Source organism: Artibeus jamaicensis, unplaced genomic scaffold (assembly GCF_021234435.1).
Source record: "Artibeus jamaicensis isolate MK-2021 breed Jamaican fruit bat unplaced genomic scaffold, CSHL_Jam_final contig_466, whole genome shotgun sequence".
Classification (NCBI taxonomy): Eukaryota; Metazoa; Chordata; class Mammalia; order Chiroptera; family Phyllostomidae; genus Artibeus; species Artibeus jamaicensis.
In genome coordinates this window covers 11,829,840-11,901,928 of record NW_026521844.1, presented here as the reverse complement: position 1 = coordinate 11,901,928, position 72,089 = coordinate 11,829,840, and the positions used below count along the sequence as shown (strand labels likewise).

Genomic DNA, 72,089 nt, shown 5'->3' with positions numbered 1-72,089 from the left:
TAATTCGGATGTTGGAATGTTTAAAGATGTGCTGGAGGTTCCTAAGCCTCTCCTCATTTTTTCTGAATTCTTGTTTCTTCATTCTTTTCTGGTTGATTGTTTCTTTCTTCCTTGTGGTCCCGTCCATTGATTTGAGTCCCAGTTTTCTTCCTATCACTATTGGTTCTCTGTGCATTTTTGCACATTTCACTTAGTATAGCCTTCATTTTTTCATGTAATTTGTGGTCAAAATCAAGCAATTCTGTAGGCATCCTGATCACCAGTGCTTTGAATTGTGCATCTCATAGGTTGGCTATCTCTTGGTAGCTTAGTTGTATTCGCTCTGGGGCTTTGATCTGTTCTTCTGTTTGAGCCATTTTGGGGGGGGGGGTCTGGTCTCGACTATTATGTAGTGAGGGGCAGAGCCTTAGGTGCTCACCAGGGTGGGGCAACCGAGTCTCTGGGTTGTGATGCTGTATGTGGGGGCAGGGTCCGAGAGGGAACAATGGTGCTTGCTCTGCTCTCTCTTGGATTTCATTTCCTTCTGCCACTTTCCACAAGGAAATTGGGCCCTTTTGGTGCTGGTTCCTGGGTGGGTGGGCTTGTGTATGTTCTAGGACCCTGTGGGTCTCCCCAACAAACTCTCCTGTGAGTCTGGGAGTCTCTCCCAGCACCTCAACCCCCACAGGTGTTTTCAATAAATGCTTCTAGGCTTTGTTTCCTGGGGCTGGGGCCCTGGGTTGTGCAGTCTGTCTCACTGCCCATTTTCGCCTGGTTTATCTGTGTGTGAATGTGTGTCCATTGTCAGCCAGCGGCCTTGTGTGCCTCACTGGGTTTGCTTGTTGCCACCCCAAGCCTGGGGTCTGCTAGTTGCTGACTTTGTGCGTGGGTCGGCTAGACACCACTTTTTCCTGCCATGACCCCTCTCCACCAGCCACCAACTCCACCCCTCTTACCGGTCAGGATGAATGATTGTTGGACTTTCATGCAGTTCAATTTTCTGTCACTTCTGGGTGCTTATTTCTTTATAAATTTTTGTTGCCCTTACTTTTAGTTGTGTGAGGAGGTGTAGTGTGTCTACCTACACCTTCACCTTGGCAGGAAGTCGCTAATATTTTGTTGAGTATTTTAGCATCTGTGTTTATCAGGGATATTGGCCTATAATTTTCTTTCTTCTAGTGTCTTTTTTTAAAGAATTTTATTTATTTTATTTTTGGAGAGAGGGAAAGAGACAGAGAAAGAGCGGGAGAGAAACATCAATGTGTGGTTGCCTCTTGCACACTTCCTACTGGGGACCTGGCTGGCAACCCAGGCAAGTGCCCTGACTGGGAATCGAACCAGCAACCCTTTGGTTTATAGGCCAATGCTCAATGCATTGAACTGCACCAGCCAGGGTTATTTAGAATATTTCTTACAATCCTTTGTATATTCTGTGGTCAGTTGTTACTTCTCCTTCATTTTTTATTTTGAATTCTCTCTCTCTCTTTTTTATTAGTCTTTTAAGGTTTGTCAATCTTGTTTATCTTTTCAAAGAATCAGCTCTTGGTTTCATTGATTTTTTTTTGTATTGTTGTTGAAGACCCTATTTTGTTTACTTCTGCTCTGATCTTTATTATTTTCTTGTTTTTACTCATGTTGAGTTTCGTTGCTATATTTCTAGTTCCTTGAAGTGTAAAATTAGATAGTTTATTTGAGATTATTTTTCATGTTTCTTGAGGTAGGCCAGTAACGCTATCTATTTCCCTCTCAGGACAGTTTTCGGTTTGTGCCATTTTAGGTTGCTGCATTCTCATTTCCATTTGTTTCAAGGTATTTTTAAATTTCTTCCTTGATCTCATTGTTAATGCATTCAGTTTAGAAATGTGTTATTTAGCCTCCATGTATTTGTGTGTTCTTCAGTTATTTTATTGTGATTGATTTCTTATTTTATACCATTATGGTCAGAGAAGATGCTTGATATAATTTCAGTCTTCTTAAATTTATTGAGACTTGTTTTGTGTCCTAACATGTGGCCTATCTTAGAAAATGTTCTATGTGCAATTGAAAAGTATGTCTGTTTTGCTGGTTTGGCATTAAATGCTCTGAAAATATCAATTGAATACATCTGATGTAGTGTGTTGTTTAAGTTGCTGTTACCTTGTTGGTGTTTGGTCTGGAAGATGCATCCATTGATGCCAACGTGGTGTTAAAATCCCCTACTGAGACTGTATTACTATCAGTCTCTCACTTTATGTCTATAAAGGTTTGCTTTAAGTTCTTAGGTGCTCCAGTGTTGGGTGCATATGTATTCACAGGGGTTATATCCTTTTGTTGGGTTGATCCCTATATTATTATGTAGTGTCATTCTTTGTTTCTCATTATAGTCTTTATTTTAGTCTATTTTGTCTGATATAAGTATTGCTACACCAGCATTTAAAAAATGTTTCATTTACATGAAACATCTTATTTCTATCCCTTTACTTTAGTTTGTATGTGTCTTTCATTCTGATGTGGGTCTCTTGTAAACAGTATATTTATGGGTCTTATTTTCTTATCCATTCAGCTTCACTCTGTCTTTTGATTGGAGCATTTAAACCATTTAGATTTAAAGTGATTATTATAGGCACATATTTAATGTCATTTTGTTCTTTTTACTATGTTTCTATCATTTTTTTTTCTTCATAAAGAAGACCCTTTAGTGTTTCTTATAATACTAGTTCGGTGGTCACAAACCTTTTTAGCTTTTTATTGTCTAAAAAGCTCTTTATTTAGTTTTCAAATTTAAATGATAGCTTTGTTGGATAAAGTAGTATTGGTTGTAGGTTGTTGCTTTTCATCACCTTGATGAAAATGTCAATTTTCATCATCTTGATTTAAAATGTCAATACATTCTAACCTGAAATGTTTCTGTTGAGAAATTAGTTGACAGTCTTATGGGAGCTCCCTTGTAGGTAACTGATTGTCTTTCACTTGTTGCTTTTAACATTTTCTTTTTGTTTTTAACCTTTGCCATTTTAATTATAATATGTCTTGGTCTTTGCCTGGAGGGTTTCTCCTTTTGGGGCCTCTTTGCACTTTCTGGACTTGTGTGTCTTTTTTCTTCACCAGGTTAAGAACGTTTTCAACTATTATTTCTTCATATAAGTTCTTGATCCCTTGCTCTCTGTCTTCTTCTGTTACCCCTATGGTGTGGCTGTTTTTACACTCATGTTGTCCCAAAGGTCTCTTAAATTATTCTAATTTTTTCTTTTTTCTGCTCTGATTGGGTGTTTTCTGCTACCTTATCTTCCATATCACCGAGTCAGTCCTCTGCTTTATCCAAACGACTATTTATTCCTCCTAGTATAGTCTTCATTTAAGATATTCTGTTCTTCATTTCTGATTCTCTGTCATGATTTCTCTGTACTTTTTGATGTTGTTGAATTTTCTCCTTAAGGTCCTTGAACATCCTTATAACCTTTCTTTTTTTTTTTTAATTCTCACCCAAGGATATGTTGTGTTGATTTTAGAGAGAGAGGAAGAAAGAGAAAGAGAAACACTGATGTGATAAATATTAATCAGTTTGCCTCCTGTACACACCCTTACCAGAGACTGAACCTGCAACCTAGGCATGTGCCCTGACCAAGAATCGGACCCACAACCTTTTTGGTGTATGGGATGACACTCCAACCACCCAAGCCATCTGGCCAGGACTAACATTTTTTTTAACTCTGCATCTGATAAATTGCTCATCTGCATTTCACTTAGCTCTTTTTCTAGATATTTCTCCTGTTCTTTCATTTGGCACATGTTTCTTTGTCTCCCCATTCTGGATGCTTCTCTGTGTTTGTTTCTATATATTAGATAGATCTGCTATGACTCCAAGGCTTGGTAGCATGCCCTTATGTGTTAGGTGTCTTGTGGGACCCAGTAGCAAAGTCTCCTTGATGACCTGAGCTGGGCGTTCCAGGAATGTCCCTTGTCACTTTCAGGCTGGGTGACTGTGAGGATTAATCTGGTCCACAGTGTATGAGCTGCTGTGCAGGTGATGCCACACAAAGCAGAATTTGCCTTATCAGGGTCTAGTGCCCTCTGGATATGCTGCTTGTGAAGCAAATTGGATCCTTCTCTGATGTTGTCTGAAGCTGGCTAATTGATGCATTGGTTCTGAGGCCTCATGGGAGAGACTCTGGTGCAAGCCAATGTCAGACAGTACCTATGAGTGGCCTCAGGCTATGTATTAGGGACTACAAAGCAATCTACAGCTTGTGGCTGCCTCTATTGGGCCTGGGTGTGTACAGGAAGGATCAAGCTGAGCTACAACACTTGATTTAACAGCCCCAAATCTGGGGACAGGTCAGCAACAGTCCTAAGGCACCCTGAAATCTCCCTCTTCCTGCCTCCGCCTGCCAGCTGCCTGTTAGACTCAGTCACTGAAAGAGCCTCAGTTGGTGCTTGAGTTTCATGAGGTAGCCACTGCTGGGTTTGAGGCCACTCAGCAGGAGTCTCAAACTATACCAAGTCTAGTTGCCACCCCTGGGTGCTCACAAACTTTTGTGATGGGACAGGGTCTTGACTCATTAGGGGAAGAACAGAAGAGAAGAGGATTTGGCCCTGTGACAGGAGAGCTCTGCACCTCTGGTCGCATGAGAGAAAAATGGCCCCCATCTTAAAGTCTCACCGGCCAATTAGTCTTAGATTCTTCCAGCAGCATTATCACAGCAGGGTGGGGCCAAAGGGAGTTGGGAGGATGGGGCAAGTGGGTTTTTGGTGAGGGGAAGTTGCTGAGCAGTCTTGGTGGAAGGTAGGGAGAGTGGCCTCCACCTCAGAGTCACAAAAATCAGTCTGCCCTGGTTTCTGCCCAGACCTCAGCAACTCAGAACCACTGGGAGTCAGAGGGTGGGGCTACTGGGTGCCCCAAGAGTGGTGTTAGTGGATCTCCCTTTTGTAGGGGAAGGCTTCACTCAGGTTCATGGAAAGGTGGGGGAATGACCCCCACCCTAATGCCACCCAGCTCAGTCACTGACACCCCCTAAGTCTGCCAAGATCACTACCTCTGGGCTCGGGCACCTGACTTCTGAGCAGGGCACAGCTCCTCATGGTGAGCTAACAGGGTGTCAGAAGGGTAGGGCTACTGCATTCTGTCAGGCTAATGCCATTGAGAGGGAAGTGTTTCACTCAAGAAAGATGGTGTCTTCAGTTAGGAGGGAAATTCAGTGTAGGGATCCTGGTGGCTGTCCCTTCAACTCCCTCTCCAGAGCCTCAAGCTCAGTTTTTTCTCATGTGAATCTAATCCACTCTGCCCTTCCTCTGCTGGAGCCCAGGGTGAGTGGCTGCAAATGAAACTTTGTGCACTGGCCCTTTAAGAGGGCATCTGTGTCTCTAGTGGATTTCTGTCTCTCCCTGGTGGACAGAATCCCCACTGATTTTCACAGCTAGATGTTACATGGGCACCTCTTCCTGGCTCTGGTTCTCTGGACTGGGACCCCAGCTTGGAGTTTAGGCCCCATGCTCCTCAGGGCAATGCCCCCCAACACCCAGCACATCTGAGATATCATCCCTCCAGGACCTCAGCCACTGCCTATGGGAGCAGAGCCAACTGTTTTCATGTTTCTGCCCTTCCTACAAGTCTTGATGTGGCTTCTTCTGTAAATCCTCAATTATAATATTTTTCTTCAGCTAGCCTTCAGTTGGTTATTCAGCTTGATTGCTCTATATTTTATTTGTAATTCCAGTTTTGACATGGGAGGAGGTGAGTGTAACTTGCACTTACTCCACCATCTTGTATCCCTGAGGACTTATAGTTTAGTAATAATTTTACTATTGGTATATAATCATTTCAAATTTTAAAGTAAATAAATAAAGAAGACATAAGAATTATCACTAATACCCTAACCAAATACACTAAATTTTTCCTTTGCATTTTTAGCCTGCACATGAGTCATGGAAACATTTAGTATTTACCAGTGCTTACTATGAAATTGTGCGTGATGTATAGCATCTATTATTTCTCCAATATATCTGTTATAAAATTATTTCTTGGACTTCAAAGTAAGTCTGGGTTGGCGTTGATTGACTGGTAGTTTACCAATTATCCAGCACCCAGGCTTCCCTTTGTGGCTCCCCCACCCTCATACTTGGCTTGCTTCTCGTGGTCCGATGTGGCCACTTCACCCCCTGCCATTAACTCTGCATTCCAGAGTGTGGGAAGGGGAAAGGAGGAAAGGACCTGCCATTTAAGACTGTGACACAGATCTTGCACATGTCACTTCTGCTCACATCCCATAGGCCACAGTCATGTGGCCACTGCTTGGAAGGGTGATTTGAAATGTAGCCCTTAGCTGGGCAGCCATTTATTCTACTAAGATTGTTTCTACTACATTGTAAGGGGAGAGTAGCTTTTGGCGGACAATGAATAGCCTCTGTCATGGATGCCTTGTAAATATGTTTATGTGTGGATCTCAGGAGTCTCCTTCTTGATCTGAGTCTATTTTTGCTTTTTCCTTTCCTCCATCTGTATTCTGGTCCTTCATCCCCTTCCCCTGTCTTCTAGTAAATAGCTTAGTTGGGGAGCACAAGTGGCCACATTTCTTCAGTTCTGATTGTTCTGACTCAGACACCCACAAACCTATTATTTATAAGTTCCTACACATGTAGTCACTCATATCTCCCACGCCTATGCCCACATCGTTGATTTTGTAACTCAGGAGACATGAGTTTAAGTCCTGCCTCCTATGCTTAGTCTATCTGTGATCATAGGTAAGTCAGCAAAGCTTTGTAAGCCTCCTCTTCCTCACCTGGAAGAAGGCACCACTGCATTATAGGAAAGGGTCCCAGCTTAGCTTACTTACTTCATATGGTAACTGAGGATGGGAAGAGTTGTGGGGAAGTGGCTGGGTTGTATAAAGGGTAAGGCCACTGGCTGGGGAGTCATATGTGAAGGGAGCCCTGGTGTACTGAACTTTCCTCGAACCCAACACATTGCCCCTCTCACAGTGCAGTGGGCACCTGTGTTTGCACGTGACCCCATTTCAGTCACAGCTGGTTGACTGAAGCATAAAACTTTGTCCAGAACAGGCTTAAGGGTTTATTTTGGGAACAAGTATTTGGACTCAAGGGTCATGTGATCATAATAGAATCCCGTCTTTGGTTGACCATCTGCACCACTGGGGTCCTGGAGCCTTCCCTGAGTCCTAGAGGAAGTCCTTGTATTCTGTGAGACCCCTCAGTCTTTGAAGATATTCCATTTCTTTGCTCCCATGTGTTAGTTTCTCTTCCTTACAAAAATCTCAACTAAGTAATTCTATTATTGGCAGATTTGGCAAAGTTTAACATTTAGTGCCATTGTGTTATAAATCGGTGCCCTTTCACCCTCTCAAAGTGAAAGGTAAATTGCGGTTTTTCTTCTGTTTCCATGTTCTTTTTCAACCAAAATTAGCCATTAGTAAAGGCACCAACAGCAATCACTGACATTGTAAAAAATATGTGAATTTACAGATACATACCTCCAGAGTGACCCTGTAAGCCTTAATTCATAATTACATAATAATACGTTTTTTCCTAATAAAACCATTTTATGCATCAGAAAAACAATGAGGAGGTGAACTTTCTGGGCAAAGGGAAGAGGTTTCAACCCTCTGCAACCCCACTTAACATTGTACTGTGGAGGTGGCTACCTCGTTTGCTTGTGTGGATTTCCACAAGTGCACAGACCCATACCATACTCTGTGCCATCACAGAGTGTGCTGAGCTGTTCTGGATTTGGAGACAGAAGCCCCGACGTCTCATATTTACCTGGCTATTTCTCCTTGTTCCGTAACACCTCTTAAGCAGTTAGACCTCCTGCTGTGGGTCCCACCTCTAGAACTCGAGTCCTACATTCTGTCTTCTCACTCCTCACTCTCTTCATAGCATTTAGGTGGCTTTTCTGTGGTGTGAAAGAAAAAGTTCTCACCAGAGACTTGTTAAAAATGACAAGGGAGATTTTATGCAAATGATTACAGTGGGGGAGAGCGACTTCAGTATAGAACTGAATTCAAGTCTGAATACAGCAAAGACAGCTACCCCTCACTTTACACATTTGATCAATGACCAAATTATGACTATTTTTCTTCGTAGATATTTCTGCATGCCTCCCCTCCCTGAACTGACTCTCCCCTCCCGGACTGTTTTTGTCTCCTGGGTGAGTTTCTGTAAAACGTCCTTGTTGGTGGACCTGACTGTTCCTATCCCTCAACAGGCCCCAGCATGGTGTTCTTCTGTCATGTGAATCTAACTTTGCCATTTCCCTTCTGTGATCTGTTGGAGAAACTCCCAGTACACAGGCCTCTCCCCAGGATCTGTGCTGCCTCTGCTGTGCAGCCTCTAGAGTTGGCCTCCCCAGGACACTGAGCACCTCTCCCTGGCCAGCCTGTAAGGTTAAATCTAAATCAGCTTTGCATATGCTTTCCTCCGGTTCTGTCAGCCTGCTACGCCAGGCTATGCCAACAATGTCCTCCCTGCCTTTAACAGGTGCAGGGATGATACCTCAGCTGGAGGCAGTGATTAATTGGGCTTGGACTCTGGAGGATTTGCAATTCACAAGGTGCTGAAGGTAGAGCTTTGAAGTTTCTGAGCATGGAGCAGGTTTGGAAAGCCCCCAAGTTTTCCTACACAGAAACTCTCAATTTCTAAAGTGAGCCATTTAAAAAATGTGATGTGAACCTTTCACTGCTTAAAGAAAAATGGAAAGTAGTACTAATACAAAGGAAGATGAAAAAAAGGGAAAGAACCTCAAATATTAGATGAGTAAGGAATACCAAGGGCTAAAAATACTGACTGTCCATTTCCTTGCCTCCTTGTTCTGCATGGCAGGTCCTGCAGAGAACAGACCCCCAAACGTGCATGGTGTGGGGCCGCCAGTTGATGACAGGCCCGGGTAGCCTCTGCTCATGCTGTGTGTCCAGAGTCGGTGCTCCCAGTGGTGCTCTGCGCTGCCTGGGGAAACCGTGCTCTTGAGGGAGTGCTGGATTCTTTTGTTTATAGGCTGTTTTAGCTGTTTATAGGCTGTAGAGATTTTTTGGATGGATCATTTTTCACGTAGTGGATAATCCAGCTGTGGATTTGATCCCAGACCTTTCTGGATACATTGATAAGACATTGACAAGAGAAGATAAGCATGAGGTAGCTCCTTTTGTGTTGGAGAAGGAAATTCTGTGGTTGGGTACCTGGAGAGGAGAGGAGTTGAGAGGGGAGGGGAGGGGAAGAGAGAGGGAGAGGAGAGGAGAGGAGGGGAGGGGAGGGGAGGGAGGGGAGGGAGGGAGGGGAGGGAGGGAGGGGAGAGGAGAGGAGAGGAGAGGAGAGGAGAGGAGAGGAGAGGAGAGAGGAGAGAGGAGAGAGGAGAAGAGGAGAAGAGGGGAGGAGAGGAGAGGGGAGGAGAGGAGAGGAGAGGAGAGGAGAGGAGAGGAGAGGAGAGGAGAGGAGAGGAGAGGAGAGGAGAGGGGAGGAGAGGAGAGGGGAGGAGAGGAGAGGAGACAAGAGAGGGACTTGTGACAGAAGAGAATGCAAGCATGTGACATTTGTGTCTCACTAAGCCTGTAGGTCTGTTTCTGAACCTTCTTGGAGATACGTGACAAGCCAGACACAGACAAGGTTAGTTGAGGGCACAGATGATCAAGAGTGTGACAGAGTTGGGGAGGGGCTCTTCTCCATCCCACTCCCTCTCTGTCGTAGACCTCCATGTATTCTGGAACCTTAGGGTTGCAGAGCATCTCCCGGGGAGCAGTCCCTTTGCCTTGGGAAATCAGCCTCCTCACAGAAGCCTCAGAGCCAGGTAAGCTGTGAGCTGCGTTGGTGTGGACAGACTTGTTCCTAAGGAAACAGGACTTAGAAACTCCCAGAATGAAGTGGGAGGGACTGGGGGAGAGGGCAGAGGTGGGAACAATGCCTTGGTTCTCAATTTGGCAGAGGGCCATCTACTGCGAGTTATAAAATTTTGCAAATTAAACGGAGTATGATTGTGATCTATGTTCATCTTACTGGGAAATCTGGGGGCATTTAGATTAGTTGCAGATAAGTAAACACAGTCAGGAAAAATTCGATGATGCCCCAGCATTACAGAACTGGTGAGGGGCGGGGTTTGAGCTTGAATCCAGTCTTTTTCCCACTCCCACAAGCTGGTTCAACTTGAATTCACTTACTGAGAAAACAATCTACATTTTAGTGGCAGTACAGTTTCTGTGATTTTAGGAAATGGATTTAAGTTCTAAGAGCAGGGGCCATGCCCTGTATGTCCCTTTCCTGTAGGGCAAGGTTGAAGCTTAATTGATATCTTATAAGTCATTTGACTCACTCATTAGAACCAGCATTAGCATTTTCTCTTAGTATTGTGGGCAGTTACTGGATTGGGAAGATGTGGGAGCACAATGGAACTTATGTCTCAAAATAACCAGTCCCTCCGAGAGGGGTAACCATTAGGGTGATGGTTAGGTGGAAACTGAGGGGAAGGTCACATTCAAGATGTTAGGAAGGGAACAGAGTTTAGGGACTTCAGAAAGATCAGAAGCAGTCAGGTCTCTGGGACAGAAGGAAGGATTGAAAACTGGCCATAGTCATGCAGCAAATATTTATCAGATGCTTAGCACAGGGACTGGGGATTCAGCAGCGGACAGAACAGAATTGATTTACAGCAAAAGTATTTTGAGGATCAGGTTATTTTTTTTATATTTCTCTTTATGCTCTGTGAATGAAAAAAGGGGTTTTATGGAAAGGAACCTCACAGGGTGATCTGATCATATATTTCTAACTGGACAGGTCATGGTGGCTGGTCACCCACCATGGCTACAGGCCCCAGGCCTGTAACTTCTTTAAAGAAAGGTTTGGGTAAGCCCTGTCCATTGTTCTTGTGCATCTAGGTTAACCTGCCTTTGAAATAACAGAGGTAATAGCTCCCAAAGGGGATATTAACCCTCAAGAGAGCACATAGTCTTGTTAACTATCCTATAATGCCATACATGTCTTGCCTTCTCCAGTCTTCCTTACATCCCCTCCTGAACTTCATAACCATAAAAGAAACTGAAAACCTGTTGTTCTCTGGAGCACTTGAGATCTTGATCCCTGGCATAGGTCATCAGTTCGACTCAAATAACTTTTATAAAAATTCTCTATAGGTTTGGACATTTCTTACATTGACACTCTTAGAGTCCTAGGATGATAGAAAGATTTAGATTAGTGAAATTTAGATCCCATCTTGTTCTAAAAAAAACCTAAAGCAACTTATAAAGTAGTATGCAATTCAGAAAAAGATGATAAAATAGAAGTAGAGATAGGAAGATGATTTTTATAATTTTGGAAAGCATCAAAACCCAAAACCAACCCAGGAATAAAGCTAGTTACCAGGATACAACATGCACCTTAAAAATCCGAGACATCTCAGTGAGTGGGCCACAGATGTGGCTTTAAGCCTTTCCATGACTGAAGTAGAGAGGGTGACAGCACCACCCATCGAAACACACAGAAAAACAACAGTTCTTTGGGAGAAGAACAACACATTCTAATACTACGACTGGAAAAACATTTGTTTTAAGAATCCTCCAAAAATGAGACACTCTGTGTACATGCTGCAGGACTACATCACAAGCCAAACACCCCTTGGATGAGTCTAGGAGAGCTGTCGCCTTAAATCCCATGGCTGGGACTTTCTGAGTTCATATCCCTTCTCCAGGAAGTAACTAGGGGCAGGAATGCCCATGGTAAGTCAGTCCCTGAAGCTGAATTCAGCCAGACGTGGAATAAGGTAAAGGTGTGGCTATTGATCTTTCGTGTGTCTCCCGAGATAAAGAACTTACTGTGATTCTCAGGATAGCTGGAAGCAAGGCATAAGGGAGATAAGAAAACTTGATGTCAGCATGTTGCATAGAAATGTGTGTTTGTAAACATGATCAGAGCAATCTCTTCTTAGGCCATTTGGCTCCATGGCTCTTTTTATCCCTACGGGTTTGGCCACCGGTGTGCTGTGATGTGAGTGACAGAAAGGATAGAAATATTTTGTCATGTTAGAATAATGAATAAGTCTAGAAATAAAACTGCTTTGCTTATTTAGTGAAAATCATCTAGATAGCCTTTTTTTTTTGAAGGAAGTACTATTCAGTCAATTGGGCTATTTGTGAATGAGATAGACACACACAGAACAGCTAAGCTGTGATTCCATATCTTTCTCTCAATGCATCTCAATGTCTTTCTTTCACTAATTTTAGCAAAAAATAAAATGGGTTAGAAATTGTGATGGAAATTTAGTCATTATAAGGCTAGAACTTAGGCCAAAAGACTCCTAGTACAAAACAGAGGCACTGGTAGTTTTTTGGGGGGATACCTACCAAACTCACATCCTCTGTGAGAATTCCCCTGCCACACACACACACACACACACACACACACACACACACACACACACGCATGCACGCACTAATCCTTTGCACCCTGCCCGTCCCTGCAGCCATGACTTAGCCTCCCCCTCACTGTAGTGCGTGCAGTAGGGGCGGGCGCCTGACCAAAGAGAGCAGATCCGTCGGCTGCGCTCCACCGGTCTGATTTCTCTCTCTCCGTCTCTCCCTCTGCTCTTGCTTTCTGCTTAAGGTGTTTCAAGTGGGTTTTTGTTTCTCATATGAAATGCACCCTGACCAAGTTAAGTAAAATAGAAGCTTTTCTTTTCTTTAGAGAGTTAACCGATACGACAAATGTATTTCACATTTGTATATATTTATGTGTTTTAAAAAGGAAATAACAAGCATATTTTGTGGGTGGGGCAGCTATGAAGTCTGTTGAAAATTTTTTTTAAAAAGCTGAAGCAGAGAGTTTCCAGTTTAGTGCCGAAGTGTGTGGTGAGATGCTATTTCACGGTTCCACGTGCTGTGCTTTCCTGCCCGCTATGCTCCACCCACTTCTTCCTTGTAACCAGGGACCTCTGCCCAGTCCAGGCAGCTACACGTGCGCTTTGCAGAGAGGCGGTGACTAGGGTGAACTTAAAAAGTGATGTGAAATTCAACAGTCACTAGTGTAGATGTAAATCAGAGTCAGATACACTCTTATTAAACAAATTTGCTTTTGTCTCCAAACTAGCAAGAAAATTCCCAGGGGTAGGGCTGGGTAGGAGGGGCAGAGAGGTACTACTCCTGGATGAAGCCTGGAATCTCTGCGGGAGCAAGTCCTGATTTGTTTCAGCCCTGGAGAACCCCAGGGAAACTGAATCGGTGTCCGGTCTCCTCACTGCCATCTCATGAAGCCCAAGCTGGCGGCAGGAAGTAGGTTGCTGGCCAACCAACCTGCGGGAGGGATACTGCTTCGGGCTCCAAGATTTTTTCTAATTAAAGTACAATTGACGTACAATATTGTATTAGTTTCAGGTGTATGACCCAGTGACTCGACATGTATATACCTTACAATGCGATCAGCACAGTGAGTCCAGTAACCATCTGTCACCACACAAAGTTATTAAGTTACTACTACATTCCCTGTGCTGCCCCAGGACTTGCTCAGGCCTCGTCTGACCCAGAACTGTGGAAAATTCCCACAGGAGGGGGGGCATGGGGAATGTATGGAAGGGAGAATGGCTTCTTGACCAAGCACCCCTCAGGCAACACCTCCAAACTCCGACAGCGATGGAACCTCCCCACTAGCTCTTTCAGATACATTACAAAACTGTACTTGGCATTTTCTAATGAAGTGCATAGTTCTTACAGCATTTTGTGGAAATTGAGACTCTAATTGTTGATTTTGGGGGTTAATTTATATAGTAAAGGAATCTCATCTGATTAGTTTGTTCTTTTTTACCGGGAAACTTTGAAAACTCTGCTTTTAATAATAAAGTGAACTTTAAGAAGAAAAAAAACAAAGAAGGAAATGTCTTGAAAGAAAGTCTTCTTTACTGCTAACCAAAGATCAAGTAGAAAAAAATCTCTTACTCTTTTTTTACATTTCCTCCCCCAAATCTTTTGTGCCTTACACACAGCTAGATCCGTTGCAGATCATATGCAACATAAAATCTTTTCGAATGAATGAAGAAGGGCTTATTCATTGCCACTTGGAAAGAACTGTGAAGGATGCCAGCATAAGCAAAGGTGTTTATTTACTCTTTAGAGATTTTGCAGAAATTTCTCTCTCTGGTCCTCATTTCAGCAGGTGATGGGCTATGTGACCAGAGGGCCACAGCTTCAAGGACAGTGGTGGCAGAGGGTGCACTGGCCTTGGGCTACTCCCGAGAGACCTAGAGCAGTGTTCCACTGGCATGAAACAGGAGAGCTATCCCGGAGAAGAGGACCAGCTATGGCAGGCACACTTAGTGGCTTTACAGAAAGTGTGGATAGTGGCTTTACTATCCACACTTAGTGGCTTTACAGAAAGTTGCTTTATCACTCTTGTCACACTCCAGTGCAGGTCACAAAGCCTGTCTCTGTTTTGTAGCCTTGCCCTCAGGATCCCACAACCTCCCAGGCTGCAATACCAGGGGGAGATAAAACTGAAGGGCGGCATGGAGTATTCTTTAGGGCCGGGCTTGGAAGTAGCGTGAGTCACTTCGGCCTACATCCTACCAGTCTGGACTCACCCACACAGACCCATCTGCAAAGGAGGCTGAGAAATGTAGTTTAGCTGTGTACCTAAGGAGAATGCGGTAGGGAACACGCAGTACTGTCTACCACAGAGAGTCAGTGTGGAAAGGGTGGCAACGAAGGAGTGTGAAGAGAGCATTGAAATGGCAGCCAATGAAAAGGGAACACACCAGTGTCGACTGGGGTCTCCGGCCTGGGATGTCCAGCAGACGCTGTCCTTACCTGTACCAGGACACACTCTTTATTGTACTTGGTTAAATGGAAGGGTAGCAATTGAAGTACAAATTCATGGGGCATCCAGAATGCATACTGTTGAGTCAGACACATCCACTTTTTGCCCAGGTTAAGGACGTGGCAAATAGGAGACGAGGAAACTTCAGGACAGGTGAGCAGCTCATGTGCACTGAGATCGCACGTTTCTGGGAGGGCATGGGTTTGAATTGCTTGAGGTGCCCAGGCCCCCCACTCCATGTGCCCCTTACTGGGCGGGGGAGGCAGAGAACAGCGGCTTTTAGGAGTGCCTGCGTCTCTCTTCCCTCCAGAATTAGAGTCATGACCCACATCAGCAGCAGTGGACTTTGGCCTAGTGAGGAAACATTGCCTTGCTGCTCATTCTGTCCACTCTCGGAGGTCAAAATCCTTCAGACCAGGGTTCTAGCAACGCAACACAATCCTTTAAGACACTTGCCTTTAATAATCGGGTGGCTCACACAGCACCATACCTGTTCTTCCCCACCACCCCACCCTCGGGTCTGATACTGTTGGAGACTGTCCTTTAGGCCCCACAAGGGACATTCTCTGGAGATTTCTGACTTGAGTCACCCAGTCAGCTTCGGGCCCCTCTGGGCTTCAGAAATAGCCTGGTGACCTCTGTGCTGTGACACCGCAGGTATGTCCGGTTACGTAAGTGGGTGGGGGTGGCGGGATCACAAATTCTATAAATCTAAGTTTATCGAGTTTATATTAGCATTTTGATGAACAAGAAGGCTTTTCCCCCGAAGGGGAATTTCATCCCAGAATCCGGGACCCCAGACCTGCCCAGTCTTTCTTTCTGCCCGTCAGCAGGGCTCTGCCCCTTATCACTTGGAGGAAGGGGCTTATCTGCCCTGAGTCATGAACACCTGCCATGGGGACCCAACGCTGAGTGCCCCAATAGCACAGACTCCGAGTATCTGAGTAGAGGCGATCAGGGCCAGCACGCAGTTCGGACACTAGGGCAGGTGGCCTGGGACTGGTCTTAGAGCAGCGTTTTTATAACAACCACGCTATTTTCACCTACACTGGATCTTACTGGAAGGGGCGAGTTTGAGGACAGTTGAGAGAGGGGGCCATTCTTCCGCTGTCCACATCCCCTCCAGTCACCCTTGGTTGTTGTTCAGGTATTGATGGATAAATGGTTGGGGCCAATGTCCCTTCTGTCAGCAAGCTGGGAGCTGGTGCACGCTAATGTGGCCAGTGCGAACCCCTCCTCCCTCCACCCACTCCCTCTCCCCCTGAAACTGTGCAGAGGGAGGAAAAAGGATGTGCCCCAGGGTTGCGATATGTGTGAGCCCAGCCAAACTCATCCACGTCCCATATTGAAAGCTTATAAACTGACTTGAGAGAGGCTGTTTTGGAGAAGTAGATGGGACCACCAGAGGGAAAGAACTTTGTCATCTGTAAAGTGCGCCCCTCTTTCTCATTGTAGCCTGTCCTGTCTGCACAGTTCAGGAGATTCCTCCCATTCCAGTGACCTTGCAGGGTCTACCTACACAAGAGGACTTCAGCTGGCTTTCATAGCTTCTTGCCATTCTCTCCCACTGCATAGTAAGCGCTGATATTCTTGGTGTTGAGGGTGTCTGCCAACCACCTGAACCAAGCTCCCAAATGTGGCCTTGTGTTTGTGGCCCCGGAGCCTGCAGGGGGCCCTGTGTTCCTGTGAGAATGTGGGAAGGCTGGCCGCCACCTGGGTGGGAGGTCCCACACAGCACAATGAATGTACTTCCCCAGTCTTTGATCCCGGCCACACCCCCCTTCTAAGGGCTACCCTTAGGCCACCAATGACCACACATTTCATCTGAGAAAAGACAAGAAGACAACTATGTGCACTCCTCTGAGGGCCAGATTGTATCTCGTTTTCTTTTTGTCTGCAGCACAGTTTGTAGAAACTGGCAGCCCAGCCTCTACTTCCCCCCAAGGAACATTGCTAGTTTGCTTGCAAGGAGGTTGTCGTTGGATTTTCAGCTGCGGCTCCAAGTTTTCTCTTTTTATAGAAAACAAACAGAGACTTGTTTTCTAAAGAAGAAACCTTGGTGTTAGAAGTTTTTTAAACCTCTGAGCCAGAGAAAGAGAGAGAGGGAGAGGTGTCAAATGCAATTGTGGGGAATTTGGCCCCAGGGATCTCAGGCCAATTACCCACAGGGTGGTATCCTTCTTTCCTGCCCACTCCTAGCTTACCAATTCTACCAGTTCTATGTGTTTAACCATTTCAGCTGAAGACTTCTTCTTTCTTATAGTCTCTAGCTCATCACTGAACCAAATGTCCCCTAATCACTAGACTGGCTCGTGGTCATCCAGAAATTCTCCAGGTGCGTTTCCTGGATGAAGGAAGAGGGACTAGCATCTGGAAATGGAGGGTGTGGTGTCAAGTCAGCCCGTGGGCTGATCACCACCAGTGTAAGTCATTTCCCAGGTATGCGAGTAGTCTTCATTTCTTGTCAAGTTTTCCAAAAGGGAAGAAGGCTTTTTTTGTTTTTGTTTTTTTTCCTACAAGCACTTTCAAAACCCTGGAATGAGCACTAAGTATTGAGCAACAATGGCGAGGGGCCTGGTGATGTGTTCTCTGTCATTCTCTGCTTCTTCTTTGTGCTTTTTTGAGGCCAGGAGGTTGAGGAGAGAGGAAGGGTTGGTTTGAGCTCAGTTGGTCAGCCACGGATCAATTTCATGGCTAATTGGGGCGGGGGGGAGGAGATTGACCTGGGTCATGCTTTGCAACTGACAGACCAGAAACCAAGAGGACAAAGTGCTACCATCATGATCCCAGAATGTAACATAGTTTTCATCATTGGGAATTAGTGCTCAAGACACTGAAGTAGGAAGCAGCAGCCCCTATGGGTCATTTTGTATCAAGTTCACTAAGAAAACTCATGTTTCACGATTCCTCAGTGGGCCTCGCAGTTCTCCCCCTCGTATGCACTGTGTGAATGCAGTCAGGTCGTAGGCACAGAAGCTAAGATACCCTTAGCTTGGTTTTTCTTCTTTTTAACTCTGAGAGCTTTGTAAATTATAACCAGTCTTACTATCTATAACTATTAGATAGATAGTAAGACTGTGCTTTAAATAAACTTTTTTTAAAAAGCTCATTTACTGCATCATCATTTTACAAAGTTATTCTAGTGCTCTTTTCTGGTATCTGTAGCAACAAATGTGGGTAGATCAGAAATGGTGTTTGTTCGTATTAAAGTATATTCCCCATGCCTTCTGATTCCTCCAGGACGGACAGGCATCGTGCACGTTGATGTGTGTTCAGGGCAACAACTTGTCCATTCCGGCCGACTGCCTGGACCACCCGGGTGGAGCCACTTCCCACCAGGCAACACAGCCTTCCAAAGCCTTCCCTCTGCTCCCTTTGCTTTCCGGCCTGTGTCCTTAGTACATAGTTTGTAAACATTATCACCGAGAGTTTGGGTGCTTTAATTGGGGCATTTAAAAGGACGGACAGAATGAACCAGACCCAAGTGACCAAAGCGAGTCCACTCACTGCCTTGGAAAACGACAGAAACGTTTGCCTATCAGTACATCAGATCCGCAGCTACATTCGTTGTCTCCGTGTCTTTCGATTTTACAAAAGGGAACTGAAATCCAGCAAGTCGTATGAGGAGCCCATTCAAAAAATGAACGAAAAAGCAGATGAAAACGACCCAGAATGAGGTGGTGTATTTTTCAGTTTGTGTTTTGTAGGCATAAGTCCCTTCTTTATAATTTGCAATTTTTTCTGAGAGGTGGTGAATCTTCACTTCAGAGGCAAACAAAATCATGACAAGGCAACCACAGGAGCCTGCAAGAGAAGGAACAAACAACATGTTGGGACACGTACTTCCTGATGGTAAAAGCAGGGGAGGGGGTGGAAACAAAAGAGAGCAAACAAGAGAGAGCCTTTTACCGTTACCCTCATTCACATTTTTCTGCACAAGTATATCATTTCAAATTAGCAGTCACGAGCCTGATTCCCTACCCAATGGGGGGTGGTGCTTGGATGATGGCTCTGAGTGGGATGACCCCTGGGGGTCCCTGATCTTACAAAGGCCAAGACTGTACGTGGTGAGGGGGCGGAGTCGCTGGGCATCTTAAAAGCACAAACTTTCAGGCTACAAAGCAGCCACTGCTGTGCTGTGGCTTCAGGAGAGCAGCATTTCTCTGAACAAATTTCTCAGAATACTTCACAGGTCATGAAGGATGAGTGCCAGCCACACAGCCGCCCATGGAAGGTGCTAGGGCTCCCTTCAGAGGGTCACATGACTCCTGCAGCTCCCACCTGGCTGCAGCTGCCCAGAGCAGCCCCTGAGCCAAAAGAGCCACGGATAAGATGTTGAGGCAGAGAGTTATCTGTTTTTCTTGTTTGTAACGGAGCTCAGGATTTTTACTTGGGCATGGAGCCTTGAATAAAGACTACGTTGTTTGTCTGGGAGTGGCTGGGATGTAAGGGCAGGAAAGTGTCCTTAAGGTTGCGTGTATTGGGGCCTTCCTCCTTCCTGTGTCTGATTAGGGAAGTGTTGGCTGGAGCTCCAGCACCCACTTTGGACCAGGTGGTCTCAGAACTGGAAGCCATGTACTGGGCCAGACCGGAAAGGAGGAATCTGGATCCCAGGGGCCTGGAGCCACTAGATTAACCCTGGACTTCTGCCTGGACTAGGTTTTTATGTGAGAGAAAAATAAACATTTATTTTGTTTAATCCACTGTTTTCATTTTTCTCTCACCTATCACTAACTGGTTGCCTAGTCTATCCTAACTGGTGCAACTGCCACCTGGGTGAGATCTGCCCACCTTGGCAGGGTGTGGCATCTGTACCCACTGGTGCCTGAACAACCTGATAGGACCTCTCCCCCTGAGAATGGAGAACGGGGGACCCCCAGGTGGGTGGGTGGCACAGTGGCAGAAGCAGATGGCTGGGGGGGCAGGGTCAGCAGCACAGAGGAATGTGTGTCCCAGGCCATCACAAAGGGGTGCTCGTAAATAGGAAACTTGCTGATGGTTTTCTGACTTAGATCAAACCGATTTGTGTTCACAACCCGTGAAGTTAAGCAGTTGAAATGACCAAATCTCGATTTCCTTATCTATAAAATGCATATAACAGAGACAATACATGATTAGCATTTGGCATTAGAATTGACATGCATAAATGCTTACCAGTTGGTAGCTATTCCTTTGGTTTTTATGTATTACTTTCAAAAGTTTTTACTGTAATTCCTTACCCCACCACACACCAAAAAAGCCCTGACTACATCAGGTAGGCAACGCAAAAAAATGTGTCAGGGCCTTGTGCCTCCAAATACTCTCCCATTACATTTATGACTCCATGGGAGGGTAAATGCTTTTGGTTCTTTGATTATAGTTCATTCAAATACCCTAAGAGCAGCAACACAGCGTCTTAAGTTCCTATTGATTTATTCGCTCATTCATTTATTTAGCTAGATTTATTACATGCCAAGCATGGGAATAGTGATGGAGAATTAAACATTAAAGGAAATGCATATGGTTTCTGCTTTAACAGAGTGTAAAATCAGGTGGGGAACATAGATAAAACAATGATTAAAGGGACAGCAGTGACTGTAAGAGTAGGGGAGCTACAGGCCAGGGCTGTCACTGAGGGGGTGGCCAACATCACGGAAGGTTCCTCAGGCACAGCCATAGGAAAAGTTTGCCAAGCAAAGGGAAGCCGGACAGTGTGCAGGGAGGGCATTCCAGATGTGGGAGCTGCAAAGCAAGCAATGTCCCCCCACCATTCCCTTTCTGGAAGCCAGGTTTGGGTTGGGGTGGAGGTACAGCCTGGCTCATGGGGGTGGGGGAGGGGGTTAGCAGGAAAGGGGAAATCACATTTCTTTATTAGAATTTCATCTAAGATTGGCCTCATCGACTTGATCATCCTCGTAATATCCCCCTCCTCCCCAAATGATATAATTTTCTTGAAATTTCACTTCTCACGAGCCTCAGAGTGGAAGTTGAGAATATTCCTTTGTAAGATTTGTCAGCCTATTTTTGTATTCTGAGCTTAACACCAAAGCTTTCCTCTGGCAAAACTGTATTATTCCTTTATTGTTAGATCCAACAAAAAGGCTGCAATGCTGTTTTCTCCGCATCTTTTCATTTGAAAATGGTGGAGAAAAGACCATTGCTTTTACCAGAAGAGCCTTCTTTGTCTGAGACGGTAAATTCCAGACAGAAGAGAAACACTATTTCCTTAGTGCTTGAAAGGAAAATTTGAGCTTGGTTTCCTTTTCAAGTTGTTAAATATTTTAAAGGTACTACTTTGTTAAGGAGACAGCGTCCTAGTGAGACTGCATTTCAAATTCCTAAAGTAAAAGTGCTTGGGGCGTCTTAAATTCACAGCCTTTCACAGTAGCTAATACTTTAAGATCACAAGCTCTCAAATCAGAACCCATGGTCCAGTAGTTGAGAGAATGGTCCAGAATTCTGCTCTGGATTCTGGGCTTGGCCGACGTGGTCAAGTTTGTCATTTCTGGGTCAGGTTGTAGAAGCCCAGCCTGCGTCTCTGCCAGCACTGCTCAGAGATGTGAAGGGACACAACTCTGAGTTCAGAATATTTTTTGCTGTTCTCTGCTGTTGGCTCTAAAGGAGACGTGAGGCCAGGGATAACTATCTATGACTTATGAACCAAAAGGTACCTGTGCAGTGCTTCCTTTGGTGGCCTGCTAGGAACATGGTGAGGGTTTTGTAAGAGATGTGAATGATGGTGAGAACAGGGCTTAGCACATTTCTAGTGTAGCTCTTAAATTCCAACAGGGGGGTTCCTGCTTAGGGTCCCCCACTCAAAGGGTCCTGCTCTCACACTCTCTCTCTCTTCTGGAGAGCACCCTTGCATGGAATAAGGAATCCTTGAAGTTTATGGGACAGGCCCATCTAGAGCCCCTGACTCACATTCTAGATAAACTGCTGGGACCAGGGAATTCCTTCCCCATAGATACAACAAAAAGGCTGCAATGCTGTTTTCTCTGTATCCTTTCTTTTGAAAATGGTGGAGAAAAGTGCTTTCCAGGGCTACACGGGCATCTTCCCCGGGTCAGTCCTCCTAAGGGCAGACTGTATGCCTGGTACATAGTCCTGACGCCTGAAAGTATCCAAGGCACAGCTGTCTGGGGACGTTGGTCAGAGCACAGATACATAGGGGGGTGTTCAGATGCTATATATGCTGGAGGCCCTTTATGATGTCAATGGAACCAGATGTGGGAAGGAAAGAGGGCAGAGAGAGGCCAGTCCTACTCCCATCACCATGTTCAAGTGGAGAATTCCCAGGGCTCAGGAATCTAAATTTGAACTTGGCCGTCCAGATCTCATGGAGAGATATTTGTGAAGGCAAGAGGCTAGAACATGTCTCAGTGAATAGTTTATTAGCTTTTAACTTTTAAATGTTTAAACACAGGGTATGTGAGCTTTCATTCATACTTTTGCCCAAGGCCTTACAAATGTTAAGAGCAGGTCTACACGCTTCCCTCTTCCTTTTCTCAGTTTTCCATGTGTACTAAAAGCTCGAACTCAGCCAGGGCCAGTGGCCAGATACCCTACATATCAGTCCATCTGACCAGCACCGCCCCTGCTCACAGAGAGGTTAGGGTGCACTAGACTCAGGACAGCCTGAAACCTTGCTAAAGCTAGAATTTGGAATAGAACCAGGCAGAGGACCCAGCTTTTGCTGCCCAGTGTTTTACTCAAAGACCAGCCATTTTTCCTTCATGCATTAGATTTCCCCACCATCTGGCTGGTACTATAGTGCCTTGTTTCCTTTTTAATGACTTTGATTACTGAGTTAATTTCTGACTGAATAGGACTGCTGAGTTAGAAGGCTGTCACACCATAAATTATCAGTCAATTACCACACGTTTGTAATGTGCTAGACACGGCTCTCTCTCCGGCAGCTGTCTGAGAACTGGGCACCTCTCTCCCACAGTCCTTACGATATAGGGAACGAAGGTCCCGGCCGAAAAGAAAGCTGCTTCTTTATTGCCAGCTGGCCCCTGAGAATGATTGTGCCTTTATGGATGGGAATATCCTGCCAGGATCTGGGGTAGTCCAGGGTCTCATGAATTTGGGTAGAAAAGTGTCCTCAAAAGTAAAAGTCTATGGAACATTCTCCCATCATCACTGAGATTGTATTTTAGAAAATAATAAATTAGAATTTAAATTCCATTTAAAGTAATAGCCAACACTTCCCAAAAGCTAACACATCATCTTTAAACCCTCTAACAGATGAGAAATGTTCTAAGTATTTTCTTTCCTCTCCCAAATAAAAAATTGCTAATCTCCTTCTTTAAGGAGTCTTGAGAGATAATAAGTGGGGGCAGGAAAGCCACACCTTTGCAGGTGTAAGTACTAATTTTCTGTGAAATTAGATAGCCTCACGAGAAAGCAGGTATTGAAGGTCAGATCACTAGCAATGATTTGTTCACCGAATGGAAGTTGTTCTAGTGTCCACTGCTTTTAGAGGCCAGTGGCTCCCAACTAGAAAAGGGGCAGAGGTCAAGTAAAACAAACCGATACCTAAGAGGAGATCTATCTGGAGGTCATAACGGATAGCAAGTTGGTCACATGTGTCCAAAGAGTAGGTATGGATGTAACACCAGTTGGGTCCAGCCTTTTCTCTTCCTCTTTTGTAGTAGAAAGTTGAAGTTCAAGGTCACATCTAACTCAAGCTTCACAAATATCACATTAGTGTGAAGGATGGTGCAAAGAAAAAATGGTCTAAAAACACAGTCTTTTTCTAATTTGAGTTGTTTTCCAGAAAGGGAGAATGTGATTGTTACCAGGGAATGCGCAGGACTGCTCCTAAACATTTACCGAGAGCTTACACAGCGCTCTGAGCAAAGCAGTGGGAAATCCCTGTCTTCATGGCTTCTTGATGCTGGAGGCAGTAGAGAGAGAGGCAATAACAAGATAGGTAAAGTGTCTTCTTTAGTTTATTGGAGTATGATGTGCACTAAGGAGAATAAAATGAAGCAGGGAAGGGGGACAGCTTGGGGAGGCCCCAGAGAGAAGATGACATTTTAGAGCCCCTTGAAGGAAGCCAGGGAGTGAGAATACACAAATTTGAGCAGAAGAGCATTTTAGGCTGAGAGAACAGTGAGTGCAAAGGAACCAGGTGGTGACATTGGAGAGAGGAAGACAGCCCGGCAGAGAGGTATAGGAGGTGAGCTCTGTGTGTGTGTGTGTTTCTGGGGTAGGTACATCAAGGGGTGCTTTGGAGGTCATATAGCAAGGACGTGGGCTTTGACTCTAAATGAAGAAGAGAAGACATACACACACATTCTGAGCAGGGAAGGAGTCTCTCCACAGTCGTGATGGAACAAGATTGAACGTCTCCTTGCACAAGGTCATGGCTGGGCCCTTTGCAGAGTGAGCTCAACAGGTCTTATACTGCACCTTCCACAGGAGTGACCTGGAGTGCAAACCTCTCACCACACTTCTGACCCTTCAGCTCTGCCCGCATATCAAACAATTCCTTGCCCATTGCCACCCGGTGGGCTAACTTCTTTTTTCTTTCTGTGGCCTCCTTTCTAAAGTCTACGCTAATAAACTGGTGGAATGTTTTTATTGCTGACTTTTCCTACCTCAATCCTTATCCTTCCTCAGGCTCCATGGCTTTGATGCTAGGACACCCTGTGTGTCTTTCTCAGACTCTGAAAAACAGCCCTTCCACAAGGATTGAAGTAAAACAAGATGCAGATAGTTGCAGAATAATGTGTCTTGGACACATTACAGAGGACAGGACATTAGTGATACTAAAACTGATATATGTTGTCAGCATTCTTTTATTTTTGTCCTGCTCCTTATTTTCCAGTCTTCATCTTTCATATATGACTGTGCTTATGTTCCCTGCCACAGCTGTAATTTCCATAATTAATTAGACCCATCTAGTACATCCCCCTTTTAGAGAAAGACACTCATTTTATTTGTTTACCTTGGTTGGTATAACTTATAATGTGGTGCTCTATGTACAAGAAGACATAATAAATGCAGTTGGCAATAAGCCCACATTTTGGAGTTTTTCATCATTTCCAAAAGGCTAATAACCAATACATTTCATATAAGCCTCAGAAAGTATTCGCTGAACTACCTAGGATATTCTACCATTGATTCATTGCGAGTCTTCTACCTAGACTGCTCCCTTTTACATGAAGATATGGGATTCAACCACCAAGTGGAAACTTCTAGAATGGAACATACAAAGGCATATATATCTTCATATATCAGTGCTGCAGTGTGAAACTCTGGGTCCAATTGCTTCTGTACTCAGTCCTCTCTTTTTGGCTTCCTCTCTTTCTTCACCTCCTTAGTTTATATAGATCTCTCCCTTTCCTCTACTGTATTCTAAACCTGAAGGGAAGTATTTTTCACTCCCCCATTCTGCTTTCTCCTGCCACTTTCCCTCCCCTCCCATTTACTCTCCCTTTGACGCTTTCACAAAGCTCGCTTTTGACAAATACTTTTGAAACATCCCCTCCTGCTGCCTCTGGGACACTGTGGTCTCCTGGTTTTTTCCCTCCACCTCTGGACTCTCCTCTTCAGTGTCCTCTGCTGGCTCCTTCTCCTCCTCAACCTGAAAGTAACTGATAGTGTTCTTCCGGGATTGGTGCTAGGCCAAGTTTCTTCTGACTACATTCTCTCCCTAGATGATCTCATCCATTGTCACTGCTTTAAGTAATATCTATATCCTGACAATTCCCAAAATTACATTTTTAATCTGGACCTCTTCTCTGAGCTCCAGACTCATATATTTGGCTGTCTACTTGACATGTCTGCTTGCGCACCTCACAGCATCTCAAACTTGGCGTGCTCCCAATACAACACCTGGTTCCTAGCGCTGAGCTCCTCTCCCCACTTCTTTAGTGCCCTGAACTCTCAGCCTGTTCCTGTCCCATCTTTTTTTTATCCTGGTTAATGTCACCACTGTCTACTAATTGCTGAAGCTACCTGCAAGATGCCTTGGATCTACTTTCAAAATGTTTTTAGGATCTATTTATTCCTCTCCATCTTCAATGCAACAGCCTAGTCTTTCCCCAGATGTTTCTTAGAAGGTAAATCAGTTATGTGACATCTTCTTAAAGTCTTTCACAAGCTTCTCATTGCAGTTAGAAGCAATACTAAAAGACTTACCATGGTTTTAGAGATCCAACCTTAACTGGTATCAACTGATCTCTCCAATCTAATTTCTTTTCCAGTTTCCCATCTCTGCCTACTCTCTGGCCACACAGGCCTACTTTCAGCTCCTAAGCAAGGCAACCTCTTTCCCCAGAGTCCCCCATGTCTTCTCCTCCCCCTGGGAAGTTCTCTGATAGTCCTCAGCTCCTCTGTACCTTTAGAACTCAGCTATTTAGAGTACCCTTCATAGCAGCCTGTTTGTCACACTGATTGTAATTATTGTGATCTTTAATTATTTGCATACACTTTTGTTTGACTGTCCCACAGCATTGTAGGCTCAACAAAGGCAAGACTGTGTGCTTGGTTCACTGTGGTATCACAGTACCTATTACAATGACTCTTAGCACTCCCTCGGAGTTTGCGGAATAAATGAAATGTATGCGCCTGTACCAGGGGTTCCCAACACTCATCACACATTGGAATTACTAAGAGAGCTTAAAAAATAACAATGGCCAGCTTTCACCTCCAAAGACTCTAATTAAAGTAGTGTGGCATGGGACTTGGCATCAGTATTTTTGAAAGTTCTTCGGGTGACTCTAATGTACAGTCCAGGAACAGAATCATTGTCCAAAATGAACTGTGGGGGACCACTAAGATGTTACTAAAATCCTAAGTAGGGGAATGATTTCTCAGACTCAGTTTATAATTGATGGGATAAGAGAGCAGAACTGACTTGCATGGGTTCCGTGGAACAGTGAGAGAGGTCAGAAATGTTACATGAAGAAAGCTGGGGAATGCAATGAGCCAACCTGGAGGCCGTGAGGAGTGGAAGGTACTCCTGGTCCAGGCGGGCGATAGTGTGAGCAAGCTGTGGGGACTGAAACCATTGGTGGCCTGATATAAAGTGCTGCTCCCTCTCTTTTCTATGTCCAGGGTCTTGCATGCACCACATGAGGAAATGTGCAGAGGTGCACATAGCATTGTCACTCTGGGCAGTGTGGAAGGTCCTGGCTAGACAGCAGGACCTCTCTCCCTTTCCCTTCTCCCTGCCTTCATGCCTCAGGATGAGACAGCTGGAGAAATGGCTTTGCAATGATATCAGCACAGGGAAAGGCTATCACCACAGGAGAAGTAGGAGAAGGGAAAGGAGACAGAGGAAGAAGATATTTTTCTCTAGTGACTGTGAGGGAGGCCGCCTGGGCAGAAGGAGGAAAAGAGCTGCCCCCTGGGGGTGTCTAATGAAATGGCTCCCACTGGAACTAAAGGACCTCCTAACAGAGGCTCTGGCCTCTGAGTGTGAAATTTATTGGCTCACATTTGGAGGGTTTGAGATAAGGGCTATAAAATCCTCCAGATTTCCACATCAGGATTTAGAGCTGGGGTCTCCATGAATATTACAGCTTTAGATAGACCTTCCCAAACCTCCACATCCTTCTGGGTACTTTCTATAGGTTGAGGGGCAGTGAGGGAGTCCATGATTCAAGTGACTGTTCATCCCCAAATGTCACAAATTGTAAGTCCATGTGACCCTCGAATATATTTTTTAAAGTCATTGAGGTGGAAGTGGGAGGGAAGTGGGGAGCCCTGTGGGGGTGGACTGGAATGGGAGTAAAAGACAGAAAACTATAGTTGAACAACAATTAAAATAATTTTTTTCAAAAAAAAGTTACTGAAAATTTTGGTATTTAAAAATAAGGATTTGAGGCTTCAAAAAAACCAGATGATCTAGAAACACTAGGCCTCTATCCTCTGCAAGACACAGATTGGAACTGGCTCCTTCTTTTCATTTCTCTTGCTCTCTTCCTTCCCTCATCCACGAAACTCTATTGAACACCTGCTTCTGCAACGAGTCCAAAGATAAGATACAGCGTAAGCACAGGGTCTGTGTGTTCCTACATATATTCTGTGCTCACATTTTCTTTGCATTAGATTTGGCCAAAGGCCAAGATAAGATCTGGGACTTGGATTAAATTCTGCATTCTCTGAGTCATCTTGCTTTTCACATACTGTTAGTTTCGTTGTCCGTTAGACTGTCAAATAATTTGTCTTCCAAATGGGCTGTTGCTCTGAATTTTATTCAGAAGCTAGCATGAGATGGCTCTGCCATTTAATAAGCTGTTGTATCTTGGCTTCAGACCAGCTCTTCTCTTCTCTGCTTTGCGATGCTGGGTCAAGACTCCCCAGACTCCAGTTCTGCCTCATCAGCTGCTCCCCATGAGGTTCTGCTAATGGAGAGCAAGGGTGGGGGCAGGAGAGGAGGGTCTGCTCCTTCCTCTTCGCTGCAGCACTAGCACCGCTCCTGGCACTCAGGTGGGAGTTCCCCAGACCTCCCCACACTCGCACAGCCACCTCGTGGAGTCCTGTGACAGTGCGTTCCCTTCAGCGATCTGAGACCCAGAGCCCTGGGTCTTTCCTTGAGCTTCTGGGTTCTGCTAACTCCAGACTCTCTCCTTGGTTCTCTGGGCCATAGGGATGGTAGCTGCTTTCTGAACTATGGTTTCTGAGTTACCTCAGGGTCTCCTTTTCATTTTTTTGTTCTCTAACACTAATCGATTCCCACTTACGCTGGTTCTCAGATTTGAGCTCGCATCAGAATCACCTGGAGAGCTTCTTAAAGCACAGACTGCCAGGCCCTGGCCTCAGAGTTTCTGGTTCACTAGGTCTGGGATTGGGCATGAGAATTTGCTTTTCTGTGAAGTTCACAGGGGTGCAGATCTGCTGGTATGGGGACCCCACTTTAAGAACCACTCTAGCCCTATATGCCCTGACTTGGTTGATTCAATGGCCTTCACTAAAACGGCACACCACCCAGCTCGGTTTGGTGTGTTGGGTGGAGGGAAGTAGTGGCAACACCTTCTTCTGACCTGGACCATGAGATTGAATCACTATCCAGGCCTGTCCATTTATACCCTGTACCTGCACTCTGTTCCCCTGCCCTGATCACAAAGACCTTGGCTTCCCTTGAGGATCTTCCCTTTAAGATCTTCCAGCCCCTCCCTCTCTGGCCCATGTCCTACCACCTCTATGGGCCTGCTCTGCTGATTTCAAATCATTTGATTTCTGACTTCTGTAACCTGTACTAAGTGGCCAAGTCAACATCTTTCGGGTTTGCTTTTTCAAGTCCACAATACATACTGATGGCTTACTGTATGCAGAGTCTCATGCTGGGTGCTTTTGCTGAAGACACAAAGATAAGAAGGACTTAGACTCTGCCCTCATAGGGTTAATCACTTCTGCACAGTTTGAAAATGGTATTATTTGCTTGTGAAAGATCTGGAAAAAATAGTAGTAGATCCCCCACCAGAGAGAGAACTACTTTGATAGGGTGTATCATTTGATTATTAAGACGATGATGAGATAAGACCAGAAGAAGTGAGTGCAAGCAGTGGGGGCCAGAGGCTCAAATGCCTGCTAATGACCAGGCTTTGTTCCATGGAGAGGGAGCTGTGCAGTCTGTGGCGGGACTTGAATCGTGCAGAGGGGAGGGAGTGAGGAAGAGAGAGAAGGGGCCTGGGGGCTGGTGACAGTCGAAGGACAACTTTAGAGGAGAATGAAACGGGGGAACGGGGATTTTCAGTACACTCTTTGCTGGCGTGCGGTATCTCTCTCACACCTCTCCAAGAAATTATTAATAAAGCTACTTGCTTCCTGGGACTGTGACAAAGTATTGTCTTTTTGCAACTTTGGAGTGGGATGAAATCAGAGACATAGATTATTTTGTAATGTTTTTCCTTCTTGTAAATATATCCTAAGCACCCTGTGGCCTTGACTGGCTTTCATATTCTATTCATCGTCCAGGTTTACGAGTAGTACATATTTATCGATGAATTAGTTTCTGGGTTCAGAATGTATCCTTGTCCAGCTGTACCCACCACTGGGCTGCACCAAGTGTCTGCAGGCCTGAATATGGCAACTCACACGTGGGCGGAACACTGATCCTTTGCTTTTGTTGGTGATTTTGATTTATTTTTCTGATTATGTATAAATAAATGCACATTATTGAACATTTGTAAATATTAAAAAGTATGGAAGAATGAAAATCACCGATAATCAGAGGTAACTACTGCCAACAGAATTGTCTGTATATATCTTTGTGTATATATGTATTTATGTAATATATATGGAAGCTATATAGAGAGAGCATATGTACAATATAATTTAGATATATTCTCTCTACATATACAAATTAAATTAGTTCCATGTTTATAAAATTTTTTATATTGCTTTTTTCACTTAACTTTTGATACAAGCGTTTATCCTTTTGATCACCTCTTAGTCAAACATATAATTTAATGTCGCCATCACGTTTACTCATACAGACGACTATAACGGATTTATTGAAATCTCTACTGTTGGATAACTATATTTTTTCTAGTTTTTGCTATCATATATAATACTACTGGTATGTATACCGTAACTCTATGTTATTTGAGTACCCCTGTATTTGACGTTGAAAAACACATGCGCCTTCAGGAGAAGAATTTCCTTGTTACCTGAAATGAAGCTCAGAAGGTACAACCCTAGTGGACCATGCAGAGTCTCGAAAGGCTTGCCGAAAGCATTGTACATGAAGAAGGCCGCGCCCACCATCGTCAGGACGACCAGGATCAGAGAGAAGAGGATGACGTTGACGTGGATGCTCACAGGGATCGCTTTGAGCAGATCCGGGAAAACTGAAGATGAAACGAAGGTTAGAAGACATTTAATTCGTTGCTGTCTGCAAGAGGAATTTTAAAAATTAAATCCCTATATTTTTAACTTTAAAAATCACTAAAATCCTTCGGATGAGTACCTCCTTGCTTACCATTTACAAGGGATTTATAACAAGATTTAAACATGGAATTATTTTACAGAACTCACCAGTAAAATGTTGCAAAGGAGAAATTTGAGGAAATTTTTTTCCTGCTTTGGTGATATGTAATTACTTAAATAAATAAGTGCTGGCTTTATAAACAAAAACTGTACATTAATTTGATGACCAAAATTTTAATCACATTTCTCAGTCTTTTTTTTTTTATTCTATCTTACCTATAATGACATTTTCAGTTTGAGGATCTTTGGGAGTGTTTAAAGAGCAGGAGGATTTTATATTTTCTTTGCTACAAAAATTGTTTCTAGCCCATACCAACTTTAAAAAATAGGATATTTGCAGTCAACTTCAATATTTTGATGTAGCACAAGCTGTGGGAAAATAATTTCTGGTGACACGAGAAATATTTTCCATTTGGAAAACATGCCAAGTCTATTCCTAGATTTTGTGTTCGGGGTAAGTTTTTCTTGTTTGCAGAGGAAATAAAATGATTTATAAATGTAGGGTTCTCTTATCTGGTGAGCTTTAGACATGCTTAACATGAGCAAACCGAACCAAACCAGTCTGGGGAAGTTTATTTCAGTCCATTTTAGTTTCTGAAACATTTACCAAGTGTTTAATTTATTTACTGAGCACATACTATGTGCCAGGTATCCTTCTAGATGCTGGAAAGAGAATCATCAAACAAGATAGATGAACTCCCTGTTGTCTGTGGAGCTTATAACGTAGTGAGAGTAGAGAGACAATTAACAAGTAAACAAACAAATGTGAAAACTTACTGCCAAAGATGGCCACCATAAATTCCTTTCTTTTACACACAGGTAATTTCACCTTTAGGAGGTAGAATTTGTTGCTCAGTTCTTTGAACCTGGGCTAGTCTATGACTGTCTGACCACCTGAATATGGCAGCAGAGTACCCTGTGCCAGTTACAGGCCTAGCCTACGAGAGGACCAGCGGCTCCCACATCTTTACTCTTAGAAGCTTGAGTTGCCACTCAGGAAGGCCAGGCTACTGTGCAGGAGAGAGGGACCACCTGGAGGGGCACCAGGCATGGGAGGAAAGAGTGCTGGATATCCAGCCCAGCAAAGTCTCCAGAGGATGCCAACCTCAGCAGCCATTTAACTGCAACCACACTAGAGAACTGTCCAGCTGAACTAATAAACCTTTGTGTTAAGCCCCTGAGCTTTGGGTGAATATTATGTGAGTGATAACAATGAGAACTTTCTGATGGCGATGATGCTGGGGAGAAATAAAGCAGGGTGATGGGATTGGGAGTGATGGGTGTGGTCAGGAAAGTAACCCTTGAGCTGATACCTGAATACTGAAAGGAAGTGGCTGTGGAAAGATCTGGGGAGGAACATTCCAGGGCCAAGGAGCAAAGCTGGGGCAGCACTTAGCAGTGAGCCCAGTGAATGAGGGGAGGTGGGAGTGAGACTGCTATGCTGAGCTCAGGTGGCCGTCCTCACCAGATGCTGGTCTATTGGCCATGGAAGTGAGTCTGCTTTTGATTCTAAATTTATTTGGGAGCCACTGGAAGGTTTTCAGTTGGAGAGTGTCACCATCTCCTTGATAATGTGAAAATACCACTCTGGCTACTGAGAAGTGAGCCTAAGGGGAAGGGGGAGACCTCAGGGACAGCCAGACACACCAGCCAGAGACAGGGCCTGGCCTGAGGCAGCAGGAGTCAAGGTGGTGAGAGGCCGTCAGATTTGGGGTATATTTTGGAGATAGAAGACAGGACTTGCTAAAAGAGCAGAATCAAGGAAAACTAGAATTTTGACCTGAGCAACTGAATAAAAGGTGATGCATGCATAAAGTATGCTTAGTGCTGTCAGACAGGGGTGCCCACTTCATGAGCGTGGACAAAGGCATTTGTACCCAGGTGGGGTTCACTCAGGGCTCCTGCTCTGATGTCCTGGGCAGGTCATTTGACTGCTGAGATTTAGTCCCACTATTTTTCTTTTATCTTTTCACAGTAAGAGAAATAAGTGTACATTATACATCCATGAGATACCATTTTTCACAAATCATATTTGCAAAGATCAAAACTTTTGAAAATGTTCTGGTTAACTGGGGTACTGAGAAATGGGGGCCCTTGTGCATTTTTCTTGGGCAATACGTATAAAATATTGAAATGCACATATTTTTAAGCTGAACAATTTTATTTCCAGGAGTTGATTTTATGGATATTTTGCACATTAATCTAATAAAATATTGTACACATATTCATTGTAGTGCTTTTTTTTTGGTAGAAACAAAAGATTAGAAATAATGTCTATCAGTATGGCATCCATACAATGGAATGTAAGTCAATAATTATAATGAAATGAATCTTATAAGAAAGAGTACGGAATTCTCATCTAAATGTGATGTCAGATAAAAAACAAACAAACAAATAAATAGAAATGTGCATCATTCTATCATTTAGGGACAAGCCAAAGGGAAATGTATGTAATAACAAGTAATTATTTAAGTGCTTTACTTATCAAATTTAATTCTCTCAGCAACCCTATAAGATAGATAGGTACAATTATTAGTTGCTACCTTTCCACTTCACAGAGGAAAAAACTGTGGGTCAGAGGTAATATAACATGCCCAAGACTTATACTTAGTAAAACAGCTTCTTTAAAGAACAATATACTTAGTAAGTGGCAGAGTAGAGATTTTAATTCACGACCTCACTCTTAATCACCAGGCTACATCGGCCTCGGGGACAGACATGCTTGTGTGGACAGAGACTAGTTCTAGAAAGTTATGTGTGAAGCTGGTAATCTCGCTTCTGGGGGGTGAAACTGAGCAATAGTTCATTATGTACCTTTTAGCACTATTTGGAAAAAAAATTCTTTTTACTGCCCTGCAAGCGTTATGTACTTAATGAATATATAATACTTTTAAAAATTAATTCAAAGAATCAATGAAGACAAAATAGTCCTGTGATTCTGGAGAAAGAGAATCTTAAATGTGTTAATCAAATGAAGTGTATAGATATTATTTGTGACTTGATCAAACCAGGTATGAAACATTTTTGAGATAACTAGGGAAAATTGAACATGGACTGAATATTAGATGATATTACATAAGTATTATTGATTGTGTTATGTTAATGTATTGTGGTTGTGTTTTTCAAAGTCCTATCAATTCAAAATGGTATGGATGAATGGAGAGAAAAGAGGGAGAGATTGGGAGAGAGAGTAAGCAGAGTCCTCAGTTCCGTCTGGAGGGAGGCCGGAGGGGCAGTGCGCGCCGGAACTCACAGGTACTGAGCTCCTGCCGTCCGTGAGTCAGTGATCGCAGTGGTCCACGCTGCCGGGTGCTGGGCGTGCGTGCTGGGCGTGCGGTGGGGGCTGGCCAGTCTTGCTCTACAATAGCCTGCCCTCTGGTACTTCAACTGCTGAGATAGCTCAATCCATCGAACCTGCTATTCTTGTACTCAATCAACTGGCAACTTGGTTTTTACTAGCAGTTATCAAAAAACTGCTTCCTTTTATCTCCCTGCTTATAAAAAAGAGGTGGCAACCTCTACATTTCCAATAGGGTAGCTAGGTGAAACCTGTCTGAAAGTTGAGGGTTGTTACCACATTGAAATAAATGCAGAAAGAAGTCACACTGATTTGCCTTCTGGAAAGAAAGGCCAGAAGCTAAAATAAATCATGTGCAGCATTTTAATTCTTATGAAGTCTCTTAAAATTCCCATGGTGGTGAGAAAGTCACCCAGAGGGTTAAAATCATCCCTGCATGTTATACTTATGTTTTATCAGGTTTGTTTTCTTTTCTTCTCTTCTTTTTTTAATGAAAATTTTCTGTGTCTGTAATGACCACCTAGAACACTGATAACAGCCCTTCATTTTTTCCAACTAACATTAATATGACGTTTCCTTGGTTGAAGTTGGGAACAAACCATTTGAATAAATATTGAGAAGTGTCACTTTAATCTCATGGGATATCGGATATCTAGGAGGTAGATTTGTTTGGCCTTTTAATTTTTTTTTAATTTAATCTTTATTGTTTTTTTGCCATTACTATTCAGCCCACTTATATCCCCTGCCGCCAGCAATCACCACACTGTTGCCATGTCCATGAGTCCTTTTTCCTTTTTGCTCAATCCCTCCACACCCTCACCTCCCTCACTACTACCTGTCACCTGCTCTCCATCTATGAGCCTGTCCCCATTTTCCTTGTTAGTTGTTTGTTCATTAGATTCCACGTATGAGTGAAGTCATATGGTTATTTGTCTTTCTCTCACTGTCTTATTTCACTTACCATAATGTTCTCCATGCTGTCACAAAGAGTAAAATGTTCTTCTTTCTTATGGACTAGTAGTATTCCATGGTATAAATGTCCCATAGTTGTTTTATCCACTCATCTACTGATGGACATTTAGGCTGCTTCCAAATCTTGGTGATTGTAAATAACACATAGGGGTGCTTATGTTCTTTTGAATTAGTGTTTTGGGTTCCTTTGGATATATTCTCAGAAGTGGAATCACTGGGTTAAAAGGCAGATTCATTTTTAATTTTTTGATGTATCTCTATACTGCTTTCCACAGTGGCTGCACCAGTCTGCATTCCCACCAATAGTGGAAAAGAGTTCCCCTTCTCTCCACATTCTCACCAGCACTTTTTGCTTGTTGACTTATTGATGATGGCCATTCTGACAGGTGTGAGGGGATATCTCATTGTGGTTTTAATTTTCATTTCTCTGATGATTAGTGATGTTGAGTCTCTTTTCATATGTCTATGGGCCCTCTGTATGTCCTCTTTGGAAAAGTGTCTGTTTAAGTCCTTTTCCCATTTTTTAATTGGTTTATTTCTTTGGTGTTGAGTCTTGTAAGTTCTTTATAAACTTTGGATATTAACCCCTTCTCAGATGTATTGGCAAATGTGTTCTCTCATTCTGTGGGTTGTCTTTTTACTTTGTTGATGATTTCATTTGCTGTGCAAAACTTTTTTTGTTTGATGTAGTCTCATGTGTTTGTTTTTGCTTTTGTTTCCCTTGCCTGGGGAGATATATCTGATAAATTGGCCTTTTCATTCTTTTAGGTTTAGGATTACAACACTAACAAAGTTTTCCCCATTTTTAATCTGTAGAAGAACTTTCATTAATGCAGCAAGTCACTTCTGGCCTCCAGAAATTCTGCAGAAATTACTTGATTAGATGTTGACAAGTGAAAAGAAGTCATTTCTTAAGACGGGCAGCTGATGTCACATTAGTAGCACAGGACTGGACTGTGTGTTCAGAATCACTCTCTTTCATTCTCTTATCACTGGCTTCTTCCACTTTGTCTATGAGTCAATGTGTCTTGGTCTCCTCATACTTAAACCACTCCAAACCCCTAATTACCCTTCTTTTCTCTCCATTATTTCATCACCAACCTTCTTCAAAGTACAGGAGTAATAAGAAGAATAAAAATAACAGTCAATAATTATCTAGCATTTTCTATGTTCCAGGTACTTTATAAATATTACATAAATTGACACATTAAATTCTCACAACAAGATAAGAATAAGGAAGGTACTATTTTATCTTCAATGTATAGATTTTTTAAAACCAAGGCACAGGGGGGTTGAAGTCACACAGTATGTTGGATGCCTTTGCTTTTTCTTTTTCCCATTTTTAAGATTAAAGGAAAATTAACACACTAAAAAATTCCCCCTTTCTGGTGTACAGTTCTGTGAATTTTGACAAACTCATACTGTTGTGTAACCACCACCACGAAGAAGACCTAGAACAATTCTGCTTTTCCCAGGGCTGCTTGTTTCCCGTTTGCAGTCAGCCCGTCCCTCTTCTTCAGCCCCTGTGTGTGTGGCTTTATAAGAAACTGCCAGGGGGTTCCAAAGTGGCTGTACCCCTCCACCTGTCCACCAGCAATGGACAGGAGGCCCAGCTGCTCCTCATCTTTGCAGGCACTTGATAGATTTTTTAAAATTGTAGCCATTTAATACATGGGTAATTTATCACATGGTAATTTTTATTTGCATTTGCCAAAAGGCTGATATTGTTGAGCATCTTTTCTGTGAGTTTCTTTGCTTCCCATATATCTTTTCTGCTGAAGTGTCTGTTTGTATCTTTTGTGCATTTTTTATTGGACCGTATTACTATTATTACTGAGTTTTGAGAATTCTTTATGCACACTGAGCCCTTTATCAGATAAGTAACTCACAAATATTTTTTCAAGTCTGTGGCTTGTTCTTTATTCTCTTATCAGTGTCTTTTGAAGAACAGTTCTTATTTTTATGAATTCCAATTTATCAGTTTTTTTATGTATTATGTTTTGATGTCAAATGTAAAAAGTCTTTGCTTAGTGTAAAGCCACAAATATTTTCTCCTATGTTTTTTTCTAGAAGTTTTTTAGTTTTAAGTTTATATTTAAGCCTATGGTCCATTTGAGTAATTTTTTTGTATGTGACTAAGCTTAATTTTTTTTTCATATAGATACCCAATTGTTTCAGTACTTAGAAAGCTGAATGTAGACCAAACATAAGATCCCACAATACCATTTCTGTATTTACCTAAATGAATCAAAAACACACATCTACACAAAGCTCTGTATGCAGATGTTTAAAGTGGCTTTATTCACACTCAGCAAAAACTGGAAACAACCTAAAGAGTCATCAACTGGTGAAAAGCCAGATAAGCTGTGGCCCATCTGTATAATAAAATACTGCTCAGTAGTAAAAAGAAACCGGCTGCTGGTACACATAATAACATGGATGGCTCAGAAATGCGTTATGCTAAGTGAAATAAACTCAAAGGGCTGCATATTGTATGATTCTCTATATATGACCTTCTGGAAAAACCAACTGGATAAGGACAAAAACAGACCAGTGGTTGCCCAGGTGTGGTGATGGTGGAGGACTGACCACAGAGAGGGACAAGGGAAGTTTAGGGGGTGACAGAAGGGTTCTGTATCTTGATTGTGGTGGTGTTTATATGTCTGTATGCATTAGTCAAAATTCATAGGTCTGTACACTTGGAAAGGGTAAATTTTACTGTGTATAAATCATACCTCAATAAGCCTGACTGCAAACAAAAGAGTGTAGGAGGAACAAAGTCTGGCGTGAGTAAGGTCTTGCAGATTTGAGAGCCAGCCTCAGCAAAGGTGTCCATTTAGCAAGGAGGACAGGGGATCTTAGGAAAAGACATGAGCCTGGGACTGAGAGACAGAACACCCAGGTTCCAGGCACTGCGGGGCCTTCAGCAGGTGAGGGGGTCTGTTTTCCTCCCTGTAAAGTGAGGTGTCCCAGGGACAGCTTGGGAAATGGTCAAACATTTGAAATCAGAGGTTTGCATTATAGCCTCTTTTCTAACTCTCTGAACTTCCTGAACCTGGATTTGAAACCTTACCTGAAAAATGAGGCTAATTCTATCTCTGTCTCAAGTTTGTGAGATTTCAATGACATCAGTGTCGGTGGCACATAGGAGGTGCCCAGCAGAGGTGGGCTGCGGTGCCCCTACTGCTGGTCCCTCCCACCGCCGTTCTTCATCTCACCTCCTCAAAGACTCTGCTGAGGAATGCTCTCCCCTCTCTGTCAGTCGCCAGTCTCCCCCTCTACTGGATCTGTCCCATCCGCACATAAACCTGTTGTTGTTACTTCATCTTAAAAACAAACCTCACCAAAGTCCTCCTCCAGCTATCGCTCTTGAACCCACTGCACAAGTGTGACATTACTCAAGGCAATGGTGAGCTTCCAGCTGCCCACCCCAAGGGCCAGTTCTTTACTCTCATCTTGCCTAGCTCACATTTGATGCAGTGGCTGACTCCTTCCTCCTGAAAATGCTTTGTTCCCCTGGTTCCAGAGACTACATTTTCTTCATTTTGTTGCTCCTCACCAGCTGCTATCTTGGTCTACTTGTTGGTTCATCCTCATCTGAGTCATCTAGAGGCTGGCACAGTTCTTGTTTGTGTTCTCTTCTCCCTCATCACTTGCTCCCTTGGTGCTTTATCCAGTTCATGACTTTTCCTAGAAGCACTCTCAAATGGACATTTCCAGCCCAGACTTCCCCCTCAATGCACACTAGCATGGCTTCCAATTACCTATTGAATATCTTGACTGGGATGTTGAATAGGCATCTCAGTGTATCCCAAACTGAACCCATATTTTTTCTTTCCTTGCACTTGCTTCCTTTATCTTTCTTCATCTCAGTGGCTGGCAGGTCCATTCTTCCTTGGCATTGTCCTTGATTCTTCTTCTCTTAATCTCACATTTTATATGCGGCCCATCTGGAAAACCTGTTGGCACTACCTTGAGAATCCAGTTACTTCTCACCATCTCTACTGTCCCACCCTGGTCTGAGCTGCCACCATGTCTCACTGGGGTGACTGCAAGAGGTCCCTCACTGATCTCCCTGATTCTACCCCTCCTTTCTACAACCTACTCTCAACACAGTAGCCAGAAAGACTTTGCTCAAACCCTTCCAGGGAACTTTAATCTCAACCAGAGGATAAATCAAATCATTACAATGGCCTATAAGGCCCATGATTGGGCTCCTTGCCAGACTCCTAACTACCTCTGCTGCCGATTTCCTTGCTCACTGTGCTCCAGCCATCAGTCTCCTTACTGCACTTAAGACATGCCAGAACACTCCTACCTCAGGGCCTTTGCAGGTTCCTTCTGCCTGGATATGCCCCTAGATATCCCCCTGGCTTGCTCTGCCCTTTCTCTGTCTTTATTTAAATGTCACTTCCTCAAGGAAACCTCCTTTAACCACCTTAAGTTGCAATCCCCTGTCCAGTCACCTCCCCACTCCCGAACCCCTTTCCTTGATTTATTTTTCTACACAGCATTTATTACCATTGACAAATTCTATATTTTTATTTATTTGTTTATTCTTTGTTTCCCCCATGCTAGTATGGCAGGTATGCTGGTCTGTTTTATTCATGCCGTATTCCTAGTACCTTGTGATGCCTGGCACAGTAGATCAGTATTTCTCAACATTTTTTTGTCCCTTCCAACCCCAGGAGTCTTTGTAGACATTTCTTCTAATTACTCTTCCCCAAGGAAATTTTTAATACTGCAGGTATATTGTATATTTGTTTCTGTGTTATATTGGTATCTGTGTTTTAAATACATAAACACTTTTTAAGTAAGGCATTTTTTTTTCTCAAAGAACCAACTTTCACGCTGCCAGGGGTACGCATGCTTTAAGAATGCATGATGTAGCTGTTGAACGCATATGTGTGGGATGGATACGTTTTGCTTAAAGTAGGATGCAAGCATGGAGCCTGAGGTGGTCAGTAGGTCTCAGGTTCCTTGGTGGAAGCCACCGATTTAGACTGAGGGAGTTAGCACCACAATGGAGAGGGGGAAGGAAGAAGAGGAGCTGATAGTCCATTTAGCAACATGGGCCAGAGGAGAAGCAGAGAAAGGTTGGCAGTGTTTAGTGTGACGGGAGTTCTGGATAAGAATCAGAATTTGTTTGTTGAGTCAGGCAGTCACTGCTGACCTTGATGTAAGCTGTTTCTGGGGGCTGGTAACAGATGCTGCATTGAAAGAGTTTTTAGAGAGAATCTAGGTCAATGGAGATAAAATAGGGATATGTGCTAGAACCCAGTAAGTTTTGTTTTATTTTTTCAGCAGTTGAAAGACCTTGTTAGCAACTGAAATGGAATTTCAAATCCCTTTATTAAAAGAAAATCTTTAATCCAAAGTACTTCGGTGATTGTCGACATGTTACATGGAAACTGACTGCTGTTTAATACCAAGTTTAAAGTTTGGGATTTGGGAAAAGAATTCATCTCAAACCTGAACATGACAAAGCTCTTTTGTTAGCAGGGCCAGAGGCCAGGGGGAGGATACATTTGCCCCTTGTTCCTGTTAGTTTGTCCAGCGCTCAAACTATGTAGAAACTTTTCTTTTAAATGAATAACATTATAACAATGAAATGGAGATTAAGATAAAAATTTCATCCACAGTCCTACCAACATGAAAAGCAAAATTTTCCTTTATTTTTATTTCTTTGAAATCTTTGTCAATGTTAATATTTATTTTCTATATTACTATAATTGAAATGTAGTTTTTAAAAAGATTTTATTTATTTATCTTTAGAGAGGAAGGGAAGGAGAGAAATATCAATGTATGGTTGCCTCTTGTGAGTCCCCTGCTGGGAACTGGCCTGCAAGCCAGGCATGTGCCTTGACTGGGAATTGAACCACGATCGTATGATTCGCAGGCCTGTGCTCAATCCACTGAGCTACACCAGCCAGGGCTGAAATGTAGTTTTGAGGTCACAGTCTGTTCTTGTTCTCAGAATATAAGCATTTTCCCATGTTATAAATATTGTCTTCAAAACTATCATTTAGATAACTACATGGATTTTCCACCAAACTGGTGTAAGACAAACCATTGTCTTCTACTGCTCCAGTATCCTAGCTAATGCTTTCATGAACATCTTGAAGTACATACCATTTTTTCTTATTATAGGGTGGATGATGAATGGGCATAAACTTCTGGATGAATTCCCAGGAAAGAAATTACTTGGGTCAGAGTGCTTTCTAAAAGAATGTGTGTGTGTATGTGTATTTAATTTACATATATTTATATATGAGTTATACATATATATGTGTGTGTGTATATATACAGAGAGAGAGAAAGAGAGACTTAAAGAACGTGTTATATTTTGTAACAAACATATTACATTCCACCATTTCAACCCTGGTTCAAAGCTCAGTTCCTCCTCCATGAAGTCTTGAAGACAGAAGATTCAGATAAGATTTCTAGTCAGAAACAGGGAGCTAGAAGAAACATATCATTGCATCACTCTGTTAGTCGGAGAAGGTGTGCAAGTCTCAGAAGGCAGAGGGGAAAATTTACATTGTGTAAGTTGCTCAGCGTGCAGAGCAAAACTGCCATGCTCTCCTTTATATAGTCTGCTATCATGAATCTGAGCTAAGTCACCATAATGACATAGAGTGAAAACACAGTCCCCAGGATGCTCTCTGTAGGAAATTTACCCTTCTGCAGTCATTTGCTGTGGGCCCTATTCTTTGGGCTGTATCCCCTGCTTCTGCTCCCCTACACTCCTGGTCAGATAGTGACTCCTCAAGCCTCTGAGCTGTGGTCCCTTTTTCAGGCTTTTCATCTTCTATCCCTTGTCAAATATTCCAAACTTCCCCCAACTCCTAAGCACCTATCACATCCCCACCTCCATTTCCTTTAGTCTTATATGCCTGGCTTCAAAAAGGCTTAAATATCTCTAGTAAACTGAATTCTTCCATTTCACAGAGAAAACACAGGCTATCAGAAGAATTCTCTCAACTTTTGAGTCCCCCGCCTCCATCCACCTACAATTTCTCTTTGGTCCATGTCCAACCTTTCCTGCATTCTTTTCTTTAAAATATATTTTATTGATTATGCCATTACAGTTGTTCTATTTCCCCTCTTCATTCCCCTCCACCCTGTACACCCCCTCCCTCACCATTGCCCTGCTTTAGTTTGTGACCATATGTCTCAAGTTCTTTAGATTCTATATTTCCCATACTATTCTTGCCCTCCCCCCTATTTTCTGCCTACCATCTATGCTACTTATTTTCTGTACCTTCTCCCCCCTTCTCCTTCTCCCACTCCCCTGTTGCTAACCCTCCCTGTGATCTTCATTTCTATGGTTCTGCTCCTGATCTAGCTGTCCTCTTAGTGTGCTTTTGTTTTAGGTGTGGTTGTTAATAACTGTGAGTTTGCTGTCCTTTCACTGTTCATCTTTTTTATCTTCTTTTTCTTAGGTAAGTCCCTTTAACATTTCCTATAATAAGGGCTTGGTGATGATGAACTCCTTGAATTTGATCTTATCTGAGAAGCACTTTATCTGTCCTTCCATTCTAAATAAACACTTTGCTGGATAGATCAATCTTGGATGTAGGTCTTTGGATTTTATGATTTGGAATACTTCTTTCCAGCCCCTTCTTGCCTGTAAGGTCTCTTTTGAGAAATCTGCTGACAGTCTTATGGGAACTCCTTTGTAGGTGACTGTTCCCTTATCTCTTGCTGCTTCTAGGATTCTCTCCTTCATTTTAATCTTGGGTTACTTAATGATGATGTGCCTTGGTGTGTTCCTTCTTGGGTCCAACTTGTTTGGGACTCTCTGAGCTTCCTGGATTGCCTGCAAGTCTATTTCCTTTGCCAGATTGGGGAAGTTCTCCTTGGAACAAAACTTATTTGTTCAAATAAGTTTTCCACTTGTTGCTCTTCCTCTTCCCCTTCTGGTACCCCTGTAATTCGGATGTTGGAATGTTTAAAGATGTCTTGAGGGTTCCTAAGCCTCTCCTCATTTTTTTGAATTCTTGCGTCTTCATCCTTTTCTGTTTGGTCATTTTTTTCTCTTTCTGGTCCACTCCTTTGATTTGAGTCCCAGTTTCCTTTCCATTACTGTTGGTTTCCTGTGTATTTTCCATTCATTTCAATTAGTTTAGCCTTCATATGTTCCTCTAATTTGTGACTAAAATCAACCACTTCTGCGAGCATCCTGATCACCAGTGTTTTGAACTGTGCATCTGAAAGTTTGGCTATTTCTTCATCACTTAGATTTATTAGCTCTGGGGCTCTGAGTTGTTCTTGAGCCATGTTTTTATCTGTTTGTGCCTGTTACTTATGAGGAGTGGAGCCTTAGGTGTTCACCAGGGCGGGGCCACCCAGGTGGCTGGTTTGCGATGCTGTATGTGGGGGTGGGGTCAGAGAGGGACAATAGTGGTCCCCTCTGGTGCTTCCCGCCACTGGGGCCTGCACGGTCTGTCTCACTGCTCGCTCCTTCACTGGTTTATCTGCGCGCAAATGTGTGACCATGGTCCGCCCTCAGTGGGTCCTCCCGCTACTCTACACCTGGGATCTGCCCAGAGCTGCCAGTGTGCCTGGGTCACGTGCCCGGGTCAGTCTGGTGGGTCTTTCCTGCCCGACCCTACTCTGCTGCTGGCTCTGCCCCTCTTACTGGTTTGGCTGAAGGGTTCGTTGTTGTCAGACTTCCCTGTAGTTAAATTTTCTGTGGTTTGGCTGTGTTTTTGTTGCTAAAACTTTGTTGTTTTTAAACTTGGTTGTGCGAGAAGGTATAGTGCTTCCACCTATATCTCCATCTTGGCAGAAGTCTCCTTTCCTGCATTCCTAATGAAAAATTTTATTCTCTTGTCTAGGACTTGGCCTTTTCCCTGTATCAGACCCATATGTTTCCATGTTTGTAGGGTGCTTTCTAGATCTATTAACTACCTCTCTTATCTGTCTTCAGTCTTTCCTTCCTAGTCTCTGCTCCCTCAGCATAGAATCATGCTCAGAGTTCAAGATCCTCCCTTTATAAACACACACACATGCACCAAGCCTGGCCTTTGGGTTCTAGCTGCAGCCTGACCTAAGCCTTTCTCTGGGTCCTCAACTTCCATTTTCTCCTCAGCTGCTACCAGGACCTTCCTTCCCACCACTTCATCAGCCCTGCTTTAGAAAAGGGGCCCTGTCAACTTCTGGGGTAAAATTTCAAAGGACTATTTTCATTTGACATCTCTGTGGTGCTTAGGACCATTGGTTAGTCCTTCCTTGTTCAAGGTTTCTCCTGTGGTTCTCTTCCAGCTCACTGACCCTCCCCCTCAGTCTCCTTTGCAAGTCCCTCCTCCTCTACTTACGCACATTGGTGTTTCCTAGACCACATCTTTGTCCACCTCCGATTCGATTCCCCTTCCTGGGAAAACTCCTCTTCAGCTACAGCTCCAACTATCACCTCTAATCTGCTGGTTCTGGCTTCTGTAGCTCCATCCTGGGCCCCTCTCATGCCCTCCAACTGTGGATCACCCGTGGACATCTCTGGTTGCTGGCTCACAACTGGTACCTCATTCAACATGACCACAAAAAATGTCATCTTCCCTCTAAACTTTCTCCTCCTGTAGTCCTCATCTTTGTGAATTATGACAACCATTGTTTAGCAGAAATCTGGGATTTATCCTGTCACCAAGTTCTCTTGATTGTTGCTTCTGATTATTTTGGAAATATTTCTCCTCCTTTCCATCCCTCTGACAATGCTTTGGTTTGGGACCACAAATATTAGGGGGACCTGCTGACTGGCCTCCCCAGTTCTCTGGGTCTTCTTCCAATTCATCTTCTGTCCTGTCACATGCTGCTTAACATCCTTAAATGGCTTCCCATTGCCTACAAGAAAGTTAACTGCTTCAGTACAGCAAGCAGAGTCTCTCACATTCTGATCACTGCCTTCCTCTCCCACCTTATTCCTCCTCCCCCTTTCTCTCACACACACTCTGTACTGTGGACACAATAGACTCCTCATACCTTAGCTCATGCTGTTCCTTTGTGTGGCATGACTTCTTCAGTGCCATCTAGTGAAATCTAACTTATGCTTAAGAATTTTCCTCTGATTTCCCTGTGCCTTGACCTGAGAGTAACTCTCCTTCTTGGAGCCTTCTGGGTCTTCTTGGAGCTTTTTGTGATGGTAGTTAGTGCTATTCAGCCATCTATACTTCTGGTTCTTCCCTATCCTTGGCTCATGGTGAGATTGCACACCTTGGCCCCTCTGAAGTTAGGTATGGGCATGTAACATTACTTGGCCAACAAAATATTTTATGAGTAGAAGTGGCATGTGTGTTTTCTAAGTCAGAATTTAGTCACTAGTGTGAAATGCTTTACAACTTCTTCTCTCTGTTACAACAAATGGCAACATTCCAGATGGTGGCTGCATCCTGGAGTGACCTATAGCTGATCTCTGAAGAATATGTACCATGAGCAAAAAGTAAGTCTTTGTTGACTTAAATCAGTGGTATTTGGACTTGTTACTAAAACATAACCTAGCCCATTCTCACATATACCTGTACAGCTCTTATAAGTGGTTGGTTATTTAAAAATACTTCTACTAGCACCTGAATTGTTTCTGAACACATGCCCTCTCTCATTCCCTTCATCTCCTCAGTCTAGAAAAATGCTTAGAAATATAATAGGTATACAATGGTCTTTTATTGTTGTTGGGGGAGTGGAAACATATACAAGGTCTCTCTAGAAAAATCCCAGCCACAGTTAAAATAACAAGAATGGTTTGTGCGACATCACTGTAACCTGGCAGCCAAAGAGAGTAGACTGGAATGTGCGTGTGTTAACAGTGATGACTTCACTGTACTAGTCGTGGGGATAGTAGACACCTTGGAGTGAGAGTGTGTATTGTATGGCTGTCACATTCAAAATGACTGAGCAAGTAGAGCAGTGAATCTGCATCAAATTTTCTGTTGAGCTTGAACATTCCTCCAAAGAAAATATTTGGATGATTCAGAAGGCTGCAGCTATGGGCAGCTGGTGATTGGCAGCTTCATCACGACAACATGTCCACTCATGTATCACATCTCATACAGAATTTTTTGATGAAATATGAAATCATCCAGGTGATTCAGTCCCTCTACAGCCCACATTGAGTACCCTGCAACTTCTTGCTTTTCCCAAAACTAAAATCACCTTTGAAGAGGAAGAGATTTCAGAACCTTGATAAATTCAGGAAAATCCGATGGGGCAGCTGATGGCAATTGGGAGAACTGTGTGAGTTCCCCAGGTGCCTGCTGTGAAGGGGACAGAAGCATCATTGTTCTACATGTAATGTTTCTTGTATCTTGTACCTTCTTCAATAAATGTATCTATTTTTTCTAGTATGTATACCCTTTAACTTACAACGAATTTGTCTTACGTGCCAAGTAATGATATTTTCAATAGATCATTAGAAGGTAATAAGAAGATAAAAAACTATTTGTTTTTACTAATTGCTAAGTATGCTCTTTTGTTGCTTGCCATTAACTCATTTTTATTTGTTATCTCTAAATGTATGGCTTTCATTTCAGTTGCCTTAAAATTTATTTTATTTCTATCTGCTGAGTTCTTCTGTTATATTTTATTCTAAATATATCTTTTTATATATTACTGATTAGAGTCTAAGAGTCACATCTTTTATCTTACAACTTTTAAAACAGAATTAACCTATAATTAACCATGAGTATTAGGCAGCTGGAATATCATTCACCACCAAAGCAAGAAGATTGGAGGAGTTGCTGGGAAGGGAGACAAACAGTGAGGCATTAACTGAAAGGTAACATGGCAGGTTGAAAAAAGCATAACTTTCTCTACCCCAAAACTGCTCGACCTAATAAATGAATTTGGCATAACAGTGGAATACAAAGTCAACATCCAGAAATCAAAGGCATTTTTATATACCAACAATGAAATAGCAGAAATCAAGAAAAAAAATCCCATCCAATATAGCAAAAAGAAAAATAAAATACCTAGGAATAAACCTAACCAAGGACGTAAAAGACCTGTATACAGGAAACTACACAACAATGAAGAAAGAAATCAAGGAAGACACAAACAAATGGAAACATATACCGTGTTCATGGATTGGGAGAATTAACATCATCAAACTATTCATACTACCCAAAGCAATTTACAGATTCAATGCAATACCTATTAAAGTACCAGTGGCATATTTCACAGACATAGAACAAACACTTCAAGAATTTATATGGAACCATAACGACCCCAATTTTGAGAAAGAAGAACAAAGTAGGAGGGATCACAATACCTGATATCAAACTGTATTACAAGGCCACTGTAATCAAAACAGCCTGGTACTGGCATAAAAACAGGCACATAGACCAATGGAACAGAACAGAGAGCCCAGAAATAAACCCAAGTCTCTATGGACAATTAATATTCAACAAAGGGGGCAGCAACATAAAATGGAGTAAAAATAACCTCTTCAACAAATGGTGTTGGGAGAACTGGACAGCTACAAGCAAAAAAATGAAACTTGAGCAACAACTTATGCCATACCCAAAAATAAATTCAAGGTGGATAAAAGACTTAAATATAAGCTGTGACACCGTTGAAGTCCTAGAGGAGAACATTGGCAGGAAAATCTCAGATATTTCACTCAGCAACTTTTTTACTGATATGTTCCCTAGAGCAAGGAATATAAAGAAAAGAATAAACAAATGGGATCTCATCAAAATAAAAAGCTTCTGCATGGCTAAAGGAAACAGTATTAAAATAAAAAGAGGACCAACTGTATGGGAAAACATATTTGCCAATGATACCACAGACAAGGGTTTAATCTCCAAAGTATACAAAGAACTTACACGACTCCACTCTAAGAAGACAAGCAATCCAATTAGAAGGTGGGCAAAGGACTTGAACAGATACTTCTCCAAGGAGGACATACAGAGAATCCAGAGACACATGAAAAGATGCTCAATATCGTTAGCTATCAGAGAGATGCAAATTAAAACCACAATGAGATACCACTTTACACTGGTCAGAATGACCATCATAAACAAAGCAACAAACAACAAGTGTTGGAGAGGTTGTGGAGAAAAGGGGACCCTAGTTCATTGTTGGTGGGATTGCAGACTGGTACAACCACTATGGAAAACAGTATGGAATTTTCTAAGAAAACTAAAAGTGAATCTGCCTTTTGACCCAGCAATTCCACTGCTAAGATTATATACTAAGGACCCTGAAACACCAATCCAAAAAACCTATGCACCCCAATGTTCACAGCAGCACGATTTACAATAGCCAAGAGGTGGAAGCAACCTAGGTGCCCAGCAGTAAATGAATGGATCCCAAAACTATGGTGCATTTACACAATGGAATTCTATGCAGCAGAAAGAAAGAAGGAGCTACTACCCTTTGCAACAGTATGGATGGAACTGGAAAGCATTATGCTAAGCAAAATAAGCCAGGTGGTGAAAGACAAATACCATATGATCCCACCTTTAATAGGAACCTAAACAACAAAACAAACAAGCAAGCAAAATATAACCAAAGACACTCAAATAGAGAGCAGGCTGACGGTGACCAGAGGGGGAAGGGAGGGGATTTCAGGGGAAAAGGGGAAGAATTTACAGGAACTAGTAGAAAGGACACATGGACAAAGACTAAGGGGGGAGGAAATGGGAGGGAGGTGGGGAGCACTGGGTGGGGTGGGCTGGGATGGGAATAAAAGACAGAAAACTGTACTTGAACAACAATTAAATACATAACTTTTTTAAAACATAACTTTTGGAGTTAGAAGAGTTTGAGATTACTTTGGTTTTGTAATTTACTAGTCACGTGGACCTCTGCATGCCTCAGTTCTTTTTTCTGTAAATGAGGATAGTAATAGAAATAAACCCTAGGACTTTTGAATTGTTTTATTTATCCTCAGCTGAGTACATACTTATTGACTTTTTAAGAGGAGGGGAAGGAGAGAGAGAGAAAAAAACATTAATGTGAGAGAGATACATCAATTGCTTGACTCTTGCATGTGCCCCCACTGAGGACTGTATCCACAACCTAGGCAGGTGCCTTGATCAGGAATCGAACCCACGGCCCTTTGGTTTGGAGGATGACTCTCCAATCAACCGAGCCAAACCAGCCAGGGGAGAATGTTTGAGTTCTTGATCTGGCTTTCCTCTCAGCCCACTCCTAGCCAGTCATTATGAAAATCCAGTAAAAGACATATGAAATATCTCTGACATATGCTGAATGTATTCATCCTCTTTAATATCACCATAATCTCATAAGGGAGATCATTTATGTGAAAACTCTTTGTAAATTTTAAGTAATTGCCTAATTTTTTTTTAATGTGATGAGATTTGTGTTTTCACTGAGAAGAATGGGAGCTATAAGAACTCAGAGCAGGAAGAGTGTCTGCGTTTTCAAATCTCAGGATTAGCCATGGTAGGTGGGAGCCCAGGTGTGGTCAGAGCACATATCTGTACATTGGTTCCCCAATGATTCCCTCACAGGAGTTTCTATATTATGTGGGATGCAAGAGAATGTTCTATCCTGTAGCTCAGATTTTTACTTTTTTTTTTTTTCCTGACCAGGTGGGTGACTATTGCTGTAAGTCAACCAGGAACTTTGAATTTATAGTTTAAATACTTATTGGATACCTGTTTTCCTCAGCATCGGGCATATTGTTCCCATGCTTGTTTCTATTTTCCTTGTGCAATTTCTTGGAGTTTCCTGTACTGGGTTGTCTCAGTTGACGTCTGGGCTGATGGCACACCTCTGAAGAGGAGCTGGATAGTCTCTTGGGAAGGAGCAGGGCCCTTCCACAGGTGACAGGCAGATGGAGGTCAAAATGTTAGTTCTATTTCCGATAAAGCCGATGGAGAACGTGGCTCACATCATCCACCACGTAATGCTGCGTTAGGCAGCTTCATCCACCCAGCCATAGGCAGGGCTGGACAGCCAGAGCCCGGGCATCCAGCGCAGAGCTGGCTTCTTTGCCCTGACCAGGTGGAGAGCAGGCTCCTGTCACTGGTGGGCACATGTGGTGAGAGGGACAGCCTTGGGTTTGACAGCCAAGTATGCTCGGTTTCTTATCGCAAAGTCGTCAGTCAGACCACTCACTCCCTCTGAGGTCCAGTGGGTGTAGGTAAAGCGTGAGACCCTTCACGGAACAGCTAAAGGAATGAAAGGCAGGGATCTCAGCTTCAGTTTGACCAGAAAACCTTCCAACTGTGTGGAAATAGAGCTACTTCTTCCCTCTGTCTGCCTTCTGATATGTCGTCCCCCCCTCAACCCCCTAACAATGAGGGCTCTGACCCAGGACCTCACCTGATTCCACCTGTTTTGGCCACCATCCACCTCAGTAGTTCTCACCTTTGGCTGCACATTGGAATCGCCTGGGGAGACTCCAAACCGTTCTGTGCTCAGGCCCCGCCTCCAGAGAGCCTGATCCAGTTGGGAAGGGCTGCAGCCTTGGCATCTCTAGTTCTAAAGGCTCCCTGGGTGACTGTGAAGCACAGCCAAGGTTGCAGACCACTGATCTAATGGTTTGGGTCTCATCAACCCTTTTTGCCTTCATTTGGCCAGAAGTAAAATGCAGGTAACACCATCTGTGAAGGTCTCAGAACGAAGGCAGCCTCAGACAATGATGTCAGCAAAGGAGCAGCAACTTTTCCTAGGTTAAAGCCATAATGGTAGCTTCAGAGGTCCCATTTTCCTTTGCAACTTGCCCTTCATATGAAAGGTATGTAAAAAAAAGTTGTCTTTATCTGCTTGGTGCTCAGCTATTCATTTTCTTGAAAGGGAATAAGAAGGAAAATTTCTTTCTTCTTACAGAAATGCTCTTGATCTGACTTTCCCCTCGGCTCATCTGCAGCCAGTCATGAAAATTCAGTAAAAGGCAACCCCTGACATACGCTCAATGCATTCATCTCCTTTAATATCCCCATAATCTCACACCTAGGTATTGAGCCAGGCTTCTGATGGCTGTGTGGTCAGGGAGAATGAAATCTGTGACCCTAGCACTTAAAACAGGGAGACTTGATGGCCTAATAGAACCATTTAAAATACAATTTCCTCAGTACCTCACCTGAATTCCTCTCAGCTCAAGTGTACCTACCTGACTCAAGCCTGTGCGGAGGCAGCCCCATCAGTGAGTCTTAATCACCAGGGGTGGCTGAGGGACGACAGCTGCTTTGGTACATATGTGCCTCTGATAACAGAACCCATTGAACTGCTCCTAACCTACAGGGTATGATTACGTCGGGAAAATGACTCCTGAGAATGGCCTTGCCACAGTTATAACGTGCTAGGAGAGAGCAAAATATGAGTCGTACGTAAATTAGTCTGCCAGGGACAGTTTGCTGTTAGTCAGTTCTATCGCACCAGTAATAAAAGTGTATCACACCACGACCAGTGTGGGTGTTCAGCTGCATGACTAGATTGAAAGCAAATTTGTCGTTGTTTAATGTGAGTTCTGTTTTTAAAAACATACCTTTAACTATGAATTTCCTGATATATTTGAGAGATAAAAATGAGCTTCTTTTATAAAAAAATGAGATTTTAATTTATGCTCAAATTCTCTACTGGCTTTTAATGATTTGGGGGGGGGAGTAATTTGAAAACAAATAAAATGCTATTCATCTGATTTTTCTTTCTGTCCAGCCTTCTTTCTGTCCATGCCATCCAAGGGAAGCACTACCATCTTGGTAATTGCTGGGGTGAAATAGTTGTTGTAGTCAAAGTAACTAACTCTGAAGATTGTACCACGACGGTTTCTGTTGCTGGTGATCTTGAGTCAGGTCACCACACAGGCCGTCAGATATCTCTGCCTTAAACATAAACAGTCAGCATCATGATAATAAGGTTACAAAAGTGAAAGATTAGTAATTAGTGTGCTGCTCAACCTAGATTATTAAACAGGCTTGGCTTGGCTACTTTACCATCCAAAGAAAAGTCAAAGATGGGGCTCAGACATCAGGGCCACTGCACTGTGAACGAAAGAGGCAATAAAGTAAAGTCAAGTCTTAAGGCCAAGCACCATCATGTGGATACATGAGAACTGGCCCTCGTAAAGTCCTAACATCACTTTCTAAATAAATAAAATTCAAGGCTATTCCTATGTTTTTGTGACCCTTTGGTATATTGTAAGCTGGCCATAAGTGACAGAACCATGAGCATGGTCTATCATATGCATCTGAATTTCAATCCCAGGTCTGCTCCTACTAGCTTTGTGACTTCAGGAAATTTTTGTGATCTCTCTGAGTTTCCCATTTCTATAACTGTTGAAGAGAAATAGTATCATAACACCTCTATGTCAGAGTTGGAGATAAGACATGCAAGACACCTGGCATCCATGAGGCACCCAACAAATGGGAAGCTTAAATAAGTATTTTTTTTCCTTCGGTGCTGTCCGAAAGTCCTTGGAGAAGGGGAGTCATCCTCAAAGATTAGAAGAGCAGCAATTGTGAAAACAATTTTTGAGTCTTCCTCCAACAGGTAAAGTACATACACCAGTGCTAGGTTCTGGAAGTCCCACTTTGGACCTGCCATGCAGCTTCAGAAGCTGCATCGGCCTCTGCTTCCTCTCTCAGTAAGCACAGGTCAACAACCTTACTGGCTATTAGGGTGAAGGGTAATTCAAACATTCAGGCACTTGATGTTTTTTGATTGGTGAATTCACCCACTTAGGTTGAGAGTGATTTTTAAAATTTATTTAATTATTGTTCAAGTACAGTTTTCTGTATTTTACTCTCATCCCAGCCCACCCCCACAGTGCTTCCCACCTCCCTCCCACTTCCACCCCCCCTTAGTTTTTGTCTATGTGTCCTTTATACTTGTTCCTGTGAATCCTTTCCCTTTCCCCTGAAATTCCCTCCCCTCTCCACTCTGGTCCCTGTCAGCCTGTTTTCTATTTGCGTGTCTTTGGTTATATTTTGCTTGCTTGTTTGTTTTGCTGTTTAGGTTCCTGTTAAAGGTGAGATCATATGGTATTTGTCTTTTACCGCCTGGCTTATTTCACTCAACATAATGCTTTCCAGTTCCATCCATACTGTTGAAAAGGGTAGTAGCTCCTTCTTTCTTTCTGCTGCATAGAATTCCATTGTGTAAAAGTACCATAGTTTTTTGATCCATTCATTTACTGCTGGGCACCTAGGTTGCTTCCATCTCTTGGCTATTGTAAATTGTGATGCTATGAACATTGGGGTGCATAATTGACATACAAGGACATACAACTGTCATCTTATCATTTGCCATCTGGATGTTTGGAAGTAGAGGATAATTTAAAAAGAAAGAAGATATGTGTGTATTATATATACACACTTACACACATATGCAAAATTATAATTCTCAAAGCTCATTCTGTCAAAATTTTTTTTCTGGTAAGGATATTGTTGGTAGTTGTTAGGGAGAAGGGAGAAATAAATGTTGTCTTCCTAGACTAGGCAAAGAGAACCAGAAATTTCTTGCCTCAAAAACGTTTCCTCATATTTCTCACCAATTCAAGGATAATTGCTGCTTTAGTTCCTCCTTTGGGGAAAGACTACCCTCGAAGTATTAAATATATTGGTCATTCCTAAGTTTTTGCCATCATCAGTTCAAGAAATCAGATTGAACACTTCCAGTCAAGATGGAAGTGTAGGTAGAAATGCTTTGCCTCCTTGTGCAAACATAGAAAGAATTACAACTAGATCTCGAAACAAATAACACCCAGAACCATCAGAAAACCGAGCTGTATGGAAGCATGAAAACCAAGGATTTAAAGAATCCACGTTCATCTAGGTGGGTAGGAGGTGTGGAATTGCAGAGATGCCTGGAGAGGTCACTTGGAGGGTTATCAGCTGGGAGGGGGATGGGAGAGAATGGGAGAAAAGGTGCAGGGATTAAGAAGTATAATTGGCAGGCACAAAATAGACAGGAGGAGGCTAAGAATAGGGTAGGAAATGGAGAAGCCAAAGAACTTACATGCACAATCTGTGGACGTGAACTAAGGGGTGGGGGAGGGACTGCTGGAGGGAAGGGGGTACCAGGCAGAGGGTGGCTGGGGACAAATATTGGGACAACTGTAACAGCATAATCAATAAAATATGTATTTTTAAAAAGAAATCAGATTCAGGAAACAGGAATTTTACAGTGTAAATTGAAGAAGAATTTCTAGGAAAAATGAAGAAAGAAAAAAATTGGAGGAAGTAGGAGCACAGCCTGGCACTGTCTTTCAACCATCTTGTTTTATTTTCTGTAGAGTAGCATCCAAATTAAGTGCTTGTGGCTGCTCCTACTTTCTGGAACCTGCCAACTCATTTTCCTAGATTTCCAAGACATCTCATTTATTTTTTCCTCTTTTTAACCTGCAATTTTCTACACCGAAAGTAAAAGGTTATGATGGAGAAAAAAGGAAGCATTTACTTTGATAATAAAATTCATTTAGGTCCTGACAATTGGTAGATATTTCAAATACTTTAAGAATCATGAGCTTTGAGGACCAAAGAGTAAAGGCACACAAAACTTTCCTTCTGACGATGAACTAAAAATCTGTCAGCAAAGGCTTTGTGAGGCCGACACTAGAAGGGTCATGCAATTTGAAAGCTGGAAGGACCTTTTCTAGAATGGCTAGCCCCATATTATATAGATCATAGAGAGTTCGAAATGAAAGAGATGTTAGAAATCACCTAGTTCTACTCCCCATTTTATAGATGCAAGAGCTGACATGAAGTGACATGATTTGCTCAAGGTCTCATCATCAGTGAGTGGCAGAGACCAGCCTTAAACCCAGATTGCTTAATCTAAATAGTGTTTACCAAGTATTTAAAATACTAAGCACCTCTTTGGGACACGAACTGTGCTGGGTCCTGTTTGAGAGAGCACCAGGATGAATAATGCACAGCCTCTGCCTTCTTGGGGCTCAGGGTCCCCCTGCAGAGCAATATACATTTCAAATACTCATAATACAAGGTGATTTGAAATAATAGAGTGAACATCAAGGTCTGGAAGGGACAGAGAGGGGAAATTATTTGGCTGAGAGAAATTGAAGGCTCTTTCTTTACACTAGTGCTTCTTAGATATTATTCTCTTCTATTCCACGTATCACTTTTTTCCAGTGGATGGACAACAAAATCTCTAGTTGCTAGACAGTTTAAAACAATTTTTATTGATGTTTGAAAACAGCTGTCTCCATTTTCCCACCACCACTTTCCCCTGCCCTCCCCACCCCCATGCTGGACAGTTTTAATGGGTGAGTGAGACTAGATAGCAGGGACCCAAGCGAAAGGTCAGGTGGGCCCAAGCATGCTAGGTGAGATGATGCAAGTCGCTTCCTTTCTTCATCCCTCTCACCAGGCAGCCTTTTATTCTACCCCCACCACTCCCGCTTGAACACAGGCCATGCACTAAGGAAGGGAGGAGAGGCAGACACTGTCATCGGAAGAAGGTACATCAGAGAACTTTGCAGCTCTGTGTGGTTTGGCAGGGTGATGGGGAAGGCGCAGGGTGTGAAGATGGTGACCAAGAAGTCACCTGGGGCAGGCAGGTGGGTTTAATAAGAAACAACAGTCACACTTGCAGGAGCCCAGGGAGACAGTGTCAGAGGTGACAGGGATCCTGAATCCCAACTCTTTTACCCCAAAATATGTTTGCGAAGCCACCTGCTTGCTCATAGAAGTAGTTTCAACTTCAACATTCCCTCTGCAGTCTGGACCATATGCTTTATTTGGTAAACACACACACACACACACACACACACACACACACACACCTCTGCTTATCTAAAATATGAAAGAAGCTAATCCTCTGTTAAGCTTTTTACAAATTTTCAATCATTAAATTAAAATGCTTTATATGACTGAAGTTGCAAGCTGTGATACATGATTGGTTAAATTTTATTTTTCACATTCCCCTCCCCACCAAAAAAGGACTCCATATGTTTTTACCAGCTCATTTTACTGTCTTGGCAATGAAGAGACCAGCATATCTAGGAATGATTGATACCATATGATGCTTGGGTATCGTATTTTGATGATGCTGTGCAGCGTTTCAAACCACCAAAACAGAAACCTACCCACACACACTGTGCTCAAAACTGGCAGTTTTTGTCTCAATGGCACAGAGTTTAAATGTTATCACTAAAATTTTGCAGGTGCCATATCAGGAAAAATTAAGCCCACCACTTGTGTTGCCTTGAAAGAAAAACAGTTCTTCATTATAATGAATGAAATTGTGTGCTAGGTATGAATGCTAGTGACCTGTAGAAAATGAACCACCGACCCATAAATGGATGAGAACCAGCCAGAGTAAACGAGGCAGAAGTTTCCCAGCATATTTGTGCATGGTGGCAGGGAAGATGCTTGTTACAATTAAAAGAGATGGAGTAGTCAATAGGAACAAAAAGGACAACACAGCCTAACTATTTTTCTGGTCTATTCTTCATCCTCATGTTACACCATATATCTGGGTTTTAAAAGTTACCAAAACATTGCATGTAAAAATAGCACACAAAAACTTATACAGAAACCAGCAAAAATTCATTTAGAATATGGAGATTCAGAGTAAATCTGAATTTGCACTCTGCAGTGTGACACATCAGCCATCTTGAAATGACCTGTGGACACTTGAACTTGGCTGGTCTGACTTGAGATGTGCTCTAAGTACAACAGACACACCAGGTTTCAAAGATTTAGCACTGAAGAAAAGAATGCAAAATATGTCGTTACTTTTTTATATCAACAGTTAAATGGACAGTATTCTGGACATCTTGGGTTAAGGAAAAATAGGTCATTAAAATTAATTTCACTTGTTTCCTTTTACTTTTTTTTCTAATATGGCTACTAGAACATTAGAAATTACAGATGTGACTTGTATTTATGGTTTACATTACCTTTCTGTTGGCCAATGCTGATCTAAGTGAAAAGTGTGGCAAACCAGGTAGCATTTAGCGATCCAACAGAATTGAAACGTAAATTTACATTCACTGGTGATGACACGACAACATGAAGAAAACTGGCCACAAACTTACTGATACTTTGATGAGTAGTTACTGTTTCCATTCCTGCTACACTTGGGGAGGTTCTGCAAATCCGAATGTTCACTTAACCACGTTGTGGGAAGGGAGTTGTGCTCTAATTTTCAGATGGACTCTGAGCTTTTCAGTGTCTCTGGATTTTGCTACATGGAAGCCGTTACTGAGAAGACAGTTGTATTTGTTATTCTCATGTGGACAAGGCTATATTTTTCCATCAGGAAGAATATCAGAGAGCTCTCTTCCTTCAGGGGTACATTGATGGAACATCCTGAACAGGATGACAGCATTTTGAATGGTGAGACATGGACCACTAAGCTGTACTGCAAGGGGAGTGTAAACGGGCGCAGTGTGTTCTAAGGTACATCATTAGGAAGTTTTTTTAACACTCAGAGGAGGTGTTTATTTAATTGAGCATTATGCTTTTTAGGGAGTCCGTTGGATCCATTTATTCTACAGTTTTCTAATTTTCTCTCATGCTCCATTGAAACAGATACTTTTCTGCTTAGGCAGAAACCAAGGTATACTGTAAGTATACTTTGCTGGGCCTCAGAAATGAATGAGGTTTTAACATTTTTAGGATAGTGTATGGAGACGGTTATCCCCATAGAACAAGCAAGCAAATGTAAAATTTTATTAACTAGGCTGGGGGAAAATGTTGAATCTCGTGGGGATTAATGTAATTCTGTGAGGTAGGCGAGGGTATTGTCTGAAGCCCACCAGCTCAGTGTATCCTCCCAGAAAGCAAGGGGACGGATGCCTGATTGGATCAACATCATAGACAGGGCCAGCCTAGGACACAGCCACGAACACCCTTTTGTTGAACCACAGAGGAATGTGGCCCCACGAGGATTAAATGAGACAAAATGTGCACAGTGCTTAGTGTCTAGCAAGTGTTCAGAAAACATTATTGTTTTGAAACATTTCAATGTAGAAAATGCAAAGACTCAGAAAATTCGCTGTAAGCTCCCTGCTTTTGTTTAAATTCACTTGTGAGAAATGTTTACTCATGCTTTAAGCTGCCAGTGATTCACGGTTAAATCATTTCACTCATCTGTTTTCCTTTTTCTATTTTGTAATACAGTTGCCAATCATGTGACATTCTGCTTTGTTCTCTGCCCACCCCCATGAAAGATAAGCAACTCTCACAGTCCTATAACTTTAATAAACGAAAGCCACTCAATGAAGAGTCGGTATCCACTTGATGAAATCTAGTGTGTGACAATTTCTTGAAAAGCTGAAGACTAATCTTTAGAGATTCCTTGAGGAATCTCTGGAGTCCTATGAAAATTCACATACTTATGAACTCACTATATGAGTTAAAGGTTGGTATCCAGCAACTGCTAAGAAGATAAGTTGCAGAAATGTAAATAGGTGAGCACTGAAATTTAATTAGACACTGCATATATTAATAATAAATTCAATTTATTTAGCCTTCTACCTATGCTAGAGGAAAAAATACCCAGACAAAATAATAACTCATTTTAAATGCCTCGATTGGTAACCTCCTTTCCTGAAGAGTGATTTATGCACTAATTTACTGGTTGTGTCTTCGAAAGATTGTTCAAACCGGCCCTTTTAAAATAATAATAATTTCTAAATGTGTGTTGTGAGAGATATAACAAATGACTTCTTATTAATTTTCATTTGATTAGTTGCCTATTCACATGATAATTTTTTTAAAGTTCTCTTCCAAAGATAAACAGGTTATAAATATCGAGGTTAAGACTTCTATTTCACAAAAATTGTGACGGAAAATCTGTTTCGCATTGTCCACCTGATTTGAAGGTCAGTCACTTGCAAATTTTATATACTAAATAGGTAACTATTTCTTTCCCAGTTAGTAAAGCTGATTGTTTTAAATTCCTGTAGCCCAGTGGCTCCAAATTGGTTTAAAAGAATATTTATCATCAGGAGAGGATCTAGCAAGAACAACAGAAAAGGGACGGGAGACAAATTCATGAACAAGGTAGAAAAGCAGCTAGGGCTGGGGAAGGAGCCCACAGCACTGGCTGACCTTTTAATAAAGAACAAAACAAAAATCATATCTTACAGCTTTTCTATTTCTCTGAGTCTTTCCCTTTTTTAAAAGACCCATCATTTCTTATGTAAATATTAATAGCCAAGAAGAATTTTAATTTATTATCTTTTAAAAAGTATAACTCCATAGCAACCCATTAACTACATGTTGTCATTATAGAAAATAGCAAGGATGAAATAATTAATAAAATAAACACAAAATAATTAATACTAGGGAGAAGAGATTGCTCAGAACTGTCCTAGGTAATTCAAATGGTTCATACCTGTATAAGAAATCCTGCAACAGGCAAGGCACTTAAAAACAATTTCTTGCAACAATTGCAGAAGTGCTCCTAAGATATTAAAAAAACAAAATGCAATAGCTACTTACATGAGAACCGAAAGGGCCTTGCTCCTAATCCGCACTGCCTCACGCCCTCTCCATGGAAAAGCCCGTACTGGATCTCACCCATGAACTTGTCCAACTCCTGCCCTGAGGCATTGACTAGCAGAGCCCCCATTTTGCAGAAGAAGGTGGCTTTGATCCATAAAGGTGTCCCCAGGGCTGTCACAACTCCAAGGGCACACACGAAGCTCAATACCCCGGCCATGCAAAAAATGACTTTCTTCTGTTGGTTTGGCATAATGAGAAGTGGCTTTTGTGAGGGTCAGGTTCAAAACCAAGACCTTTGTGAGTGACGAGAAGCAACTGCCCCTTTGATAGCATTTATTACAAAGGCCGAACAGACAGAACCCAGCTGAAAAGGCAACTTCATCATTGCCGGAGGCTCTGGCCAGGTTAAATGTCAGTAGTATGCCAGGAAGAAGGCTTCTTCATCACACTTAGTTGGCTTTTCTCCTTTTTTGCTTTTACTTCTCTCCAATTTGAAATCTTTGGACTAAGAATCTGTAAAATAAAACTCTTTGAAACTGCCTTGAGTATCTCCTCTTGTGTCACTTGGTAACAAAAGTCTAAGATAACAGATGGACTCCTCTGTGTAACTTGATAAGTGCCTCCCCTTTCCACAGCTTTTTGTCTGATTGGATGAGCTGAAACTTTCAGAAACAGGCTTGGCTCCTACGGCAAATTTTCAGCAATGTGAGAAGGTCATATATCAGTATGTTTTTATTTTTGTGGGCTTTTTGTTTTTTGTTGTTGCTGTTTGTTTTTTTGGCACAGTAGAAGAGAAGTCTTGGCCGAGGCAGAAAGGATATTAACTGAGTTTGAAAACTATTCTTTGTAACAGGCCAAAATATTGGACCAAACTGGGTCCTGCACAGACAAGAAGTGTCCTACACCAACCAGCAGGGCTTGCCCTCCTCACTCCTTTTCTCCCAGATCTATGATTTAGAACCAATGCGTCAATGGAGAATTTGATTCAAGTGTCTTCTGACAAACTGGAATATAGAGATGCAGGTGCAAATGGCTAGGTTTCTAGATGCTTTTCATTAAAACATTTGGCTGCTTCAGCACAATAGCAAGGGAAGGTCATTCTGAGTCTGAGGAGTACCAGAATATGTAAAGAAGACAAGGTCACTGTCATGGGAAGAAGAGACCATGGTCAGATAGAGGGTTCTAAGGATTTGCCGCATAAAAGCAAGGGTCCAAGCAGAGGTCATTCATTAGGGAGTCAAAACACAAAGTCATCAGCAAAATTAAGTAGGAATGTGAGTTAAACAATGGTAATTTAATTTTTTAATTATATTTTATTGATTATGCTATTACAGTTGTCCTGATTTTCCCCCCTTTCCCTCCTCCATCCAGTGCCCCCCACTCCCTCAGGCAGTCCCCCCACCATTGTTCATGTCCATTGGTCATAAGTATAAGTTCTTTGGCTACTCCATTTCCTATACTTTCCTTTGCATTCCCATGGCTATTCTGCAATTCCTGTGTGTATTTCTTAATCCCCTCACCTCTCCACTCCTTCTCTCCCTCCCATCTGGCAACCTTCGGGTAACAAACTTCTTTTCTCTTTCTTTTAAGAGTCTCTCTTTAACTTTAACCTTTGACCTTTGAATAAGGATGTGTTTTGGAGTAGACCTCTTTGCATTCATCATAACTGCCTCTGTGCTTCCTGCACTTGCATGTTGTGATGTGACCATTGAAGGCCTGACAGGTTCACAGTATTCGGGCAGACAGGAGAATATTCATGGAGCTGTGGGGACGTCTGACGTGCCTTTATTCCAGGGTGGGCAGTCCATGCAAGCTGCAAGCTGCGCGTGTCTCTATTGAGAAGCCTCTGCATGTCTGTGTGGCATACTGCATGTCACCTGTCCCCTTGTGTGGCACATGTTCTGGCACCAAGCAAGGAGTCCCTACTTGCTTAAGTACTAAAGACAAACAAAGCTAGCAAAGAGCCCCAAAAATTATATAACAGCGCGATTCTGCCATAACATGCAGAATGATATATATATATATATATATATATAATTGATATATAAATTATACAACATGCAAATGTGAGCCCACTTCATGTTATGGGGACCGTTTATCAGACCCAGTCTCAAGGCTATGAGAACACTACTTATCAGGTCCATTCAAGGCTATGGGGACACTGCTTCCCTTAGTTACCCACACAGCTGGGTGAGGAAGCCAGCCTGCCTCCACTTACCCTACACATCTATTTCCTTCACCAAATTAAGGAAGTTTGCTTTCACTATTTCTTCAGATAAATTTCCAATTTCTTGCTCTTTCTCTTCTCCATCTCACACCACTATGAGATGAATATTGGAACACTTAAAGTTGTTCCAGAGGCTGTTTATGCTATCCTCATGTTTTTTATTCTTTTTCTTCTTGTTGTTTTGAGTGGTTGCTTTTTGCTTCCTTATTTTCCAAATCACTAATTTGATTCTCAGCTTCATCCATTCTTCTGTTGTTCCCCTGTAAATTGTTCTTTATTTCAACTTGTGTAGCCTTAATTTCTGACTGGGTCTTTATTATGCCACTGAGGTCCTTATTAAGTTCCTTGAGCATCCTCATAACCAGTGTTTTGAACTCTACATCTGATAGATTGCTTATCTCCATTTCATTTAGGTCTTTTTCAGAAGTTTTGATCTGCTCTTTCATTAGGGCCATGTTTCTTTGTCACTTTGTTGCAGAAGCCTCCCTGTGTTTGTTTCTATGTATTAGGTAGAGCTGCTTTGACTCCTCATGTCTTGGTAGTGTGGCCCAAGGTAGTAGGTGTCCTGTAAGGTCCAGTAGTACAGCTGGACCTTTCACCAAAACAGGGTACTCAAGTGTTCCCTTTGTGGGCTGAGTATACCCTCCTCTTGTAGTTGAGCCTGGGTTGCTGTTGGCAGATCAATAGGAGGGATTTACCCAGGCCAGTCAGCTGCAAAGACTGGTTTTGGCCACTGACCACCAATCTCTGCCTTCTGTGTAGAATCAGCTATGCAGGGGCAGGGTAGTGGTTCCGTGACATGGTCTGTAGCTGTCCACTGGGTGTGGTGTGGGTTTTCCCAGGTGATGCAGGCCAAGCTCAGCCCTGGCCTGTGTTTTATCTGGGGCCATCCCTGCCTGAAATGTTAAGCAATCTGAGATGGCTGGTACTTGTGCTGGGCTTGGAGATTCCCAGGTGAAACCAAGCTGTGAATGTAATTTGGCTGCCTCTCGGGCTCACTGAAGCCAACTGTTGCTTATTTGATAGGATTTAGGAGCCAAGACCAACCATTCTTATGGAAAAGCAGCTTGGGTGGGCCTGTAAATTGGGTGAGGTAGAGCCTCTGTGGACCTCCAAGGTGCGTCACACAGTGTTGGCCAGGTTGATGGAGTCTCAGATATGGTACCAGCCTACCGGCTCTGTGAGGGGAGGGCTCAGCAAAGGGACAATGGCCTCTGCTTGCCCTGATGCCAGACCCTTCAGTTTCTCCTTGTACACCACTGGTGCCCTTCAGGCTGCCACCCCAGTGCTGATGCTCAGAGGGAGCAAGACTGAGGAGGTGAGTCTCTGTGTGGGTTCCCCAGGAAGAACTGCTTGGGGCTCCAGCAGCCTCCTCCACTGATTCAATCCCCACTGGTTTTAGCAGCCAGAAGCTGTGGGCACTTATCTTCCTGGCACTGGAATCCTGGGCTGGGGGCCTTGTGTGGATCTGGGACTCCCGGCACCTGAGCTATCCCTCCAGAATTTTTATCCACGTGGGTGTGGGGCCAGGCCTTTCCATGTCTGCACCCCTCGTACCAGTCTGAATGGGTGTGGTTTCTTTAATTCTGTAGTTGTCAGACTTCCATTTGACTCAATATCTGATGTTCCTGAGTGATGGTTTTTCTATATTTTATTTGTAATTTGATGTGGTTGCATGAAGAGGTAAGCCATGTCTGCCTATATCACCATCTTGATCGGTAGTCCAGTAATTTAATTTTTAATTTCCTTGCTTGACAAGTTAAAAAATTGGCAAACCTTTATCTGCTGCCAACTTAAATGTACAAAACAAAACAAAACGTCACTGGTCTATAACATACACAAGTGTGGATCCCTGTGTGGAAAGGATGAGGCCCGAAGACTTGTGGTGACCTGGATAACCTCTTTGCTCTAACTGGGTGGGTTCCCACCCTGGCTGCTCAATGGAATCATTTTAAGGAGGTTTAAAAACTATTGATGTCTGGGTCATAATTCCTGAGATTTAGGCTTATTTGCTTTCAGAGTGTGGCCTTAGTGTTAAAGCCCCCAGATGATTGTAACATGCAGCCAAGGCTGAGAACCGGGCCCATACCCAACTCTCCCACAGCGACCTGTGATTATAAACTACGCTTTACAGCTACCTTGATGTTAGAATGCAAGGAGACATGAATGTCTAGTCATTAGAAGAGGGCATTCTCATTGTAAATTAATAAATTTACATGATTGTTTATAGCTCAAACTTTCCTGGTTCTGTTCAGCACCAAGAGCATGATCTTGTTGAAATGTCCTGATGGGTTAGGTTTCTGCATATCCAAAATAAAAGACCAGGCCCTGGATCATAGGTTCACCCTAAGTCACCATATAAATGTCAGTGGTGATGTCTCCCAGTTGTGAAGCAGCCTCTTTGGGTCCTACACCCACCTCACCTCCTCTCTGTACAGCTTCCTTTCAAACTTGATATCAACCACCCACAGGCTGCATAGTAGTGTGTGTGATCCACCCTCTGGGAATGATATAATAGAACCTGGCAGTCATTATGCCTGACAGCCTTCTTTTGAAATTTCTTCTTAATTGTCTTGAATGACAGTGATGACACCATTTTTCCTTGCAGTCTATCTGAGAATTTGAGTCATTAATGTCAGCAAGTTTTCATTAAGTATGCTACTGAAACCTTCACCTCTCACAGTCTTAATAGCAATACACTTGGTGACATAAGAAAAGGGAGCTAGGCCTTTCCATCCTCCCCATGACCCCTTTCAGATTCCGGATGATGATATAATTCTTCAGCGTGACTGGAAAGAGTACAGAGAAGGAGTGCAATTGCAGGCTGCGTCTTTACCTCCAGTAGTGCATTTATGCCTCTTCTCACACTAATTTGGCTTCATTGGATTTTCTTGGTAGTCATTCAAACACAAAATCAAAAAAGTCAAAATCCAAAGACAGGAATTCTCACCTGATCTGCTCCCTCGTGTAAGAGACGGCATAGCATGGTGTGGAGAGAGCACTGGGAGAAATATGTGATCCAGGGCATACGTCCAAGTCCATCACTAAACTAAGAATTCTTTAATTTTTCTGGCATGTATTTTACTCATTCATGAAAAAGTGGTCTTGGCTACCTAGGTCATTCTCAAATTATTTATAACCAGAGAAATCATTTCCTCAATTGAAGACTTGGGTGGATTAAGAGGTAAAAATTGAGTTTCTTATACTGGAAGGGGTGGGATCAAGCGGCTCTGCCACTGACCGAGCCCTGCCCTGCCCTGTCTCTTCCAGCCCTAGAGTCAGCTCTGAGAAGCAAGTGATAAGCATGGACCAGATGATCCTTTAGTCTCCTTCCAACTACAAAAAAATGTCTTTGCTAGTTATGAAATTAAAATTCATCCTTTTGCTATATTATTTCTTTTCCTTTTTCTTTGTGATACTCCCTTGTTTGTCTGTTATAAAATATCTGTTAAAGATATTGCAAATATATTTGCTATAATAATTTCAACTATTCCAATTATTCCAATTGATTGTTTCAATTATTAATTTTTTAAGTGAGAGTTTTTGGGTTTTTCCTGATTTGTCATTGGTAATACTGACTTTGGTTTTCTTCCAAATGGGTGGCTATATTCCAAGGCCTCCCTGAGAGAGATTCAGCAAGGGTTTATCAGGCTTCCTATTCTAAGACAAGAGGTCTTTGTGAATCTATCCCATTTTTCGCATCTTTTAAAGCAAAATCTGGTAGGTTTGATTGACATTTCTTGACTAATTCGAGTTGCTGGTGATCCTCAAGTAGCATTGTAATTCTCTAATGACTGTAAGGGGGAAAAACCACACTCCGCGGAAAGAATTGATTGATTTATTAGGGGAAAATTACCACGTGTGCTAGGCCTTGATTGCAGCTATTATTTGTAGAGCTAATTGCTTGAACTAGAGGATTAAAAGGGATGAGGGAAGGGAAGAAAAAGGAAACAAAGTTCTGCTGGAATACAGATGAACCCACAGCAGAACTGGACTGGGAGGGAGAACTCAGCACAAGGATTTTCAGGGTGGACGACAGTTGTGGGGATATTTAGAGCAAATGCCAGAGCTGGGCTTGCTCCTTTGACAGAGCAGATATAAAGCAAGAGCCAGAAGTGCAGGAAAATTGCTGCTAGTGTGATTTGTCAAATAAGAAGTGAGACACCCTCAGAGTTTTCTTGGCTTCTCGTTGGCATCTTATACCGAGGCTATGTTGATACTTAAACCTCAGCCCAGCAGAATGTCTGAGCTGTTACAGGAAGGAGGGAAAAATTACTTAACCTCAAGAAGTGGAGTGGGATGACACAGTCTGAGACAACTATGTTAACAATAATAGATGGACCCGATTCCTATCCTCATACAGAAAAAGTGACACTAATTTTCCTCCTTGCTATAACTGGGGGTAGATGTGTTGAGATGGCAAATTTGAAAGTAGTTCGATTCTGTAATTACCAATTATTTTTGTTGTATACTTGTTTTCCTTTGTGTGTGTGTGCGACACTTAAAATACTGATAATTTCCTTGATACTTGCATCAAAATAATACCAGCAGTATTAACAAAAATTTGATACACGTGGGGACTTACTCTGTGTCAGCTCTATTCTAAACACTTTGTGTGTATCGATTTATTTCTTTTCAGTCACACTGGGGCAATTACTAGACTTCCTACCTCTCCTCTGTTAAGAGGTGCCAGGTAGTGGGATAACATAATTTTCAGTCAGACCGATCACAAAGTCTCGTAAAATATTCTTGTGCTGAAGAACTGGATAATAGTACAATTAGGTGGATTTATAGCTTGTCAAATCTCCCAAAATGAGGAGTGTTACCTTATGAAGCAATGCCAGCTAGAGCAATCTTTAAACTAATTCCCCCATACATTTTTATCAGTGACTTGCTTAGAAACCTAAACTATACATCATCCGAAATTTTAGCTTCATATCAAACCTTTATTTGAGCACCGACTGTGGACAGAGACAGCTAAAAATAATAGAAGGCAAAATGGAGATTCAAAGTTATCTCAATAGTTTATAAGAATGAGACCAAAGCAACAAGACTGTCATTAGGTTTAAGAATGTAATTGCTTGGGGAAAACAGGGTTGGAAGGCAGTCCTGTGAAAAGATAACTAACTAGACAATGAGCTCACAGCAGCCATTTGTGACGTGACCGTTACAAATGCTGCGACAGTGTAACATGCACATTTGGGGTATCCGCCCAGCCCTTGACTCTTTCTTTGAGGAATTCCTTCGATACCCAGATATAAAGTCTATGCCAGCTGCATTTGCGCTATGCCACCCATCCTTTCTGGCCTGCACTGATTAAGAATAGACATATGGAACAATCAGATGCCATCTCCTGAACATAGAGGCCTGGTGGTGAGAGATATGCGTCAAGCACTGGTCGCCAGTCAGTGGCAAGAGAGCAGGAAGCAGAGTTTCTGTCCAGAAAGAAAGGCTTGAATAGTCTTACCCTGCCCAGACTGATGGCTCCATTTTTCTACTGGATATCACCCTTCTCCTTCCTGGAAGGCAAGTGTCAGTGTATGCTTTCAAAGTTTGCTTGGTCTTTTACCTACTTATTTCTAAAGAAATCTCCTGGGAAGCGCTGATTTCACCTCTTCTCACGGTGTGGTTCTTGGTGTGGTGCACCCGGTGCGTCAGGCTGTGTGATGGCTGCCTGGGCCCCCATGTGTGGCACACGAGCACAAGTGTTAGCGCCGCCTGTCCCCAGTCGCAGGGCCTCTGTGTCTAACACTGCCCTGACTCAGGAGCTTTCAATCAGGCTTGTTTGGTCCGGCCTCTTCTTTATCAGGAACGAGCCCTTTTTTTCTTCACTACTCACAAAGGTGTCCAGGGCACACCCTCCAATCCTGGAGGAGCCACGGGGTCTTGGGCTGCTGAACGTCCTGGGACTGCCTTCATGGACAGGAACAGAAGGAGGTGAGGAGGGCTGAACTCAGTCTGGCACAGACAGGCAACCCGGCTGTGGGTCTGCTGTTGGCAGCGTGCTGGCTGCTGTCTGGTGGTGGGCCTCACAGCTGACCACCAGAGGGACTGGGTAACAGCTCAGTGAGCTGCAGTGATGGGGGTCTTGTCTTCCACTCGGGCCTTGCTCCAGCTCAGTGCCAGGCAAGTGAGTTACACATTTAAGTTATACACGTAACTTAATCTTTCAAATAGCTTTCCTTTGTCCTTAACTCAATCTCTCTCTCCTTCCCTTCCTCCCACCCTCATCTTAATTAGCAAAAGTAAGTATTTTGTCTGCCCATGAGAAGATCTGAATAGAGTGTTTATACACACACCTTAGAAAAGCAACTCCTTGGATGGTAAAACATAGCCTAGTCACTAGAGCAGTGAAAAGCTAAAGCCGAACATTAAACCTATTCGCCAAGAGTTTCATTAAACACTTACAAAGAAAGTAAGTGTTTAATGAAAGCAAATTTTCTACGTTAAGAGTCCCTTGCCAGGAAATTCAGATGGAAATAAATATAAGATATTTATTTATTTTCTCACTTCTCTGTATATATTCTCTGTGCATGGTACTTATTTGGAAAACAGTAAAGGTAAATTGTGGACCAGACAACCTAGAGGACTATGAATGCCTTATCTTTAAAGTCTCTTTCCAGGATAAGCAGCCACAGATGGGTAAGGGGGTTGTGAGAGCTGGGAAACCCAAGCTGGACTGGAAATGGCCTATGGAATTACCGTGCTTGGGAGACAGGACGCTTTGACTTGTCACGTGTTGAAATCACTAGCAAGCCAGATCAGACAGAACACTGTCTTTAAATGACGTCTGGCACTGAGCCGTGAGCACTCTGGAGAAGAAGTATAATTTCTACGACCCAGGATCCTTTTGGAGAACCGAGCTTTACTTCATGCCTTCACTTCTCTTGGAATGAAAGGTAGACTAGCCAATGACTTTCTCATATTAGTGACACAAGAAATGTTTTACCATTTTGAAAAAGATTATTTTAATAAAGATATTTTAAAAGGAAACACATACCTGGTTCAAAAATTAATTAGAAGTATATTATAAGCCTAAATGTAAAATTTCTAGGAAAAAAATCTTTGTGACCTTGAGTTAGGCAAAGGATTCTCAGAGAAAAAGAGTATAAACCATAACATTCAAAAACAAATTGACAAGTTAAAAATTTCTACTCTCTGAAGGGCACTGTAAAAAATGAAGAAGCAAGCCATAGACTTGGAGAAAATACATGAAAAAATATATATGTAGAATATAGAATTTGTATACAGGACATATAAGTCGATAATAAGGAAACAAATGTCTCAAGAAAAAAAGGCGAGCGAAATATTTTTTAGTTTAATTTTTATTGTATTTTTCCACTACCCTTTAGTTCTCTTATACCCTTCTCCCCCCAGCAATCACCACACTGTTGTCCATGTCCATGAGTCCATTTTCCCTTTTTGCACAATCCCCCTACTTCCTAACATCCCCCAGTGAGCTGTCATCCTGCTCTCCATCTATGATTCTGTCCCCATTTTCCTTGTTAGTTTAGTTTGTTCACTAGATTCCACATGTGAGTGAAATCACATGGTACTCGTCTTTCTCTGACTGGCTTATTTCACCTAGCATAATTCCATGTCCATCCATACTGTTGTAGAGAATGAAACATTCTTCTTTTTTTTTTTAGAGTAGTATTCCATGGTGTAAATGTCCCATACTTGTCTTAGCCATTTATCTACTGATGGACACTTGAGCTGCTTCCATATCTTGCTGATTGTGAATAATGTTGTGATGAACATAGGGGTGCTTATGTTCACTCGAATTAGTATGTTGGGGTTCCTTCAGGTATATTCTCAGAAGTGGGATCGCTGGGTCAAAAGGCAGATCCATTTTTTAATTTTTTGATGTATCTCCATATTGCTTTCCACAGTGGCTGCACCAATCTGTATTCCTACCAACAGTGAAAAATGGTACCCCTTTCTCCACATCCTTGCCAGCACTTGTTTGTTGATTTATTGATGATGGCCATTTTGACAGGTGTGAGATGATGTCTCATTGCAGTTTTAATCTGCATTTCTCTGATGATGACTAACAGTGAACATCCTTTCATATGTCTAGGAGCCCTCTGTATGTCCTCTTTTGAGAAGTGTCTATTCAGGTCCTTGGCCCGTTTTTGAAATTGGGTCATTTGTGGGCTGTTTTTTTGGTGTTGAGTTTTATAAGTACTTTATAAATTGTGAATACTAACTCCTTATCAGATCTATTGGAAAATATGTTCTCCTATTCTGTGAGTTGTCTTTTTATTTTGTTGATGATTTCCTTTGCTGTGCAAAAACTTTTTAGTTTGATGAAATTTTATTTATCTTTTCTTTTGTTTCACTTGCCTGGGGAGATAGAGCCAATAAAAAATTTCTACAAGCAGTGTCCAAGATTTTGCTGCCTATGTTTTCTTCTAGGATTTTCATGGTTTTGGGTCTAACATTTTGGATTTTGATCCATTCTGAATTTATTTTTGTTTATGGTGTAAGAAAGTGGTCTGGTTTCATTTTTCTGCACACATCTGCCCTAGTTTCCCAACACCATTTATTGAATAAACTATCTTTGTTCAACCCTCACCTATGGACATTTTTTCATTGCTTCTAGGAAGAAAGGAAGGGTGGGTGGGAGAGAGGAGGCCAGGGGTAGAGAGGGAGAGGGAGGAAGAGGGAGGGGGAGAGAGAGGAACATCATTGTGAGAGAGAAACATCAATTGTTTGCTTCCAGCACACTCCTTGACCTGGGATTGAAACTGCATGCTAGGCATGTGTCCTGACCAGAAATTGGACCTGCAGCCTTCTGTTTACAGGACAATGCTCTAATCAAATGAGCCATACTGCCAGGGCAGGCAAAATACTTTAACAGACACTTCATAAAAGAAGACATATGGGTGGCAAATAAAGCAAGTGAAAAGATTCTCAATATCATTAGTCAAAATAAACTTCAGTGGGCCCTGATCATGTGGTTCAGTGGGTTGAGTGCCAACCTGCAAACCTCACTAGTTCAATTCCTGGTCAGAGCACACGCCTGGGTTGCAGACCAGGTCCCTGGCTAGGGGCATGCGAGAGATAACTGACCAATATTTCTTTTGCTCATCTATGTTTCTCTCTCTCTCTTTCTCCTTCCCTTCTCCTTTCTCTAAAAATAAATAAATAAAATCTTTTTTTTAAAATAAAACCACAATGGAATACCATAACCTAGTATTAAGATGACAAAAAGGGTTTTAAAACTGATAATACCTAGTCCTAATGAGGATGTAGAGCAACTGGAACTCTCATTTACTCGTATCTTGGTGGGGATGGAAAATGGTGCAGCCACTTTGAAAAAGAGATTAGCAGTTCTTTAACAGTTAAATATATACCTTCAGTATGACCCAGTAGTCCCACTCCAGATATTTATCAAAGAAAAAGGAAAGTATACAGCCACATAAAAACCTGTACACAAATGTTTCTAGGGGTTTTATTTATAACTGCCTCCCAAATGGAAATGACCCAAACGCCCACCAACTGCAAGTGGTTAAGCAGACTGGTACATCTACACAATGAGATACTTCTCAGGAGCAAAAAAGGAACAGGCTACCAATGCATACACCAAAATGATGAATCACAAACGGATTTGTCAGGTGAAAAAAGTCAGACTCTATTGAATGATTTCATTCACATGACATCTGGCAAAGGCAAACCGTTGGGAGAAAAATCATATTGATGACTGTTAGGGGCTGAAGGTGGTATTAACTATTGAAGAGCAGGAGGGAACTTTGTGAGGTGGTGACCATGGTGGGGTTCCATGCTTTAAAAGATTTATCAAAAATTTTAGAACTGTATACCTAAGAGGGGAGAATTCTGCTATATGTAAATATAAGCTATAAGGAAGATAAACAATTAATATATATTGAAATGCCACCACTAAGCATATAGCTCTCCAAGTATTTTCTTATGCAAGAAGTTAAATGTGAATTAACTTCTTTCTTAGAATAGAAAAACAGGGCATTCTAATCAATTCCATATTTTCTTGAACTGAGTCGTATATACTATTACATACAGGGATTACTGCTTCCAAAAGAATTCTAAATGAAGAAAGACTTCTTCCAAAATTTGTTCCACTGTAAATAGTCAATACAATTTGGAAGAAGTGGCCTACCCAGGAGACTGGGCTCGATTATAGGTTTTGAACCTGACTTACCCAGGACCATGAGCAAGTGACTTTCTTGTCTTTTACTTTTTCTATTTCACACTGGTACATTTGACATAATGCATGGTTCTCAACCTTCTCTCTAGGTACAGGTAAGGAACACTGTTACTGGCAAGAATTTTCATCACAGACGGTGGTTTTCACTGGGTTGGGGGAAGCCGCCAAGGGAAAGAATAATCCCAGGGATCATTTCAGTACCTTTGAGGGTGGTGAGACGTTTTCAAAGTTTTCACACATCTGAAATTCTTGGGAGGTCACCCCCAAGTTGTGTGAAAAATTATTGGATTTAATCATCTCTAAGAAGCATTTTAGTTCATTCTGGTGTTCTGCTGAGGGCAT

General features: G+C 42.5%; 1 protein-coding gene across 1 annotated transcript; it reads right to left on the bottom strand.

Moving 5' to 3' along the window:
- Window positions 1–18,185: 18,185 nt before the first annotated feature.
- Window positions 18,186–59,880, bottom strand: CLRN1 (clarin 1). Its single transcript, XM_037136145.2, has 3 exons — window positions 59,332–59,880; window positions 30,363–30,542; window positions 18,186–18,555 (listed from the first exon to the last, which is right to left on the bottom strand). Exons 1-3 carry the CDS (start codon window positions 59,582–59,584, stop codon window positions 18,290–18,292), a joined length of 699 nt encoding a protein of 232 aa, XP_036992040.1. The 5' UTR covers window positions 59,585–59,880; the 3' UTR covers window positions 18,186–18,289.
- Between the last annotated feature and the right edge of the window lie 12,209 nt (window positions 59,881–72,089).

Coding starts and splice junctions, on each gene's coding strand:
- CLRN1 (XM_037136145.2), bottom strand. CDS start 59,584: ATGCCAAACCAACAGAAGAAAGTCATTTTTTGCATGGCCGGGGTATTG. Junction 30,543..59,331: donor AAGGCCCTTTCGGTTCTCAT/GTAAGTAGCTAT, acceptor TTTCATCTTCAG/TTTTCCCGGATCTGCTCAAA. Junction 18,556..30,362: donor CCTTCTGAGCTTCATTTCAG/GTAACAAGGAAA, acceptor CTTCTCTTGCAG/GCTCCTGTGGTTGCCTTGTC.